Here is a 72,089-nt window from a genome sequence, read left to right as displayed (position 1 = left end):
CCAGGCTTGTAAGGCTAATAGGCCAATAGTTCTCGGGATCAGAGGTGGCTCCCCCCTTTGTGGAGTGGGACAACTGTTGCTGTGTGCCATTCAGTGGGCACAAAGCCTGATGTGAGACTATGATTGAACATCGTACTTAGATGGGGAGCCAGTTCGTTCTGAAGTTCGTGTAAAACACAGCCTGGGATGGTGTCCGGTCCCATGGATGTTGTGTTTTTGGCTTTACAGAGTGCAGCTTTTGCCTGTGTAGTTGTGATTACAGGGACTCTGCATTCTTCCTGTATAGATATGGACCCTTTAGGGGGTGAGAGGGGGGTAAAGTTAGCACTGACACTATCTGCCAGGATGTTGGCAATATCAGTTGGTTCTGTAATTTTCATGCCGTTGTGCTGTAACTCAGATCTGATCTGGGTGTTGCCGTTGAGATTCTTGACATAGTTATAGAATGCTTTGTGGTTGTCCCTAGAATCAGTGGTGATTTTGTTTTGTAGCTAGTTTAGGAGAATCTTATAAGGGATCTCAGCTTCTTTCTGAGGCTGACCAGGGAACTCCTCCACTCATGGGATTTTACTCTCTTTTGCAACAGTTTCTTCCTTCTGTTGTAGAATTTGTATATGGCAGGGGACCACCAGATTGTCTTCCTTTTTTTGGAGGATAGCATCTTGGTTCTGTTTGGGGTAGCACAATCCATGCACTTGTGTAAGTGCTTATAGAGTGCATCTGTGTAGGATTCAGCAGTCGTAACTATATTGTCCATCTGCATGGATGTCAAGACGTATCCTTCTGCCTGTAAAATCTATCAAATAGATTATTCATAAAAAAGGAGAGCGGGCATTGAAGATGACAAAACCACTTATCAAAAGGACTTGTAAAGGTACAGATGACAACCTCTAAAGAGAGGAAATCATTGTCATATACTAAGTATCTGGGTTAAGGGACTGATCCCAATGTTGGTGATTGCCACTAAGCAAAATTTTAAATTTTTAATTTAAATTTTTTCTGATTGTCTCAGAAACTTTATAGTTCTAAGGTTTAGAATGGTTAGACCTGATTAAACTGTGTAGAGTGCAAAATATACATACCTGATAGAAATACACCACTAAAAATAACATTTTCATGGTTTATAAGTGGCAATAGTTAAACAAGTGTCCCTTTTTGAAGTTTTAAGGGCAGATTTCTGAGTATATTTTTAAGTGGTAGTTAGCTGGGTGGTGTATGGGCACATTTATGACGTCTGAGCACAAAATATTGAATTCTGGTCACTCTGCTATATATACACACATACATGTTTGAAGTTTGAACTAAATTTGTCTGCTAGTAAATTGCCTATGTCCAGGAATTTAAAATAATTTACTATTATTCTGTGCAGTGCTGCAAATTGTTTCTGAGGTTTCTAACATAGTTAAAGAAGGCTTTCTGGTTACCCTTCACCTAGCTGTTTATTTTTTTTTACCTCATATCTGGCTTTCATTGATTTGATCAGGATAACAAGCTCCCTATTACGTTTAGCAAGAGTGTCTTTAGCATCTTGAGAGTTAAATTTATTTTTGCAGGCAATATGCTTTATTTTATTACAGACCCTGTTTATATTTGGGTTCGACTAAATTAAATTATTCTTAAATGTGGCTTTCTATTTACTTCAGAGGGGGATAGATGTGTTTATGCAGCTATTTACATGTGCATAGGATTTGGCAGTAAAGGATTCCACATAATTCAGGCCATCACTTAGTTTTAGTAGATTAACTTTAGCATAATCTCTGAAAACAGAGGTATTGGAAGATGCTTTTGGCTTCAGTCTTCTAATGAATGTGACTGATTTGTGGTCCAGTTTAACCAGGGAGGAAGTGGCAGTTGGTGGACACCAAAGTTGTCCCATATTGTTAAGGACCAAGTCCAGGATTTTCTCTCTCTTGTTTGGGTACAGACTAACTGATCCAGATATCCTGTATGGATGAAATCCAGAACTGTCTGGGAATACATACTCATGGATATACAAGTTTCCCAGTTAATGGAGGAGTAGTTGATTGAACTCTCATAGAATAATGATGTTGGCTTAATGCATAGGGACACCATATTAGTTAGGTAGGAGATATGGATTGATGGGGTACATAGAGGGGACCTATAGTTAGGTATGACACAGTAAGGAGTTTTGTTAATGCTAATTTGGATGCAGAGGAATTCCACGCCATTATCTCACCTAGCAAGTCTGGAGATGAATTGTTCTTTAAGAATATATAGACACCATCACCTTTTCTTCTTGGGTGATAGGCCTGAACTTGTGGCAGGTATTGAAATCCTGCATTAAAGGAGTGCTGTCATCAGTCTTGAACTAGGTCTCTGTGATGATGCGTATATAGATGTTTTCCAGGGGAAGCAGTGCTTGTAAAGAGTGGACTTTTTAGCTTAGGCTCTGAAAAGGAAATTGGTTATTTCCTAATTCATGTAGCTATAAAATTCAGTATAAAAACTGTAAAAGTTTCTGAATGCAAACACACTATTTATTAAAGCAGCATCATGGTAGGGAGTACTTCAGTACAGAGAGATTCAACTATGTACATAGCCATGAGTTCCTTTATACCTTTCTGTCAAAAACAAACAAACGCCATGGTCACACAGAGTTTACAGTTGTTGTAACTTTGAAAAAATCCATTTATGTATTTCTTGCACTAATAAGTTGAGGTGTGTGTGTGTGTGTGTGTGTGTGTGTGTGTGTGTGTGTGTGTGTGTGTGTGTGTGTGTGTGTGTGTGTGACAGAGTCAGAGAGGGAGAGAGAGAAATGCCCTAGTTAGATCTAACAGGTGGAATTTATTTTCAAGTGCATTTTCAAGGAATTGTGAGCTTCAAGGGAAGCAAAGGTTACTGCTGCTCATGCTAAGTCTGCTTAAAATGTGCAACTGTTTTGTTTAGCAAATGGTATCATTATTGTGGTACAGAATTTTAAAGCAGTGTTAGCACAGCAGGTAGCATACTTGCATCTTGATGCAAAGGGCTGTAGGTTCTATTCATACAGCATGTACATTTGTATTTTAAGGGGGTATGGTACTGCAGTTCTTAGTATGTCCTCCTTTGGATGAGACACCTAATAACTATGAACCTGTTTTTCAACTTGCCACCCATTCCCTATTGCAATATACCAACTTACCATTTATTTTAATGTAGCACAGGCAATTTATTCTTCAAGGGCAACAGGCACTGAATTTGTAAATGAAACACTGAAATATAAAGTTTTCTAGCAACAACCTCTTCACTGGTTTCAGATCTCTTTAATGTGGAATTATTCAGATGACGTTTACTTCTGCAGAGATCCTGCATATTGATTGATATTGGTGGATTGTATGACAAGTCTGAGTGGCCCTTTATGGTTGAAATGTTTTGAATTGGGCAGGTTGTCATTATTGGTTCATATGATTTTTTCATTGCTTAAAGGAAAAATGTTCAGAACTATAAATTTAAAACACACTCTAACAAGTGGTGCTGTATTATACAAGGGATATAATTCAATTATTATATAGTATAATTAATACAGTCAGGAAGGTGAATCAAAGAACTTTTGCATGGTTCTAAAAAATGTGTGCAAGGAGCTTACGATTTGAAAACAGCCCAAAGGTAAACTTAACCTGCCACTGGCCAGATGCATTTTCTTTGAATGTGGGTTTCAATGCTGTTTCAGTGAATGTGGGTTTCAAAGGTAAAGTTTTAATGCTAAGTCTGTTTTCATTGTAAGACTATTGCTTTGTTTAGATTTAGTAAATGTCTATCAGTGTTTGTGCTATAAAATTTGAAATAAAAGTTGTAAATAAAATCCAAATATCTGGAATCATTGTAGAAGTAAAGCATAAAACAGTATGCACACTGAAAGATTTGAACAGTATCTATGACAAATGGGGAGAAATAACCAAGTAATGGGACACTGGAATGGCTGCGTGGGTGGTGGGGGTGGGGCTGCGTGCATGGAGGGGGCGGGGCTATGTGGGCAGGGTGGGTGGGGCTGTGTGGGCAGAGGGGGTGGGGCTATGTGGGCGGGGCTTTGGGTTTGCACCCCCCTGCAAAAAATCCTGCGGGCTCCCTTGCTTTTAAGATAAAGTACCAATGAGAAAGCACATAATGAGCTTTCCTACATTAATCTCCAACTCAGATGATGCTCAGACTACATACTTCTGCCACAAGGGTGCATACAGGGCACTGCTAATGTAAGATGGCTGGAATAGTTCTCAAGTGTTACAATACAGTCTATGTTCAGCAGATCTAAATCTAGTCTGTGCTATGTGATAGCTACTTAAAGCAACAGAACAGCTTTATTTGTAACGTGCAGAAAATACAGCAGAAATCAGCAAAATGAGGTAGCAAACTAATAAAATGCAATCAACAAAGTGCAAAGGAAACTCAAAAAGTATTTTTTTTTATTTTAGCAGTGAATGCTTTGAATTTCAGCAGAATCTCTCCAAACCTCTGGCAAACGTCATCAAATGTTCAGCAGCTCTGGTTAAAAGATAGCAAACCTACATAAATGCAAGGCTGAAATACAAACAAGAATAAACACTTTTAAGCTAAACTACTAACAGGAAAGCACATAATGAGCTTTCCTACATTAATCTCCAATTCAGATGAGGAACAGACTACACACTTCTGCCACAAGGGTGCAAGCAGAGCCCTCCTAATGTAAGATGGCTGGAATAATGCTCAAGTGTAACAATACAGTCTAGATTCAGCAGATCTGAATCTAGTCTATGATATGTGCTAGCTACCTGAAGCAACAGAACAGCTTTTTTTAAGTGCAGAAAATACAGTAAAAGTCAGCAAAATGAGGCAACAAATGATAAAAGGGAGTCAGCAAAGTGCAAAGGAAACTCAAAAAGTACTTTTTTTCAATTTTAGCAGACGATGCTTTGGATTTCAGCAGAATCTCTCCAAACATCTGGAAAAATTTTCCAAAAGATGAGCAGCTCCAGTTAAAACAGAGCAATCCCCCATGTGGATTTGAATCCACACTTAGCCAAGATACATGCATGGTGGTCTCTTGCTTTACTGGATGAGCTAACACCCACCACAGTATGACAATACACGAATAACAACCAGCTTTATTACCAGCAAGTAAAACCCAGCAAATATTATCACACCATAAAACAACTGGTCAGTGTGCTAGGTGGCTCACATTCGTCTTGAACACTTTCATAACTTTAACAGCATGCCTTTACAAAACTAGGCAGTGTGTTGGACCACTTACCACAAACATATTAACAGTGTCCCACTGCTCATTAACCAAAACTCAACTCTAACAGGAAGTGTAGCACTGTGCAACTGAAACCATTAGTGTGCCTACTAGAACATGCAGGAGGGTGGGACTACTTCCCTTGTACAACTACTAAGCCTCTTCTTATGCCCACCAGGCTTCTCCACAGCCTGTTTCCCTCTCTAAGACCCAACCACCATTTCCAAAATAAATTCTGAAGAAGAAAAAAAGACATCTGCACGTTGAACATGTCTAAATCAATATTGCTAAGATGTACCCCAATATCATGGAACCAGGCCAGATCCCTATCTGCAGACTCTCAGTGCTCCAGTACAAAAAATCCTAAAGTTTCACTCACCTTAGCCAATCCATGGTTTAGGAATATCCTAGTCACCTTAATTCCCTTAAACTTTTTAACACCTTACCATCTGCAGAATTATGGCTGACCAGAAAATCTTAGCCGCCAGAAACCTATGCACAACTGACAAGTCTCTTAGCAAACAGATAAGCATCCTCCTTTTAGGTATATACCCAATGTCATTACCACCCAGATTTATGACTATCCCAAATGGGTTACTGAATCGTGGTCTTACCTTTCTTTTTCAAAGCTGGTTACAACTGACACCACTGCATACCTCAACAGCCATATGAATGAACTTTCCTCTGCATCTGATCGAGGCCCAGATTCATGCAACCAGGACAAACCTCAGCTATTCTAGCCACACAGAAGATAATAGACTGACACAACATAACTATCAATTTTCTGCCAGCAAAAGAAAAATACACTGTTAACATTACAAATTTCCCTCTTTCGACATTTGATTTTTTTGTACAAATGAATGTAATCTAGAAATGCTCCAGATCACCATCGCCCTGCTCTTTTAATCGCCTCCACAGACCTACCTTGGTCAGCTAAATCAGACACCCTTCCTTTTATAAAAAAATGTGTGGCATAATTATCTGCTGCCATCCCTTGCATTTTCAAGGCCATCTACAACCAAAACATCCTAGGATCTTCGTTTTTCCCTTTCAGATCCTAAAAAAAAAACCCCTTCTTCCACTTACTGCATGCATTCGACCATTCTCTAGCCCAAGCCATTGGACATAATAAATTGGCAACACCATCTGGTTACACACACACACACACACACACACACACACACACACACACACACACACACACACACACACACACACACACACCCTTCTGATAATTTTTGATTGACATTGCTAAATCAATGCCCCTGTTGAAGTAATTATGAGATCTTCCCACTTCAGGTGACCAAAAATTTCACTAACGTGAAATGCTCCATCATACATAAAAACAGCCGAGGTAGCACACAACACATAATCAAAATGATATCATGCCACCCTGTGCAATCCTGTTAACAGAACTGCCAACATATGCATGCCTAAAGATAGTCTTCTTTCCCTCTTTCTTTGGCTAGGCCTTCACCTAACCCTTCAACAACCTCCCCACTCTCAAGGCCTTAGTCAAGTCACGTAGACCCAGCAATTTTGCTCTAGTGTTTAATGCTGCAAGGTGAACCCTAACCATCCTAGCAGCTTCACTAACCCTCCATCTTTCCATCAGAAATCTCAGCACTGACTCAGCTGACAAAACTGCTTAAAACCTGTCAAAGCCTTACTGTATACTCTCCTAGAAGCTTTGGACCAGAATTGAGGAGCCAGACAACTTGCCACACTCAACCAATCTCCCATACCTTCCCAGGCAGAATAATGCAATTTAACTGGGCTTCAGGTGGCAGCTGCTGAAACCTGCAAAAATGAAAGTAAAATAGGCTATCATCCAAACATTGCAATGGCCAGGAACACGATGAGGTAAAAAAGAAAGGTTAATGGTTAAACAAAAGAAAACAAACCCTCTTAGCAACACCTGCACCCATCTAGATGTCACTGTATTTACTGTCAAACACTGCTAAGTTGTCTTAATGAAATATCACCCTCTTGTTCCAAAACTCCCCCTCTCACACTACGAACAATGCCCAAATTGGCATCAATTCTAAAAAAGTGATATCCCTATGACACTTATCATCCCATCCCTCTGGCCATGCTTTGCAAGCCACCTGCCAAAAAATACCCCCACATATCTAACCCCCTGCTGTGTCCATAAACAAATCAGTATCTTTTTTTTTGGCACCCTTTTTCAGATTTAAATGGCAAAGTAATTGTATTGGATATGTCTGAAGAAGGGTTTGGAAGCAACCCGAAAGCGCTAACTGTTTTTAACTTCTGTTTTGAATAAAGGATTACAAATTGAAGAGCTGTGGTGGTACCTGGCGTATTTTTTTAGGATATCTGGTGAACTAACCTACTCATCTTGCCAGAAAGGCACTCCAATAAAGTGTTGGAGAAACTCCAACCAAATAGACATGTCCTCTTTGACCTGCCTGCCTACCCTCACCCAGCAATGCTTTCACTTCACACCCCATAACAAACTGACCACAGCCCTTGTAAATGTACACCCCAGCTCTACCTCTCTGCAAGCAAAGTTGAAAAGACCTAAACCCTAAACCCTCCATAACTTCATTTATACTCATCTTTTTCTTATCCATTATTGACTTCACTCTACATCTCACTTTCTCTACCCTGTCATGTAGCAACGTGAACAATTCTAAATTTCCATCTAGCTCCAAACCTAAAAAAGTTAGCATTTTAGGTAGATAAAAAGTTAGCATTTTAGGTAGACCCTCCAGTTTGTCCTTTGCTAACAGTACCCCAAGTTCCATGCACACTTCCTCAAACACCATCATTACCATGACCACCAATTTTTTACCTTCCCCAATCAGCTAAATATTGTCAGAGTAATGCACCGTCCTCATGTCCACTACCCTCCATTGCCACCCCCAATGCAATGCTGTGCTGTGCTGACCTTTTCAAAAGTGTTGTACACTACTGCATATCCCATGGGGCATGGGTTTGTCATAGTAAAACTTCCCATGCAGATGCTTACACAAAATAGGCCAATCTTGCTCCCTTACAAGTGATGTATTAACCTAAATTCCCCTTTTCGGGTACCAGCCCCAAGGGAGATATGCAATAAACATTAAATGGAGGAAAGAAAAAGGGACCTAACAACTTACCCACTGCCAACTCCGTATCCATCAGTTTTTGAACTGCTTCCTCCTTCCCTACTACAAACTTTAAATTCTTATAGATACAACACAACCCACACACCTTGGATGTCACAGCAAACCAACACTGAAACCCCACCACCATCAGCTCCAGAGCCACCTGCTTATTGGGGTATCCCTGCAGCAGCTGCCCAGACTAACTCACATCAGTAGGTGAATACACTCTGGCTGGTAGGTTACCTCCCCTGGTGTCCCTTTGCCCCCTTCCCTCTTCCCCCAACTGCCATACCTTGGCTTGTCCCATATGCATCCCCTCTCATTACACTCAATGTGTCCTTCCTCCAACATTTGATCACAGAATGATGACCTGAACAATGGGATTGTAAGTGTAGAAACCTACATGTGCTATGAATATTTACCTGCATTGAAACCCCAACATGTTTCACTTTTCTCCCCATTCCTTCCTGCTGCTCCTTGCCTGCAATACCCAACCTATCGATAATGTTCTCCATCCACGTATCTGGATGCCTATATTCTCATACCAATATCCTGTTCATAACCTTTAGTTTATGGAAGCACTGATCATACCATATTCAGGAATTACCACTCTAAGCCTCAGTGCCTCCTTGACTATTAGAAAATAAGACAACAATGGTAATACACATCAGGCTCCTTCTCAAGTATAACAGTCCTGATGTAAGCAAACCCCCAAAGTCAACTGTCCCAAGTCACTGGCATATATCCCCATGAATGCTTCTTCCCCAAAGCAGCCAAGACTGCTATAAGATCCTCAACCCTGGATGATTCTGCCTCTGCCACCTGTTGTAATCCTCAGCATCTATGATGTCAAAAGCTTTGACAAAGTCTCCCTGCCATATTTTCTCCTTTACAACCTCTGAGATTTATTTATCTTTATTTAGTTGGCATTTGTTTACTGGGAAAGTCTGACTGGACATGAATCCCATTTTCAGCAAAGGCCAAGGGAGGAAAGCTCCAACATACATAGTTCAATTAATAAACTACATAATATTGTTTCATGAAGTGCAGTAACAAATAGAACCAGCATACAGGATAAATAAAGTCAAATCAGAAAATCCTACAGTGAATATTTAACAACAATCATAGGAAATTGAACACCTAGTAAAGCACAAGCAATAGTTGTCACTCATCTAGTCAGGATGAAGTAGACGAACATTCTGGATTCTTGTTCGAGTAGCTTTATTACATACAAACACATAAGAAGTGATGCTAAGTAACTTTAACTTATATACAAACTAGCTAACTTACATATACATGCTCACACTCTGGCTGCACTTCTCAAAATGGCACTGAAGCTAGCACGTGCTTGCTATTTATATGCACGTCCAGTCCTTGGAAATGCTTCTTAAAGGTACACCACACGTGTTATTCTACATCCTCCCTCTTTGAGAAATGAGTCATGCAATATTGACAACATTAAATGACATGCAATTATACAGAACTAGATACACATATGCAATCACATCCAAGTTGCTGAGTATTTCACACTAGGTCTAGATATGCAACCAAATCGTGTAACATGGAAATTAGAGTTAGGTTTAGCAACTGGGATTGTCTCTGCTGTATGTTCAAACTTTGGGATATCAAGAACATCTTCAGAAACAAAAGTAGGAGTCGACACGTTCTGGAAGAGGAACATTGTCTGGACTGCTCTGAGATCTAGAGTCTGTATCACAGTAACAATGCTACGATAACAGTTCTGATACATGAAGAAGATGTCTGCAATTTCTCCTGTACTCCACACCCGCTAATTTCACAAAATAGGATCTCGGCTCTGCACACATACTTATTACTTGACCAAGCTGGTCAAAAACTTTGACTGTTTATATCCTCACTGTCTTTCCTTCTTTCAATGGACAAAGAAATCTGCTCGATTTGTCATAACTGGACTTCTGGAAAGAACACTTTCTGAATAATTGGGCTTTGATTGTTTTGTTGTTTTTAGCTTTAGGCCTCAGTAAACTGGAACTGATAGGCAATGTTGTTCTGGTTTGCCAAGATAAAAGTCTTTGAGCAGGCGAGCCAAGTATATTGTCAAGGGGTATGTTTCTGAGAGTGAGTAATTTCAGAGATACCGGTATTGTCAGCTTTGATTTCTCTAGTAATTGCTTTGCACTCTGCACTGCATGTACAGCTAGTCCATTTGACTGCGGATATTCTGGGCTACTAGTAACATGTACAAAGTCCCATTCTTTTGCAAATTTCTGAAACAGCTGACTAGTAAATTGGGTACCATTGCCAGAGATAAGCTTCTGTGGACTTCCATGGACTGAGAAATGACATTTCAGCTTGGTAATAACAGTAGTGGATGTTAGGTTAGGTAGTAAATCAATCTCAAACCAATTCAAATGAGAATTTACCAATACTAAGTAATGCTAATTGTTCCACTCGAATATGTCATTGGCTACTGTTGACCAAAGTAGTTCAGGAACTTGACTTAGCTGAAGTGCTTCTTTTTGCAAATGCAGTTTAGTACTATTGCATACTGAACATGAAGAAAGGAAAGTACTCTGTCAATGTCTTTTACTAGAGAAGGCCAAAATACTAGTCTTCTTGCAGTTCTTTTAGTAGCTTCAGAACCTGGGTGACCACGATGCAAAATCTGGATATATTCTTGTTGCAAGGAAGCAGGAACAATAATTTTAGGATCTTTGAAAATAATGCCATCTTCCATCAACATCTCTTCTCTGTAAGGAAAATAGGTTTGCACTTCAGGTGGTACACTAGATTGCTTTGATTGCCATCCAACATTAATGTAGTGGTTGAGCTTTTGCAAAATTGGATCAGTCTTTGTATGATCTCTCAGCTCATTAGGTTTTGTGGTAGAAAAACTGCGCACTTCCATGACATCAAAGTCAAAATTCTCTGTGTCAAGCTGTTACGTTGTATTTCTTGGCAATCTGGATAAGGTATCAGCCAGATAAAGAAGTTTATCTTTCGTATAGAACATTTTGAAGTTGTACTTCTGCAATTTGAGCATCATTATGCCTAATGGTTAAGGTGTTTGCCTTACAAACACAAGGTGCAGGGTTTGAGTCTCACAAGGGATAATTGGCTGGGCTTAAAATGGCTCGCAAGGACAGTTAGCCTAGTACTAATCTATGAACCAAAATGCTCAATATTTTTATGTATACACCTCGGATGGCTTAGTGGTAAGTCCCATGACTATAGTTTGCATGGTCCAGGGTTCAACACCTGCAATGCTTAATCTCGCCAGAGCAGAATGCATGGGTTTCTTTAAAATAGTAACTAGAGGTTGATGATCAGTTTCAATCTGAATATCTCAAGCATAGATATAATCATGAAACTTGGAACATGCAAATACTATTGCCAAAAGTTCTTTCTCGATTCGAGCATATTGCATTTCAGTTTGAATAAGTGTTCTAGATGCATAGGCTACTGGTCTGCCTTCTTGAAGAATAACTGTGCCAAGACCAAATTTTGAAGAATCGCAGGAAAGAGTTACTGGTTTGTTGACATCATAGTATCTTAGCATAGGTGGGGTAGACATTTTCTGCTTATAGTCTTTAAATGCTTTCAGGTATTGTTCTAACCAAGACCATGTAACATTTTTGCATGTTAGCTCTCTCAAAGAGTTACTGGTTTGTTGACATCATAGCATCTTAGCGTAGGTGGGGTAGAAATTTTCTGCTTAAGGTCTTCAAATGCTTTCTGGTGTTTTTCTAACAAAGACCATGTAACATTTTTGCATGTTAGCTCTCCCAAAGGTGCTGTCAACTCACTGAAGTCTGGTATAAACTTGCCTAAATAGTTGACCATACCAATAAAACATTGTAGAGCTTGAACATTATCTGTTGCTGACATCTCAAGACTGGCTGCTTGCTTGGACGGGTCTGGTCTCAAGTCAGTGCTAGTAAGCAAATGATCTACATATTTAACTTCTGGTAGTCTGAATTTGTACTTTAGAGGACTGAGCTTTTAAGTTCACTTCACGTGCTCTGTCTAGAGCTCTCTTAAGATTTCTGTCATTCTCTGCTTTACCATTACCTCCGACCAATAAATCATCTACTATTATGGCACAAGGATAACCTGAAAAAATTTGCTCCATTGCACACTGAAAGACTCCACTTGCAGAATTTATTCCAAATGGCATCCTAAGGAATCTATATCTTCCAAATGGGGTACTGAATGTAGTCAGTAATGATGATTTGCGATCAAGCATCACTTGCCAAAATAAACTTTTTGCATCCAAAACTGAAAAAACAGTGTCATTCAGTATTAGAGCAGCAACCTCTTCAACTGTAAGCATAGGATGATGTGGTATTTTAATGCTTTGTGCAAATCTCTTGGGTCAATACATATTCTGATTTCATCTGAGCCTTTTTTATGAGCGGCTACCATGGACAACACCCATTCGGTAGGCTTTATAACTGGACAAATTACACCTTGCTGCAACGTTTTGTCCAACTGGGCTTTGGCGTTATGCTGCATAGCTATCAGAACCTGTCTTGCTGGAGTGACTACTGGACTGACCCCAGTGTCTAGCTTCATGGAATACACAACTGGAAGTTTGTCCAACTTGTCATTGAAAACATCAGCATACTCTGAAAAAATAGTGTTTGTGAAGCTGGAACTGGGACATGTGCTTATTTGATGAACTTCTTTGTTAAAAGAAAGTAGATTCATTCTCAAACTGTATCTGATACTCAATAATGACTGCACAGGTCTTTGAACTATATAGAATAATAAGCTATAACAGCTCCTGGCCACATAACATGAAAGCACTACTGAGCCTTCAGTCTGAATTTGTTTACCTCCATAAGCAACAAGTTTCACACAGCTGGCCACATTTAGTTGTTCACCAGCTCTCACCTTGTCAAACGTGTCTGCTGACATAACATTACACTTTGAACCAGTGTCTACTTTGAGCTCAGTGGGTTTCCATTGATCAGGACAGTTTAAAATACCTCATTCTTTGCCAGTAAATCTACTGTATCAGTCTTTTCACCAATTACGGATACACCATCCACACAGAAAGCAGATTGCAGTTCTACTTGATCAGCTTGCTTTTTTAAATTACCCTTTTTTATAACAGTGTGAGGCTTACTTGATCTGCAAAATTTTTGAAAATGGTACCATTTTTTACACTTGTGGCACTGCTGACCAAATGCTAAGCATTTTTCTTTTTTAGACTCATGGTTGGCACCACAGTTGTGACAGTTAACAATAAAGCTTGATTTGGGTTTTGCTGACTCACCCTTGTACTGAACTGAGAATGCTCTCTTTAGTGAGCTAGTCTGGGAACTTGTTAGAAGACTACGGGTTTTACCTGGGGAGTCTTCAGGGGTGACAGGTGCGATGTGCTTAGGCCTGCTTCTGCTAGCCACGTGTTGCATGCCATCTACATTTGCTCTTGAGCCTGCTGAAACCATGGTCTTTTCACTTGAAAGCATATTTGTACGTCTTTCTGTAACTTCATGGATTTGACAAATCTCAATAGCTTTACTCAGTGTTAAATCACTGTCACAAAGCAAAATCTTTCTCACTGCAGCACTATTAATACCACACACAAGCCTGTCCTTTATCAACTCATCTTTTTAGTCACCAGACATACACATTTTAGCTTTGTTTCTCAGGTCAGTAATATAAGTTGCAAAAGTTTCAACTGGCTTTTGATCTCTTGTGTAAAACAAATGCCTCTCTAATCTAACATTAGTCTGGGGGTTGGACATTTCTCTAATTTTGCACTTCATCTCTCTAATGTAACATTAGTCTGGGGGTTAGACATTTCTCTAAATTTGCGCTTCAGACACTTGTGGTCTTCCCTTGATTTAGCCTGTATGACAATATGACGATTTGTCCCTTCACCTTCATATACTGCTGGTGCATATACAAACGAATGCTCTCTTTCAATAGCCTCTGACCCAGCTAGGTTCGGCAAAATGAATGCCCTAGTGCATGGATTTTTGTCAGAATAAGCTGCTTGTATGAATATATCATATTTTTGCTCAGATATTCTCCAGTTCTCTGCAATATTCTGATGAAATACAAGTGGTTATGGTTTTCAAAATCTGTATGCCATGCCAAAAAATTATAGTAAATATAATGTAACCAAGTCCCCTTGTAACTATACAAACATGCACACATAGACATATATACTAGAAATTTATGCCAGTACTTGCAACTATGCCCACTAGCACAACAAGTGTCATATAAATATAACTGAACTTTGCGAAATATGTTCCTTGGGTACTGTAATACTCTTGAAATCGCTATACTGTAAAAGTCACTTATCATTTTAAGAAACATTTCAAATAACTACACTGTGCAAATGAACTGGGCAGAAGAAGCTCAGAGCAAGAAACATTTTGAAGTAATTGCACTTTGCGAATAAACAGTATATGGCACACTGAAATTTTCCCAAATGACTGTACTTTGTTAAATAACTCTTTACAGTACAGGAAACACTCTGTAATGGTAGGTTCCCAATTATATGATCAAAGACGCATTCTTTTGAATGTCTTGATCGAATTTGAAAGCACAAAACGGCAAAATACTGAAACGGCATATAAGCGAATTCTTTCCCTGGGAAAGAAATCACTTGGCCGCCTTCGTTATTTTGCCATTTTTGTCACTGTAGTGCAATCTTGGAGTTGGTATATTTAAGTAGAGGGGTGTGGGAGGCACAGCCCCCCACTTTATGTAATGTTTTAAAGTTTTTTTTTTTTTCTTTTTTGGAACAGCGATTATTTTTCCCTGGGAAAAACTTGCTGTCCTAAGTGTTCGGGATTGTTAGCTTTCATTTACATGGGGTCAACAAATCAGCATTCACTTTTTTAAGCATTCACTGATTTAATATAGACCCTAATGGTAGCTGTTTCCTGAACAGACACACCCAGCACAAGAGACTTTTTGAAATGGCTGTTATTTGACTGCACTTTACGAAATAGTTGCACTTTGCACACACAAATAAACTCTTTGGAATAAATGACATTAACATAACAGTAATAAGCACACACTGTAAGCACTTTTACATACTTTGAGATACATCTAATAACTCTAGTTATGCTATTCAGAGCTTTGATCAATGCAAAATAGTAGTTTATGCCAGAACACAGTACTTTGCCAAAAAACAACATGCAGTCGCCTTGCTTTACCTATGGTTAATGTGCCCTTTTTGCTTTTTATTATTTTTGTTTTGCTCATTTAATCTTTTTTCATGCCCATTATACTTTCTTGTGCTCATTTTACTTTAAACATGCTTGTTTTGCGATCCTGAGGTAATGCTGAGCCCTTTATATGCTTTTCTGATAATCTTTTTGTCAAGTAGCTTAATTTCGAGCATTTCCTCCTCCGAAGCACTCTTCACCACTGTCACTTACATACCCCTCTGCACCACCTCAGCCACCTCACCCAGTTACCCACTAACTCTCTCTTCCCCTATCAAACTCTGATTCTACACCGATTACTGAAGTTCAAATTGCGTGCCAAAGTAAATAACTCAGCATGGAAAAAATATATCTTCAAATTTCCTTTGCACAGCAAACATATTAATATCAGTAGCTGCCAGTTGGTGTTTAGACATTGAGGGCATCTCGATCTAGCTCCGCTGCCCATTTCCTGCTGGCTCCTTGGGCTTCTTTGGATGTGGCACTGCTACAACCCTTTGAGCTCTTCTGGTTCATTTGTTAGTAGACTCTGAAGTCCCTGCATTTTGTCACTCCATACAACCTTATCGCTTCCATCCACCTCTATTTGCTTTAACCTGGATGGACTCCTGTGATGCATGTCCCTTCAACTTCTCACTTTGAAACAATTCTTCTGCCTGCAACACCAACTCTTGCAACTTTCTTGCCAAGTCCTCCACCTGTGTGATCCTGCATGAAATAAAAACGCAACAGTGCACTGATCAACACATTATCATGTGTTAACTTCCTCCCATATGCCTACCCCTTCCTTCATTTGTACAGACCTTTAACTTACTTACAAATATTACATTGGTGTGTGGGGGGTACAGATCTTAACTCTGTCGCAACTTCCCCAAGTCACCAGCCTTTGAGGACTCACCATCATACCTAACATGCTTCTCTCTCTTTTTTTTTTTTTAACAACTCCAGAAAAGGGATCCAACCCTCCATTGTTCGGTGAAATAAACCTTATCTCTAATACCAGTGTCCCTCCCAGACAAATGTCCAAGCGCTAACGCATTGCCTACTTAAAGAATTTAATACGCTTTTTTTTTTAAACCTGAAATCCACCATGTTATAAGAGCAGATTGCTAAATAACTGCACTTCTCCTCTCACTTGGCTTCCATATGAACAAAGCAAATGGTTGTTATACTTTATTATATATATTTTTTTTTAATATCCAGAAGAGAAATAAGAACTGGCCTGCTCCATATAGCAGCTGCAATCCGTTCGGCAATTCAAGTGACTTGCAGACTGCTTGCAACTTCTGGCTTGCACTCTTAAAGATTTACTCTCTTTTCTTTATTATTGAGCCAATCCATGAGGATTGCCATTGCCTAGCAATCTCCAGCAATGGGCTGATAATGACACAACATTGTGTCACATCCTGACGTAGCTGCAGCATGCCCCTCTCCCATTTGATCATTGAGCAGAGGCAGGCATCATTAAATGTGTCTTCCAACTGCTGTAACCACACTAAATGATGAAATATTTGCCTACATTGGTCCAGATATGATCTAACCAGCAATGAATGCAACCAGTGTCAGTCTATTGAGTTATAAGCCACATAAACTTCAGAACATACCTGCTAACTCGACCTAGCATCAACTAACATTCAAACATTGCAAAGCACTAAATAACCCTCATGTAAATAAAGACTTCATATCTTTCAAAAAAATGCCTGCCCATACTAACCCTGCCCTTCTAACTCTACCTAAGCTTCCACAACCATATGCTAAACTTTGGCTAACAAAAAAAGAAGTACAATCGAAGCCCTGTTACTGAACATAACTCTAAGAATACCACCCCTCCATAGTATAAAACTTTTACACTTACATCCTGACAATAAGGAAGACATCCATGGTGGTGCAGCAGTAGCGTTGTTGCCTCACAGCAAGAGGTTCTCCCATTCAGTTCTCGGCTGGAGTGCAGGGAGTGCCTTCTGTGTGGAGTCTGCATGTCCTCCCTGCAGTTGGGTGGGCGTTCAAAAGACATGCGTAAATGGGCATGCCTTCGTTGAAGGTTGAACTTCGAGATGGCACCTCAGCGTTCGTGAAAATCTACTGCCAATCATTAGCGGACCGGAGTTCCACTGTGGCGACCCCTAACCGGGAAAAGCCGAAAGACAACAACAACAATATCCTGACAATAAGAAAATAAATAAAACTCTAACACTTATGTCATATGAAAGGAAATATCTGGACCCATTATAGAAAGCACTGACTGATCACCTGGACATTACATTTTATCCTATCAGCTCAAACAATGTTGCCAAAGAGAAGTCCCCTCCCCAAAATCTGACCTTATTTAACCTCCCACCACTTTGTCCACCTATCTTGTGACCTCACTCCAACCTCCCCCACATGTTTACTTCCCAGCCTAACTTAACTTAAAGACACAACCCAGTGACAAATTAGTCTGCCAAGCAAACTCCCATTTTTTTGTTTACTTACTGTGTTCCATTTTGTTTAACTCTGTGTCGCTTTTACTGAGACCAATATAATAGCATACTATTGGTGATGGTATTTCACATAGTTATGCAAATACTTCACAGGACATTTTAATACATCATAGCACATTGTATTCTCTTTTGCATCTTTCATTGTAATTATTTACATAGGTCATGACTGAGAATCGTTTTCACTGAAACTATTTGAAATACATGGTGCAGACAGACAGACAGACAGGTAGATATACAGATAGATAGATAGATATATAGATAGATAGATAGATAGATAGATAGATAGATAGATAGATAGATAGATAGACAGACAGACAGATAGATAGACATTTAAGCAAGTAAATAAACAGATAATTTATCAGTGTATAAAAAGAAATGCTACACAACATCTGATGTGCAATTGTATGTGTTTACTGATAAAATTTTCCAATTTGGAAGTCAGCTTTTCTAGTTAAGTATTTTTTATTATCAAATAATTTTAGATATTAGATTAACTTTGTAGTGGTCGCAGATTTATCCCTCAGTGGTGTGCCTTAGGCTAAGTCACTAAAAGAGGCAGAGGCAGCATCCATGTATGCCAAGTACGTCTCTGTCATTATTTTTTTTTTAAGTTTACACCACCATTTACATTTTTGATTTTTTTTTTTAGCTTGAATACTTTGTGTGTACTGTCTGTATACTTTCAGAAAAAAAATCATATGTTGTTTCTTGTTATAATGGATGATATCAGACAATCATACACACTGGTTTACACTTTATCATACACTTGGTTTCTAGCCTTAAAGTTATCAGATCCATACCCAGATAAAAAAACATGAAATAATTCACAGCACACTTGCAATATGGTTCAGTGCCTTGCCCTAAGTGTAAATTAGAATCCTCTTCCCAGTTTCTTTACTCCATCCTGCTGGGACACTGCTACCATATATGACAACTTCCCTGCTTAGAAAAATCTGTCTTCCTTTGTCTTGTCCAGTAGAATAAAATAGTGTGCAATTTGCAGAGAAGAGGGTTACTGTAAGTCAGTTTTAAACTTAATTTCTTATTTTCAGTATTGTACCTTTCAACTAGTACAATCAATTCTGTAGATGATTAATTTCAGGACACATTTTATCTATATATATATATATATATATATATATATATATATATATATCGCTATATGCTAGTTTCTTGCTTATCGCTATAGGTTAGGTAGTTTCTTGCTTGTAATGTACATCTAGTTATTCTTATCAAATCCAGAGCAATGCAGGAATAATATGTAATTACCTACAGTGAATGGTCCATGGTAATCCATAGTCTGAAGCCTCCTAACTTTTTGTCTTCAGTGATAGTTTTGGCAACTCGAGACAAAATTTAATCCATCAAAACACACAAGTGGTCTTCTGCCATGCCCTGGTGACATGTAAGAAAGATTTTCAAAAGAGATATCCTTTTGTGTTATATTCTCTATAGTTATTACTGCTTGCTCAAGCCAGACTTTGCAGCTTTATTTATTTATTTATGTGCTTACTTACCTATATATGTATGCCAGTATGTAGGTATGTATGTATGCATGCATTTATCTTCTGGAGAGGCTGCTATAGGGAAGCATAATTACTTATCCATCTATTCTTGATTATTGCATTTTTGTTTTCAAAAGTATCTACTGTGACCCAAGTTACTGTTTGCAATATGTATTATATTATGTTTTTTTCCTGTATTTTGTAACATGTATTATATTATGTTATGTTTTTTTTCCTGCATTTTTTCTGCATGTTGTGATTGCAGCTTTTCTCCTCAAGCATCTGCTGAAAATGGACATGTATCCAGTCAGACTATTCCAGTCAACAAATGTAAAATAAAAACAAATAAATAAATAAAATCTTAAAATTAGTGAAATAGTTTTTTTTACAATGGTATTGTGTAGACAAATGCAAATAATAAGGTGTGGAATACTATTCATGTATACCAATTCTCTAACTGAAATATGAAAGTGGAAAAGTGAAAATCAGATCATGCCTACAGAGGATAGCAAAAACAGGCAAACAGAATGCATCTACTAAACAAGCCTGCTCTTATGCCACTGTATTCACAGATGAAATTCAAATGGCCCTCATCCCTGACTTCACTGCTATAAATCACTATACATTTTCTGATAATTAAACATTATACTACTTACTGTAGCTATTGTAAAATGTACAATGTTAGGATAATTGTAACAGTTTTCTATACACTAATGTGCTAAAATCCCTTCTAAAAGATAGCATCTAATAAGGACTGCAGAGGCAGTATATTCACTGCTTGCAGCACTAGTATTAAAGGTTTTTTTTTTTTTTTTTAACAAACTGAAATACTTACTGGTCTTGCTGTTCTGTTCATGCTGGTTCTGCACTGATTACTGATTACTGAAGATTAGTAGCATAATATGTGACATCACCTCATTCCAGGAAAAAGGAAAATCAGGATCACAGCATGTTAACATGTATGCATACATGAGCATCTGAATGCCCCTCGACACACACACACACACAATTTGTTGCAGAATATTGACTCTTGCTTCCCCAGTGCTGCCAGCCTCAGTGTAGTATGTGTTTCTGTTTGCATGACATCTTCGGATAAGTGAAATTAATGCTACATAATCTTTTAGGTTGTACCAAACATTACATAAAAGATCATATTGTACTATGCCGACTTCACTGCATACAGTTCATCTTTAGCTAAAAAAAATAGAATCTTGACAGTTATTTACTATGACCATAATGTAAAATCAGATTTATCTTGTCTTCTGATAAATGTGCTAGTTGTCTTCTACAAATATTCCACAAGACAGAAGCAGTGTGCATTTTAAAGGTTATTGTTAGGTAACTTTGTACAGAAAATAGACTCTTGTTTGTTTTATGAAATAAAATAAAACTAGAAACATTACTATGTTATTGCGACTAGAGTCAGAAAACTGTTTTCTTTTGTTTTTAGAGAGCAGGCTAGCACAATGCTGTGAAGAGAGGTGAAGGCTGCCAGCCTAGCTAGATAGAATTTTGTAGATAATTCTGTCATTTGTAAATATTAATGTAAGCCACAGGCTTGTTTTCTTAAATGTGAAAAGACTGTATTGGATGGTGAACTGAAAAAAAATGCAACAACAGTGCACTCTGCTGTAAGAAAGCTGATAAGTCAAGCATTGTGAAATTCTTTGATCTAAAATTCGGAGCCGAGATGCCTAGAGGGAGGCATTCTGCCTACTGTTTTGAAGCCAGAGTTAATGGCTAGAATTTACATGTATAATTTATTTTGTTGATCTGGCTTCCTGACCAGCTGCAAAATCAAAAGGGCTATTAACCTCAGAGTTTCTGTTAGCCTGGGAACCAGAAAGAAATGATGTAATCTGAAATGAATCAGTGGTACTGTATTATCAATTGAAGGACAGAAAGAATGAGGTATTTGAGCATTTTATCTTGAGAACATCCAACATCATCAGCACTGTCCTGATCTATATGTAAGTTTATTTTAGAACTGTGTTTTCTCTTAGGTATAGCTAGGAACTAGGAAGATTAGATTAGTTTTCTTCTGTATTGATGTCAGAGCTTTTCTACTGTATTATTTTAAGTATTTCTCTGTGTTCTCTGAACCCTTGACTAGTACTGTGTACTAAGAAGTATTGTCTTGTGTTTTTATTATTTATTATTAAATATTTTTAAACCTTTTAACTGTGGCTGTTTTGTGTAGAGATACTTTAAGTTCTAGAGTACATTGCAGATATATAGTGATGCTGTACAAAGTCACTCCAAATAAGCCTTGACTGTTCAGTTGCACTTACCATTTGGATAATAATATTGCACAGTATAATTGGACACCTTTTCATAACAACCTGTTGGTAGCTGATAAATATTAGCGGGTGGTGGCAAGTGGTACTACCATATTTATTTATTTATTTATTTATTTATTGCAGTTGGTTTACCAGGATAGTCCATTGGGCCATAATGAACCCGTTTTCAATGGAGTCCTGGGGAGAAAAGCTCCAAAACAAGCAGATATACATTCAACAGTTTACAATTTACAATCTAGTTACAGAGAGTTATTGGTACTGTTTAGGCAGGAAAGAGCAAAACTTATCACATGTACAATAGCAGTTGTAACAGTTAATCTAATTTAGATAATGACCTACAAGTAAAAGAGACCAGTTAATAGAGATTAGAGAGCATACATAGTAGGTACATAAAGTAGAATATGGTATGGAAGGAGATTTAGTAGAGTTAGTTATGAGGGTGGGAGCAAGAGCATACCCACTGTGTTGCTAGATGTAAGAAGAGAGACTTTGAAGGTAATGTGGTTAGAGGTGGTGCGAATAAGTGGTGGAAGGGAGTTCCATAGGCGAGGCTAAAGGAAAGAAGGTTTTTCCTGGTGGATAAGTAGGTTTATGTACTTGAGTAGATTTTGATTGTTTGACCTTAGAATTCTACTAGGAGGTGCATTTTAAAGGCAGAGGAAAGGAGGGACAGAGTGAGGGGTTTAGATTAAGTTTATGGGCTAGAGCTAGTCGTGTGTAAGTTTGTTGAATGGGGGGTTCTAGCCATTTTAGCTTATGGAGGAGACACAGTGGTGAGTAGAGGACTTATGGCTAGTGGCTAATTTTGCAATTTTGTTATAGCAGGAAGTAAGCTGTTTTCTTAAAGAGGTCTGAAGATTAGTTAGTAGTGGGGCACCATAGAGAAGGGAAGGGATAAGAAAGGAGGTAGAGAGAGAGATTTTAGTGTCAGATGTAAGGTAGGCTTTCTGTCTATAAAGCATGCCAAGTTTTTGATGTGTTTTTTTAATGTTTATTTGGAGGTGGGAGTTAAATTTCAGTAGGTTGTCAATTTGGACCCCAAGTAGTTTAGTTTCTGATACTATTTCAAGGGGTGAGTTGTTTTGACTTGTAATTAAGAATGTAGTTATGTCTGGAGGAGTAACTTTTGATGGAGTAAATAACATAAGTTTGGTCTTAGTGGCATTGAGAGCTAGATGATTACTTTGCATCCATTGCTCTGTGGAAGAGAAAGCTTCCTGGGTAAGTTTTTGTAGAGTAGGGATAGAAGAGGCAGAACAGATGATAGTAGAATCATCTGCATATTGGATGATACTAGAGAAAGGAATTGATTTGCAGAAGTCATTTATAAATATATTGAAGAGAAGCGGACCCAGTATGGAGCCTTGTGGCACTCCAGTGGGGGTGCTAAGGAAGGGGGAGGTAGCTTTTTTCCATTTTACAGCTTGATTTCTGTTGAAAAGGTAACTAGAGAACCAGTTCAGAGAGGAAGAAGATAGGTGGAGTTTGGAAAGTTTGGTTAAGAGCAGGTTGTGAGAGATAGTGTCGAAGGCTTTGGAGAGGTCAAGAAGCAAAGTAGATACAAGCTCTCATGCACATAGTCTGGGTAAAAGAGGCACAACTGCAGGACCTGTGCCAGCCTTTCCCAGGAGCGTCTGTGTGGTTTTATATAACTCTTATCTCAAAGTGTGTGTGTGTTACCTACTTCGGCAGGGACATGAAGCACTGATTGGACAGAAAGGGTTATGGAGGTTTTAGCTTGCCCACTAGGCTGAGATCTGGACCCTATAGCTCTGCCATTGGGGAGTTTTATTGGGGGACCTGGAGAGAAAGGGAGAAACCAGCCCCAGACTGACTGTGATCTCTGTGTGGCCTTAAGGGAAATTGTACTTTACAGTGTGTGTATTTATTATCCTTTCCCTATATGGATGCCCCTCATCAGTGTTAGTGGTGAGGATTGAGGCTCTTTGATTGCTGGGCCAGTGCACAGGCGTCACAAATGCACTGAGATACTTAGCTTAAAAAAATGCTTATTTCTTAGTTTATCAGACTTAACTAATAGCCTCATTAATGCAAAGTGAACTTTATAAGCACCAGATGGAAATGAAATTCTTACTGCAGCATCTGCTATGGATTGCTTTTTTCTAATTTCTGTTTATTTAAATAAAGTTTTCAAAACATAAATAAAAAAATATGCAAACAATGTAGCAAACAATATATGGAATACAACAAACAGGGCAATAAGAGTATAATTCAAAATATCAAAATTAAACTTATTGTGCACTAAATGGGCCATAACAGTGACAGCAGTGAGAAAAAGTATATTCACAGGACTTCCAGTATTGCAGTTCACCGTTAAGCAATAATCTGGAGGTGCTCCATTGGTCAACAACAACCTACTTAGTTAAAAAACTGTTAACCTCATAAATAAATGTGGGCCAGATTTACGAAGGCTTGCACAGAGTCTAAGAGTAGTGTAAGATGGCAGACAGCCAATATGTCTGCCAATTGATCCAGCAATAGCCGGCAAGGGCGTGCATGAGAGCTTCTAAAGCTATTCTTGCACGGGCAGTGTTATGGTATGCAAATTACCTCATTTGCTGCTGAAAGCTATGCAAATGAGGTAAATTTGTGATCCAGGAAACACTAACCTGTCCGTGGAAGAGTAGTGTTATTTGCAGAAATGTACTCCATTGGTAACGGAGTACCGTTCTGCAAATAGATAAACAGAGTTATGACAGCTCCAAATAAAGGATGCATCTAGTTGAGGAAGCATGCCAATGGCCAAATATAAGGCCATTGGCATTTGCAAATGTTGTAAATCCTTAAAATCCATTTTCCCCCCGATCGCCGATGTTTAAGCATAGCGCAGTGCTGCGCAAATGTGCTGCGCTTTAAATAAAATTAAAGAACAAAATCCAACAAAATTACCGGCCAGGTAAAAAACAAATATCACGGCAGAAAGTCCACAGGTTCTCAGAAAAACAACTTTATTCCAATACGATCAGTCCTGCGATGTGAAAATAAATCAAGCGCTTTTGCCCGGGTTCTCCCAGGCTTTATCAAGTTAAAAAATATATTCATTTCACTCTACCTTATATACTCCTATTGTGGAGCCTTAATTACATTTTATTCAATTATTCAATTGATTAATTTGTGAAGTTAAAGGTATATTGTTTAAAAACAATGTTGTTTAAACACTTCCTACTTTAATGCTTGATATATTCTAACTACACCAATCCTAATATAATATAATGCATTCTACTTATAACCATCATACTTCTAAAACCTCTGTATATACATAAAACACTGTTGTAAACAGCCTTCAAACCAAAATGTATTCTCATAAAAAAGTGTGAAAATACCTAGGGTTGGCTGCTGCCAAATACATGTGTGGGACCAAAGAATCAAATGCATTTTATAAACACTCATTAACCTGTAAGGAAATGAATTTAAAATTTCTGGTTCTGGAACAAGTGGGACTCAACCCAAGGGGAGGTGATTGGGAAATGTCCTTGGAGTACAGAGAGCTGCTATGGCAAATTAAATTAAATGCTTCTAAGCCACCAGGGCTTAATGATGCCATCAGCCTAAGTAGTGTACTCAAATTTAGAAGAGCCAAGTTATAATACCATCGGCCCCTAAGAAGACGTGAAAGATTTGGTCCCACACATGTATTTTAAGTATACATCTGGTTTTAAGTTGTGTGTTAGAACTACAATAGAGATTAGAATGCAAACAGTTATTTTTATGTATTTAATATGTTTTAGGTTTGGTAGATGTTGGCAGCAGCCAACCCTAGGTATTTTCACACTTTTTCATGAGAATACATTTTGGTTTGAAGGCTGTTAACAACAGTGTTTTATGTATATACAGAGGTTTTAGAAGTATGATGGTTATAAGTAGAATGCATTACATTATATTAGGATTGGTGTAGTTAGAATATATCAAGCATTAAAGTAGGAAGTGTTTAAACAACATTGTTTTTAAACAATATACCTTTAACTTCACAAATTAATCAATTGAATAATTGAATAAAATGTAATTAAGGCTCCACAATGGGAGTATATAAGGTAGAGTGAAATGAATATATTTTTTATCTTGATAAAGCCTGGGAGAACCCGGGCGAAAGCCCTTGATGTAATTTCACATTGCAGGACTGATCATATTGGAATAAAGTTGTTTTTCTGAGAACCTGTGGAATTTCTGCCGTGATATTTGTTAAATAAAATTAAAAAAATTGAAAAATAGCCAAAACTGGGCATTTTCACTAAAAAGCTTGTTCTGCAATGCAGGTGAATGGCAGGCTGAAAACAACATGGCCGCTGAGTAGTGGTTGCTAAGGGGGGAAGCTCAGTGTGAGAGATGTAACCAAGCATTAGTAGGCAATCCTATGCAAATGAGGATAAGAATAGTGAATCCCAATTTTCCCTGGCATGTGAGCCATGTCCCTAGAGTGTAAGTGTAGGAGTAGGGGAGTAGTAGAGTAGAAGATAGGTGAAATCATGAGGGGGTATGTCTGAAAGACTGTAAGCTTATTGGAGCACAGTGGCTTGTGTTTGCCCTGAATTGCTCAGGATTGCAAGAGGTGTGTCTACAGTTGTTCTAACTGAAAACAAGAAACCAAAGGTGTACTCTGTGGATATATCTGAAATTTCTTGCAAACGGGCACACAGTGTGTGCACGCGTGTGCATGCGTGTGCGCCCGTGTGCGCATGTTTGCATTGTTTGCACGGCACTGCCCTGGGTGGAAACAGAAAGGGAAAAGGAAGGAAAAGAAGTAGTAGGAAGTTAACCAAGGAGAACTAGCAGACCTGCCAGGTGAAATATATCAGAATCAGCCAATTACACAGGCAGTAGTCTAGCCCAGCCCAGCCCAGCACTTTAAACTCTGCAAACAGCAGTCTACCCTGTTTTTCCCAAGAACTCTGCAACACTGCAGTATACAAAGAGTGAAAACTTAAAAAGCTTAAGTCAGACAAAATGTTAGAGGCTGCTATTGTTATCATAAACCAACATGTGCAAGATGCTGAGGGTGGTGATGTTGTGAATGCTGCTGAGCAACTGACAGTGAGGAGATGGAGAAGAGTGTACAGACCCAGGGTGATCTACCAGGGGCTACATGAGCTGGAGATAGTGGAGCACTATAGAGTGGACAAAGACCTTCTGCAGCAAATTGTTGAGCTGTGCCAGCCATGCCTTACACACAGAAGCAACAGAGGGGAACCCATCCCAGTGGATACCAAGGTATGGGTTGGCCTACGAATACTAGCTACAGATACCTTCCAGAGACCAACTGGTGATATGATGGGGGTTTCACAGGCATCAGCATCCAGGGTACTGCACCAGTCCCTGGATGCCATGTCAGCACATGTCGGTGAGCATGTATATTTCCCCAATTCCCGTGAGGCATTGGCCAGCAATATGCATCTTTTCCACCAAATAGCAGAATACCCTGAGGTAGTGGGTGCAATAGACTGCACGCATATACACATCAAAGCACCACCTGGTGAGCGGGGTAGGGTCTACATCAACCGCAAGGGCTTCCCCTCCCTCAACTGCCAGGTCATGTGCGATGCCCAGGGCATAATAATGAATGTGTGTGCTGGCTGCCTTGGAAGCAATCACAATTCCCACATCTGGCATCTGACGCAGCTGTACCAGAGATTTGCCAATGGGGACATCCCTGACTGTCACCTAGTGGGGGATGCTGGATACGCACTGGAGCAGTGGCTAACACCCATCAGAAATGCACACACACCCGAATGAGAACTCCATAATGAGGAACACGCACAAACAAGAAACATTATTGAGCATGTGTTTGGGATGCTCAAGTCACAGTACTGGTGCCTGGACACATCTGGTGGAGCCTTGCAGTACTCACCAACTACATGTACCCAAATTGTCATGGTATGTGCCATGCTACACAATATGATCCTGTGAAAACAGCTGCAGCAGGAACAGTATGGGGTAGGGCCAAACAGCACCCCACCATTGCCAAGGCCTGCACAGGCACAGCATGACTCAGAGGAGGAAAACCTGAGCCTGCCCCAGTAGGCAGAAGGAGGTGTGCCCAGTATGCCTTGGCCTTGGCAAAGAGGCAACACATAGCATATACACTGACTCAGTAGGAACCCTGGAAATGACACCTCTCTCTGACTCGCTCATACAATAAAAGGGATGCCTAACTTGACACTACCTGTTTTCAAACATGTATAGGGAGTGTACTATGTGCATCTGACATAGGCAGCCCTGCAGCACCACCTGAGGCATGATTGCCCTATTTTAAGCAATATAAAGCAGTGCTAAGCACATCTTACCACTATTTAGCATATTTAAACACAATTGCACAGAGCTGCACACCACGCTAACTAGCTCAACGTCAGGCAATGTTGAGCAATGTTGGGCAATGTTGGGCAAAGTCGGGCAAGGTCGGGCAAAGTTGAGCAAAGTCAGGTATACACACTCACACCTGCTTTACTGTTCCTTAAGCAGTCTGGTCTGCCCAGCAGGAAAATAAAAAGCAGTGACAGGGCTCAAACTCAGGATACTGTGCACTACAGTCACAGTACTGAACCACTAAGCCATGACAGCATTTCACTGGTACAGACACAGCAGAACAATTGCAGACTAACGCAAACACAAACAAATGCTGTATCATGCCCGCTGAAGAGGCATATGAGTAACTTCCCCCCAGGCCTATGCAGACAGATAACAGCAGTTCAGGCAGTGTGATGTAGGTTGGGTAGGCTATGAATTCACAAACTAATATACATGAAATTGCAAGCTAAGATCTGTAGTACAGTAGTATGCCTCAAGCCAGTACTATAGGCAACAGTACAGACTGAAATGGAGTACCTGACATAGCAGTGCAGGCCTAGCAAATGTGTATAAATGTCAGGTGAACCCCTCATCCTATGTACACCCACAGTAACAATCAGGTGTGCCCCCCCCCGAGTAGAAATGTACAACTAATAACTGTCCCCCCTGTATGTAGAAATGTTGATAAGTCTATGCAAAGTGTCTCATAGGTTCATAGGTTCATACTAGGCTATCTCCCCTAGGGCATATATAAGCCTAGCCAGAGTGTGTTTGGCTTTTGCCACCCATTTTAAATTAATTTTGCTATGCCCTTTTTCGAGGTTAGTATACAGTGCCTCTGTCTAACAGTAAGACAGAAGTGATACCCAGGGTAAACCTACGATCTCCCATCCACTCATCAAGATTCCTCTTGAAGAGAGTCAATGAGGGACACTGCCTAACCTGGACTGGGATTTTATTCCAGAGTGAAGGGAGCCACTGGGTTATGAATCTGTCCCTCCAGCATGTCCTATTTATTGCACTGCTGAGGTTCAAGTCTCTCGAGTGTGTAGCTTGAAGGGATTTGGATTTTCTGAGGTGCAGCATGTCCATTAATTCCGGGTTGGACAGGGCTTTATACGTCAGGCACAGATCGCCTCTGAGAAGGCGGTATGCCACTGAGTAGAGCTGGAGTTTCTTTAACTGGGCAGCATATGGCATCTGTTTGAGCCTTTTGATCCTCTTGGTGAGGTACTTTTGGGGTCTTTCCAGTTGCTGCAGGTGTCTGGTAAGGTACATCCCAAAAGGGGCATTGTACTCAATTATGGGCCTGATGAGGGATGAGTAAAGAGGCACAATGACCTCCCCTGATTTAGATGTGAATCCCTTCATGATTAGGTGGGCTATATAAAATGTTTTTCTACCACTTTGGCCACATGGTTGTCAAATGAGAGATTGCTATCAACTTGGGTCCCCTGGTCCCTAATTACTTCTTCTGTACTTAATGGATTACCATCTATGTGGTAATTTGTGGGCACTTTGCTTTTGCTAAAGGGAATGACTATACACTTTTTGTCCTTTAGCTTGAGACCATGGCTCTGGCACCAGTTGTCTGTTTCTATGAGGCCCTTTTGGAGGATGCTTGTGTCGGCTGGAGAGTCGATTATGGTGCCCAGTTTGCAGTCATCTGCGAACTTGGTCAACCACAGTCCTTCTGTGTTGGCCTGTACCTCCGAGAAATATATACCGAACAAGAGAGGTCCCAGGACTGAGCCTTATGGGATGCCACTTGTAACTGGTTTGGAGTCTGACATGGTTCCAGCAATTCTAACCATGTGGGTTCTGTCCTTGAGCCAGTTTGCAACCCATCTAGTGACATAGGGGTTTATATATAGGCTGGTGAGCTTATCTATAATGCCTGAGTGGGGTATTGTATCGAAGGCTTTTGCGAGGTCCAGGTAGGCTGTGTGGACCACCTTCCCCTTGTCAATGGCCTTGGTGACTGTTTCAAAGAAATTGACCAGGTTTAAGAGGCAGGATCTGCCCTTAACAAAGCCAAACTGGGTAGGATCCAGTGTCTGTAGGTCCCCAATATCTTTATTTATGAGGTCCATGACGATCCTTTCCATAGCTTTGCAGACCAAGCTAGTCAGACTTATGGGGCGATAGTTTCCAGGATCAGTTGAGGCACCACCTTTGTGGAGAGGGAACACTGTTGCTGTATGCCACTCTTTGGGTACATATCCTTCAGTAAGGCTGAGATTGAACAGTAGTTTTATGTTTGGGTTTAGCTCTTCTTGGAGTTCATGTAGGACTCAGCCCGGGACACTGTCTGGTCCTATTGATGCTGTGTTTTTTATTTGGAGAGGGCAGCTCTTACCTGAGCATCTGAGATGTCAGGGGGGCAGCACTCTGTTGGGATAGATATTCACCCTTTTGGTGGGGAGTGGGAGGAGAAGTTTGCGCTGAACTTGTCAGCTAGGATGTTGGCAATGTCTGTGGGTTTGATGTATTTTTTGTCATTTTGGACTAATTCTGAGCCTATCTGGGAATTCCCACCCAGGTTCCTAACATAACTAAAGAAAGCCTTGTGATTATCCTTAGCATCCTGTGCAATTTTTCTCTCGAAGCTGGCCTTAGACGATTTTATGAGTGCCCGTAGTTTTTTCCTAATACTGATCAGAGATGCTTTCCCTTTTTGGGATTTTGCTCTATCATGTATTAGCTTCCTCCTTCTATTGTATAGTTTGTTTATGGCTGGGGTCCACCAGACAGGACGTCTGCCTTTGGAGGATTGGGTCTTGTTTTTATTTGGAATTGCATGATCCATGCATTCCTGAAGGTGTTCATAGAATGCGTTTATAAAGGATTCTGCGGTCTGGGCTGTATTTTCCACAGGCCCGGGGGCTTTGAAGGATTCCACCTTGGTTTTGAGGAGTGTGAAATTTGCTTTAGAGAAGTTTTTCACTGTGGTTTTCTGGGCAGGGTGTGGGGTTGGGATGTGAATGCCCAGTGAGATTAGTTTATGGTCTGATCTTACCAGTGAGGGATACACTTCTGGTCTGGAGCATAGAGTCCCCATGTTGGTGATGATCAGGTACAGTATGTTTTCCCCTCTTGTGGGAGTGGTAACAAGTTGTTCCATAGCATTTGAGTTTATAAATTCTAGGAACCTTTGGGCTAGGGTGTTGGAGCTAGAGTAATGCTCCCAGTCTATGTTTGGGTAGTTGAAGTCACCCAATATAATGGTGTTTGGAGAGACCTTCATATTTTCCAGTGTTCTCAGGAAGGCCGAGTGGGATTCCTGGGTTTGGGAGGGTGGTCTGTAGCAGGCTATAAACTGGAAGGCTGTTTTACCCACTGTTAGTTGCACATGGATAGTCTCTGATGCTTCGTGCTGTGCCACCAACCTGGAGGTGTGGGTATCTTTGACGAATATTGATACTCCCCCTCCTTTTGAGGCTTGGTCCAAGTTTTGGGGCCAAAACACATGGTAGTAGTGCTGGGGTGCTCTCAGGAGCCTTGAACCAGGTTTCTGTTACTGCACAGATATCGATGTTCTCCATGCTAAGGAGAGTTTTGAGTGCGTGCATCTTGAGGTTTAGACTTCTGGCATTGAGTAGCATTACTCTTAGTTTCTTATCCCTTGTGATACCTATGGAGGTGGGTTTGTCTTTTGAGCCTTGCCTAAAAAAGGCACTATGGGGGAAGCAAGAGCCTTTGCCAATATCCGAAAGCCCAGGGGTGACAGGAGCAAGCCGTCCCTAGCGAAGTATCGTGGTTTGTCGAGCATGTCATCCCAGGCTGACAGGCATTGGATCCCCTTTGAATGACACCAATGACACCAATACTTAAGCCAATTGTTGAAATTGATCATCTTGTCTTCATATTGTGCCATCATTCTTGGTGAGGGTAAGATGCTACTCAAGGTCAGGGCCATACATGCTCAGAGAGCTCCTCTATGTCTCTTTTCATGTAGTCCAGGAAGGTACCTCTCAGGTCATTCACACCAGCATGGACAATGACCGAGTCATATTTGTACTTGCCTTGGAGTGACCTGAGTGCTTGTGTTATGTGGCGAGCCTAGCGCCTGACAGGCAGCTCACCGTGACCTTCTCCTTGTTCAGCCTGGTGAGCGGGACATCAGTGTGCCTGATGATAGAGTCACCTATTACAAGTGTATCAGGTGTGTTGTTTAGCCTTAAGGGCTGTGACTGTTCGGCACACTGGATTTGTGAGCCTTGTGATGCACGTGTTTTGTTTTGGGGGTAACGGTTGCTTGGGTGTCTGCTTTGGAGGTCTCTGCTGCTTAGGCAGATTTTTATTTAGAGCCTCTGAGTATGTTTTTGTGTGTTTATGTGTTTGGTTTGCTGTCGTGGTAGGTCTATGTGAGACTGGAATTGTAGTGAGTGTGGTTTCCTTCTCCTCCTGACTGGTTACGCCAGTACTGAGTTGAGAGAGCTTAGTCTCATGGAAGCCCTGCAGGCACAGTGTGCTTCCTGTCGATGTACAACACAAAGGTGAGCCCTGAAGTAAAAACCAACTTGATTTTTCACACACATATAGCATATATGTCCATACTGGGCATGCTCATACACTTTAACAAATTTAGCAAATTTCAGTCAGCAACGTACTGAAAGGTCATACTGGGCGTGCTCACACACCAACAAATTTAGCAAATTTCAGTCAGAAACATACTGAAAGGTCATGCTGGGCATGCTCACACACTTAGGCCATGTCTGAGTACAGCAGTGGGCCACACATATCTGGCAGTTGCAGTTCTTACCCCAGAAACTTGTCACTATTCACCATTCCTGCCTTGCACACACAGTTATATGAAAACAGACCCATATAATATATTGGACTCCTGTCATAATCAAACTATGTGCTACAAGTACTTAAGTTGTTCAAAGAAAGTGAAAATTCAAAGAAGATCAATAAATCTCCGATCAGTATCATGAATAAACAATGTGCACTCCTAACATTATCCAATCCATGTTCTGGCAAAAATATTGTCAAAGAGTCCATACAGAACCATGAAGCTTTCTTTTTGTCATAAATATCAATGTAAACTCATATATGTTCTGAGTCAGTGCAAACTGTAAATGAATACATGTACATGACTGACACTGCCAACATCTTGTCAGACAGGTTCATACATATTTACCCCCCTCTCACTGACAAAAGGGCCCATTATCATACCTGGAGATTGTGAAAACCCAGAAATCACATATACAATGGTTAAACAGCTCTTTCCAAACCTAAAAATATGGCATCTATGGGATGACATGGTTTCCCTAGCTGTGTCATATGTGAACTCCAAAACAAACAGACCCTGCACCTGAACAGTCTGTTGAGACACACTCTGTACAGGATATGAAACTGATGAATGGGTTACAGCAAAGTTTGGCACACTCCACAAGTGTTGGTGCACAACAGACCATGGAAACTATTGTCTTATAAGCCTACTAAGCCTGATCTGCAAGACCATGGAGTCCATCATGATGGAACTCATAAACAGAGCTATTGGGAGCCTACAAACACCCAACACTACCCATTTTGGTTTGGTCAGGGGCAGATCATGGTTCCCAAACCTGCTGTTTTCAAGGCAGTCATCCAGGACATACATTAATAAAATGAGCTACACACGTCCCACATAGATCTTGAAAAGCCCTTTTCCAACATCCCAGACACATGTCATATCCACAAAATCAACAACCTGTGCATAAATATGTATGTCATCTGATGGATTGCCAACTGGGGCACAGATAGATCCCACAAGGTAAGAAATGTGGCCTCCTGTTCAAGCTGGTAACAACTGCTACCCCCCATGCCTCAGTCCTGGGACCCCTCCTGTCTGGTGTATACTTTTCAGAAATACAGTCAAACACACGAGGGCTATGTTTAGCAAAGTTTGTGGATGACTGCAAAATTTGTCATAATCGATGTTTGGGACAACAGAGACATCCTTAAAAAGGATCTCAGTCAGATGGATGTGGTGTCAAAATTTTGGCCTCGAGCTACAGTCATACAAATACCACATAGGTGTCAACACCCTAAATATGGAGGTGATAATAAGGGATCTATGGGCACATGTGGATAGTCATCTGTACTTCCAGAAACACATTCACAAAGTGGTTAGAAAATCATGCTATGTGTTCCCACAAACTGCCAAGGTCTTTGCATGTAGGTCAAAGGAGGTTCCCTCTACTCATCAGTCATCAGACCCGTCAGAGAGTACCACAACACACTTACGATGAATCTGACTAGGCACCTTCAGCAGCTGGAAAGACCACTGAAGTACCTCAACAAGAGAATTACTGGCCTCAAACAGTTGCCCCATGCAACAAGACTGAATTTAACTCAATTTGTACTCTGTTGCATACTGTCTACTCAGGAAATCTCTGCCCAACAGACAGGTCCATGTCAAATGCAGAACTGATGTACATGCGCTATCTGAAGTAAACCCAAGCTCACTGTATCACATGCTCTAGGGATATCATCATCACAACATTAGATAGAACATGTTGGAGGGATACATTACTAACTCACAGACTTCCCTTGCTTTGGAACAGGCTCCCAACTGACATTAAGCCGAGACCCTCACTGACACTCTTCCAGAGGAGCCTTGATGAGTGTATGTGAAACTGAACTGTCACACCATGGATCACTTCATCAGCTCTGCTACACAGAGGCCTAGGGAACTAACTCCATGGGTGGTGATAGCTGCACACTCTGGCCATACTAATATATGCCTTCAGGCAGATAGCCTATTACCTACCTATGTACCTATATATAAATATATATATATATATATATATATATATATATATATATATATATATATATATATATATATATATATGTAGGGGGAACACAGTATAATAAGCCAAAGATGGATGGGCAGAGATGTGTGTAAGAGGGTGACCATGACAGGGAGCCATCCAGGACTGTCCCACCCAGCACACATCCCAATGGCATGAAAGACATGAGGTGCACATCTCTCCCACTGTACATAACAGCCACCAGTATCTGTAAGCATTACAGTGTATGTGGTCCATGTGCCTGCTGTACAACATGACTGTACAGTGAAGTACACATCTACTATCTGTAGATATGTACCTGTCACATAGGTTCATAGGTATGTAGTAGACTATCTCCACGAAGGCATATATCAGCCTACGCAATTTGTGCAGCTTTCACCTCAACATTGGGTAGTCTCCCATGGCCTAGTTCTAATAGTTAGTACCCTAAGCCCCTTTCTAGTGGGGCTGCTGATGTGATGCCTGGCATGAATTATCTGTTTCCCATCCACTCATCAAGGTTCCAATTGAAGAGTGTCAGCAAGGGGTTCTGTCTGATGTACATTGGGACTCTGTTCCACAGTAAGGCAAGTGTCTGGGATGGTATTCTATCCCACCGGCATGTTGTATTCATTGTTGTGATGAGGTTCATATCCCTGGAATGTGTAGGGTGACTCAATGTTGTTATCTGTAGATGGAGCATGTTCAACAGTTATGTGCTGGACATGGCTCTGTATGTTAGGCAGAGTGTGCCTCTGAGTAGGCGGTATACAATGAAGAACAGATTTAGTTTTACCAGTTGTGTTGCATAACACAACTGTTTGAGACCAGTAATCCTCTTGGTGAGGTACCTATGTGGTCTCTACAGCTGCTGGATATGCTAAGTCGAGTACATCCAAAATGGTGCACTGTACTCAATGATGGTTCTGATGATGTAAGAGTAGAGTGCCAACACTACCTCTTTGGATCCTGATGCAAACCCTTTGTTGATTAGGTGGGCCACATAGGATCGCCCAATCACTTCGGCAACATGGTTGTCAAAGGAAAGATGACTATCTACTTGTGTCCCCAGATCCCTTATCACCTTGTCATTTTTAAGGGGGTAACACCTATGTGGTAGTTTGTGGGCATTTTGTTTTCAACAAAGAGGATCACTATGCATTCCTCCACAGTGAGCTTGAGGCCATGATTCTGGCACCACACATGTGTCTCATAGATTCCCTTCTGGAGAATATGCCTGTCGTCCGGGGACTCTATTATGGCAAACACTTTACAGTTCCCAGCAAACTTAGTCAACTGCAACCCTCCTGTGTTGGCATATACATTTGAGAAGTCTATACCAAACAGGAGGGACCCCATGACTGAACCCTGGGGGTCACCAGTCATTACTGGTGTAGAGTCTGACATGTAGCCAGCAACTCTTAATATGTGGGATCTATCTGTGAGCCAGTTTGCAATCCATCTTGTGATGTATGGATTCCTGGCCAGGTTGGTGAGTTCATCTATGATACCTGACTGGGGAATGGTGTCAAAGGCCTTAGCGAGGTACAGGTAGGTTGTGTTGCACTCATTTCTATCATCTGTAGCCTGGGTAACTGTCAAAGAAATCCTCCCAGTTCAGGAGGCGTGGTCTGCATTTGACGAAGCCAAACTGGGTGTGCTCAACTGTGTGAATGTTCCCAATCTCTGTATTTTGACTTCCATTATGATTGGCTCCATTGCCTTGCAGAACACACTCATCAGGCTCATAGAGCATGAATGCCAAGGGGTTTTTGTGGCCCCACCCCTGTGGAATGTGAAGAACGTTGCTGTGCAACATTCTATGGGTACATATCCTGTAGAGAGCATGTAGAGAGAGGTGTAGGTATCCTTGATGAATATGGATACATCCTCACCCTATGTGCTATGATTCAGGTTCTGATGCTGGAATGTATGGAATGAGTAGTATCCTAGTAGTGCTGGTGTGCTGTCTGGACCCTTGACCTAGGTTTCTGTTACTGCAAAGATATCAATATCCTCCATAATGAGAAGTGCCTCGAGTGTGTGCATCTGGAGGCTGAGAATTCTGCCAATGAGTAGCATTTAGCTCACTTTGTGGTTATTTGTGTTGGTTATGGGGTTTGGTTTGTCCTGCGTGACTGGTGTTCCACACCTGAAGTCAGCACCTCATTAGTCCCATCTGACTATAAGCTAATTACCCTACATATCCACATTCTGGACCCACACCCCATTAAGGAAACCATGTCAAAAAATGTCTCCAAAGCCAATTTCATGCTTCCTAAGACAGAAGTGCTGAACTGCAGGACACCCATGTAGATGGACAATACAGTTACGACTACTGAATTCTTCCCAATTGCACTTTATAAGCACTTACATGACTGCATGCATTGTGCTATCCCAAACAGAAACCAGATGCTATCCTCCAAGAAAAGGAAGCCAATCTGGTGTTCCCCTGCCATGAACAAACTGCACAACAGAAGGAAGAAAATGTTGCAAAAGAGGGTAAAATCCCATGAGTGGAGCAGCTCCATGGTCAACATCAGTAAGAAGCTGTGATCCCTGATAAAATCCTCCAAACAAAATCAACACTGATTCTAAAGACAACCACAAAGCATTCTATAGCTATGTCAAGGATCTCAATGGCAACACTCAGATCTGCTCTGAGTTACAGCACAATGGCACTAAATATACAGACCCAACTGGTATTGCCAACATCCTGGCAGATAGGATCAGTGCTAACTTTACCCCCCTCTCACCCATGAAAGAGCACATCTCTATAATGGAAGACTGCAAAGTTGCTGTCATCACGGCTGCACAGGTAAAAAACACTCTCCAAAGCCAGGAACACAGCATCCATGGGACCAGATAACTTCCCAGACTGTGTTCTACACAAACTACAGAATGAACAGGCACCACACTGACATACCATGTTCAGTCATAGCCTCACCTCAGGCTTTGTGCCTGCTGAATGGTGCACAGCGACGGTTATCCCACTTCACAAGGGTGGAGACACCACGGACCCCAGGAACTAGCGCCTCATTAGCCTGATGAGCCTGCTCTGCAAGGCCATGGAATGTATCATCATATAACTTATAAAAAAAGACATTGGGTAATCTCCAAACTCTGGACCACAACCATGTTGGGTTTGTAAAATGCAGAGCATGTCTCCTAAATCTGATAGACGTCATTGAAGCAGTCACCAGAACCATAGACAAGGGTAAGGTGGTTCACACAGCCTATGTAGATCTTGCCACGGTTTTCAACACCATCCCCCACTCTGGAATTATAGATAAACCCACTAAACTAGGTATAAATTGCTATGTCACAAGATGGGTTGCCACCTGGCTCACTGACAGAACACACACTGTGAAACTAGCAGACTCCAAGTACGACTTTGGACCAGTGACAAGTGCAGTACCACAGGGTTCAGTCCTGGGTCCTGTCCTGTTTGGTATCTACTTCCCTAAACTAAACTTTAACATGGAAGGTCTGTGGCTAATGAAGTTTCCAGATGACTGCAAACTAGGAGCCATAACTGAAACTACTAAAGATGTGGCATCCTACAAAAGGGCCTCACTGAGACAGATGCCTGGTGTCAAAGCCATGGCCTCAAGCTCAATGCCAAAAAGTGCATTGTCATCCCCTTTGGTAAAAACTCTGCAGCCATGAACTACAACATAGGCGGTAGTATACTTAACACTGAAAGTATGATAAGAAACTTTGGGTCACAGGTGGACAGTGGACACACCTGTGATAATCACATCCCCACAGTAGTCAGGAAATCCTTCTACATGGCACACCTTATCACAATAGGTGTCTCATGCAGAATAGAAGAGTACATTGTTCCCCTCTACTCATCACTCACTAGATCCATAATAGAGTACAATGCCTCTTTTGCTATGTACCTCACAAGACATCTACAATAACTGGAAAGCCTGCAGAAATGCCTCACAAAGAGCATTAGTGGCCTGAAATACATGCCATACACAGACCGTCTCAAAATGCTCCAGCTGTACTCTCTCGCGTATCGCCTACTCAGAGGTGATCTCTGCCTAACATATAAAGCTATGTCAAACACAGAGCTGTTGGACATGCTCCACGTAAAACACTCACAATCCCTCTGATCTTTGGCCCCAAAACCCAGAGTGAAATACAAAAGGAAGGGGTGTATCCATTTACCTTATGGATACCCACACCTTCAGGTTAGTGGCACAGCATGAGGCCTTGGAGTCCATGCAAGTGCAACTAACATTGGGCAAAGCTGCTTATCAGATGATAGCCTGCTACAGATCACCTACTTTGCCTCAGGAACCTCACTCAGTATTCCTGAAAACAGTGGAAAATATAAAGGTCCTACCAAGCACCATTATATGAGGAGATTACAACTATCCAAACATTGACTGGGAGAATTACTCATGTACAACGTCCTTTGCCCAGTGCTTCCTAGAGTTTAAAAACTCAAACACCCTGGAACAGCTGGTCACCACGCCCACTAGAGGGGACAACATACTGGACCTGATCATCACCAGTATGGGTTACCAGTGTTCCACAACAGTGATAAACCCCCTCACTGGTAATATCAGATCATAAAGTAATCACACTGGATATCCACATCCTGCCCCCCCCCAAGTCAAGCAAACCACTGTGAAGACATTTTCAAAAGCAAACTGCACACTTCTCAAGTCCAAAGTGGAAAGTTCTAAAGCCCCCTTGCTATAGGATAATTCTATACAATCTGCATAATCATTTACAAGTGCATTCTATGAGCATCTACAGGGATGCATGGATCGAGACATCCCAAATAAAACCAAGATGCACTCCTCCAAAAATAAGAAACCAATCTGGTGGTCATTGTCCATAAATATGCTATACAACAGAAGGAGGAAATGAAGACATGATAGAGCAAACTTCACAAAAGGAAATGCATCACTGATGATTATTAGGAAGAAATAATGATCGCTCATAAAATAATCCAAGGTCAGTTTCTAAAGACAAATTGCCATGGAATGTAAGAATAACAATCACAAAGCCTTCATTAACTATACCAAACATTTAGATGGCAACTATCAAATATGTTGTCAGCTACTGCAAAATGGCAAAAAATACACTGAACCAACTGACATTGCCCACATCCTGGCGGACAAGTTCAGTGCAAACTCCCACCTCCCATCACCCCCAAAAGGGCCTGTGTCCATCTCAGAAGAATGCAGAGCCCCAGACTTCATGGACATGCAGGTAAAAACAGCCCTCTCCAAAGCTAGGAACACAGCATCAACAGGACTGGATGGTGTCTCAGGCTGCGTCTTACACCAGTCCCAAAATGAACTACACCCTCACCTACATTCACTGTCCAGACTCAACCTTACCACAGGCTATGTACCCAAAGAATGGCATACAGAAACAGTCATCCAGCTCCACAAAGGTGGTGCCAAAACAGAACCTGGAAACTATTGCCCGATAGGCCTACTCAGCCTGGTCTGCAAAGCTATGGAGCAAATTATCATGGAACCCATAAACAGAGACATTGGGAACCTCCAGACACTGGACTGTACCCAACTTGGCTTTGTTAAAGGCAGATCCTGCCTCCTAAACCTAGTTGACTTCTTTGAAACAGTTACCAAGGACACAGATGGAGGTGAAAGTAGTCCACACAGCCAACCTGGACCTCACTAAGGCCTTTGACACCATTCCCCACTCTGGCATCATGGACAAGCTTACCAGCTTGAACATTAACACCTATGTCACAGGATGGGTGGCCAACTGGCTCACAGATCAAACACACATGTTCAGAGTTGTGGGTGCCATGTCCGACTCTAAACCAGTCACAAATGGCATCCCACAGGTCTTGGTCCTGTGACCCCACCTGTTCAGTAGATACTGCTCAGAGGTACAGGCAAACATGGGAGGAGTATGGCTGAACAAGTTTGCAGATGACTGCTAACTGTGGTCCATAATTGACTCTACAGCTGACACAGACATCCTCCAGAAGGGTCTTACAGAGACAGATACCTGGTGTCAAAACAATGCCCTCAAGCAGAATGCCAAAAAATGCATAGTCATCCCCTTTGGATAAAACAAAGTGCACACAAATTACCACATAGGTGGTAATCCAGTATGTACGGAGAATGTAATTATGGCCCTGGGGACCCAGGTAGATAGTAAACTCTCCTTTGATGATCACATTGCCAAAGTGTTTAGAAATTCCTTCTATGTAGCCCACCTAATGTCATCTAATGTAACCCACTTTGTCTAGTCTGATGATGTCACCATCCTACATATATAAGAAGAACTCTCAGTAATGTGTGTAGCATGTTGTGTAAATGTGTACTGCTGTAGTATCATAAAGTAGTTAGGTAGGGGTTTGAATCCTGCACTTGACAGCTGTATGCGAGTCTGTGTCTTTTTGGAGAGAAGCAACCTTTTTGGAGACTACTAAAACACCTTAAAAGTGGTATACTTATCTTTGTCAAGTTTGATGATGTCACCATCCTGCAAATATACCTGTGGAAAGGAAAACTTCCAGTAATGTGTATAGCAAGTTGTGTTAATGCGTACTCCTCTAGTTTCGTTAAGTAGGGGTTTAAATCCTGTACTTGACAACTATATGAGAGTGTGTGTGTGCCTCTTTGAAGAGAGCAACCTTTTTGGAGACTACTAAAACACCTTAAAAGTGGTATACTTATCTTTGTCAAGTCTGATGATGTCACCATCCTACAAATATACCTGTAGAAAAGAGAGCTCCCTGTAATGTGTGTAGTGTGGCGTGTTAATGTGTATTGCTCTAGTATTATAAAGTAGTTAAATAGGGGTTTGAATCCTGCACTTGACAACTGTATGAGAGTGTGTGTGTCTTTCTTTGGAGAGGAGCAATCTTTTGAAGACTACTGAAACACCTTAAAAGTGCTATACTCATCTTTGTCAAGTATGATGATGTCACCATCCTACAAATAAACCTGTGGAATGGAGAACTCCCAGTAATGGGTGTAGTGTGTTGTGTTAATACATACTGCTCTAGTATCATAAAGTAGTTAGATAGGGGTTTGAATCCTGCACTTGGTGGGTGTGCTCCATGTGTGTGACACTGTTGGTCAATGTGATGTTGGTTTTGCTTTTACTACTTTATGACATCACAATGACAACAGTATGTGCATTACACATGTCAGGTAGCTGTGTGGCAAATATATATATACAAACATGTGACCTCAATTATTTCATAGGTGGTAACCCTGCTTTCTCCATGAACACATCTGTTATCTTTGCCAGAGTGTGCTGCCACTTTCCAGACCTTAGGTCACATCTGTATGTTTGTGACAAGCCTAGCCACTGCAGTGATCTCTGGCCTACGTCATCCGTTTCACATACACTCATTACAGTTTCTATTGAATAGTGTGAGTGAGGGTTTATACCTGAGGTATATTTGAAACCTGTTCAAAAGCAACAAAGTCTGTTAAAGATGGCTATTTATTATAGGTGTGCAACATTTGTGGATATGCATGCAGATCCTTTATTGCTTATGTGATCCAAAGAGGAATTTCCAAAACACTTTGAAAATGTGATTATCAAAGGAGAGATGATGTAACACATGGATCTATGTATACATCGGTACCTGTTCAACATTTTGGGGGCTACTACCTATGCGGTACTCTGGGGATACCATGTTTTGTAAAAGTGGATGACTATGCTTTATTTGACTTATAGCTTTACAGCATGGGTTTGACACCAGGTATCTGTCTGTATGATACCCTTTTGGAGGATGTGTGTGTCATCTGGAGAATGCATTATAGCCCACAGTATGCATTGCCAAACATGGTCAGACATATCCCTACTGTGGTTGCTTGTACCTAAGAAAGCTATATGCCAAACAGGAGTGGTCCCAGGACTGAGTGCAGGTGAATACCACTGGTTACTGGCATAGAATAGTACTTGAAGGCTACAAATGTTACTGTGTGTCCTACATCTGTGTGTCAGTTATCAAGACATCATCTCACAATTGTTTATGGTCAGGCTGTTGAAGTTATGTATACTACCAGAATGCAAACCAATGACAGATAGTAACAGTATCACCCACAGCACAGTGTCAAACCGTGTCATACACACATGTGTACTCAAGGTCCAAAATGTGTGTAGTACAATGCATACTGGCCACCAATAGAAACTATGGAGTGTTAACACTGTCTAATACAGGGCATGTCACCCTGCCCATGTGTCCAATATGCACGTACATGCAGATAGTGCACCTCAATCATGTTCACAAATGTACACCTGCAAATTTGTGCTGCACACATCCCACACTTACTGTCCACTCTCTAACACATGCTGACAAAACTACACACATCAGCCAAGTGGCACATGGACAGACAATAAACAATTGTAATAAACACTGGTGTAAACAATACTACATTGATAATTATAGCTTTATTGCATCATGCCTGCTCAGCTACACCTTCAAGGATATCATTACACTTTACTGCTGACACCATGCTAACATTGCTATTCTGTTATAAAGTCACCCTGTGTATCAGCACCATGTTAGCCTGTTCCTGCATCAATGTTACAGATGACAAGAGGTGGCACAGGTTTCATCATATGTACAGGGTATGTTGTTGGTTTGCCAAAGGCCTACACTGAGCCATACAATCGACATGTGTGTGTGAATGTGTGTGTGAGGGCCAAGGGTACTGTTATGGGCCAATGTGGATGTAATGTGTGTGGGTATGTATTTGCCCTAGGTGTCTGGTTTATGTGTGTGTGTCTGCATGCACACAGTTCCACCATGTGCCTGCCATATATGGGGATTTGTGTGATAGGTATAGACTGTACCTGGCAAGCTTTACAGATCACCATCTCTGGCCACAGATATGGGTCCTGTGCCTGGCAGGGGTGCTACAGACAGTATCAGGTACTAATCCAGACTGGGTACTATCCTCAGAGGTTGACATATGTACACTGGATCCAGGTCCCTGCTGGGACTGGCCAGAGCAATGTGCACGTGGTCTTCTAGGACAGTCTATGGACAGCTCACCCCCAACATTGCTGGGGCTGGTACTGGCATTACGGGAGCAGCTATGACTTGATGGACGTTCACGGCGACTGCTTGCTGATGATGTTGCTGGCATACATCCACGTTGACGTTTCAACTGTCCTGCACTGTCCTGACACATGGACATGACATTGTGGAGGACATCTAATGTCTCACCCCAACGTCTATCAATGACCTCAGTGTAATTATGGATGGCACCTGCTAGATCATGGATAATGTCATTTAAAGAGGTGTTATGAGCCCTCTGTGCCCTTAGTCCCTGTCTGGTGTATCGCTCCATACGTGCCTGTGCCTCCATGACAGCCTGGAACATGGGTGTGGTTGTAAGAGTTGTGGCACGTCTGCCAGGGGCATGATGACCAGCAGTGCTCTGATGGGAACCCCTGGACATCTGCCTATGTGGTACCATTCCAGACATCTGGCTATGGCTGCTGTGTCCTGATGCATGTGCCATAGATACCACACTGTCCTGGCCACTGCCGAATGTACACTGTCCCTCTGATAAGGGCATTGCTGATGATGGATGTACAGGCAGTATGACTGTGTGCATGGATGGGGTGGAGACTTGTGTACTGTCAATTGGTGGTCCAACAACAGACCCTGACAAACATGCCTGTGCCTCAACACACCTATCCTCATTATCACTTGTATCAGTGACATCAGGTTCCCTGCTGCACTGAACCAGCCCAACCTCAGCACCTGTGAGAGTAAAACAGGAAACACACTTTAAGACCTGCACATGATGTCAGAACACATGAACACATGCACACATGCACACATGCACACATGAACACATAAACACATAAACACATGAACACATGAACACATGAACACTTGCACACATGAACACATGCACACATGAACATATGCACACAAATACACTCCTCACTAAAGCACACACACACACACACACACACACACACACACACACACACACACACACACACACACACACACACACACACCACCAGCAATCTCAGAACATACTCAATAGCAGTTGATAGTGGGGTACAGTATCACAAGCTAGTCATATCACACATGTCAGCATGCAGGACATGTGTTGCTCAACAGCATGCAGTGCGAGTGTAGACAGTCCTTGTTACTAACAGTATACATGGCTTTGATGCATGTGTTTTGTTGTTCGGTGATTGGCCTCCCCCTGGAATGCAATGTATACATGGACACAATATTGATGTGCAAGTATTAAAAACTCTTTAATGCACTGTGCACCATCACTCACAGATATACATACAATGGCTGGATGTGTATCTGTGTGTCACATAGATATCCAATTCTGATTAAAGCCTCTGTGTCTTTAGCAAATAATTGTGGACACAGTTTTAGCTCATGCATGATGTGTATACACACAAGATCAGTGGTGCATGTATAACTGATGGAATACCATTGGTCCACATAGCCAATGTACAGTAGTTATGGTGAGTGTACATCACATTGTGGACATACCAGTGTCATCCGTGACATGGCATGCTAAAACACAACTGCATATTTAAACATCACATATACCCAATGTGTGTCATATGACCTAGCGACTCAATAGCATTACAAGACATATAGGTGTCAGTTTTGCAAATGGTGAGTGGTATGCATATTGTTTTTAGGTGCATATGTTTGCACACACACACAACATTGAGGTGTATAGCAATGAAAGCTATGTGTAGTACTGTGGTTACAATAACTGGATGGGGTGTAGTACCATAAGCCATCATCATGAAGCATCATGTGGTCACTCAAGGCTACAAATGTGTCCCAAACCAGCACCTATCATGCTGTACCAGAACTGCACTACCATGGCTACATTCACCATTTTACAGCCAGTTGTTACATGGGTTTGTAAGGTGGCCAATAAGGGGCATTGTCTAACATGAATGTGTTGTGTGTTGCAGAGTGTTTCATTGCCCCATGATAGGCCTCTACCCCCCAGGTATATTATGTGTGCTGTGTGGATGACATTTGGGATACTGGAGTGTGACTTTACAGAGGATTTGTGAATACTTCATGTGCAGCATGTTAACATGTTCTGTGTATGACATAGTTGTGTATGTTGTGTGCATGCATATTGACTCTGCCTATCCAATGGTCACTACAGTGTAGCCACATTTGTTTGAGATGGTCTGTTTATTGCATGTGCTTGAGGAAGCTAATCACATTACTGAGATGTGTGTAGTCTCACAGCAAACATGCACAGCATGCATTATGTGTAGGTGTGTTACATGTGTACATGGCCTACACCTTAACTATGACATGCACTTTTTATTTGCAATAATAAATGTAGAACACACTCACCAGTATGTGTCTGCTGCCTTGCTGTCACCAGAGAGACCTACATGGATATGAGACAGTTTGTCAGTGGCGACAACTGTGGCATTGCTACTGTGGGTTTGCAATCTTACAGTAGTACAACAGTTTACATTCACAGGCCTACAGATTATGTTCCAAATGATCAGTATTGCACAACAACAGGCTCCACATCTTCTAACTACACAGTACACATCTCACATATGCATGATCTACCAATACAGGTAACAGTAGTCTACAGATATGACATGTTACCTGCATGCTCCATGTGTTCTTGCTCGGTGGCTCCAACCTCCATCAAGGTAAATGTCTGCTGTTGTTGTTGTTGGGCAGGTGCCACCAGGCTCAGCAGCAGCTCCTCCACTCTGGTGAGGGGGGATGGATGTTAACTCCACCACCTTTTGCAAGCTGTCTACGGACATCAGAAGCACGCTGCCGGACATGTCTAAGTAAATCACTGCAGTGATGGCGTACCTCCTCATATTTCCGGTTATGCATGCCTATGTCATTTACCCTCCAGACAACATCTTGCCACAGTACAGTACGCTCATGCTGGTCTTGGCTGGTTCTCGAGAATAATAGGCTGTAGTGCTGAATTAGACAGCTGGTAATAATGTCATCCTCAGCACTACTGTAGCTAGGATTACAATGGTGGGCCATGATCCCTGGAAGTCAAAGAAAAAATATGTCTGAGCAAGTCATATGGCACACAACATTATACAGTATAGATATCACTGAACTACCATATATAGCAACTTATTAGCTGACTGAAATTAAACACTTTCAATACCACTTATCAGTGCTCACCCCACAACTGCTTGAAAGTGCCTGGCACGCTGTATATAATAAACCATGTTCTGCACATCAACAAAATAAAATCACTATATAAGACTATACAACAGTACATGGCACACTGCATGCGACACAATGCACCACCTAGCCACAGAAGGTATAGCTCAAGCGAATGCATAAAGAAATATGTCATCCATCGCAATGTTTGTAAAGTCCAGTTACAGTATTACCATTATAACACACAACTTGTTGATGGCAAACCCGTGGCCAAAGTATGTGCACAATTGTGGATAGAGGTGGTATACTGCTATAGTAAACTATAAATGTTGCTAGATACGCAGTTATATCTTGTAACACACATATGACAGAGGACATGTTACAGGCATACTCACACACACATCAGACATGATTACAAGACACAATGGTATGGCAACCCAGATAAGCTTTACGTGTGTACTGTACAGTACTGTGTGTCAGTACTTACAAAACCTTAAGCCTGAGGAATATAATCTGTGAGGACTACAGGGACCACACAAAACAGTGGTTCCAAGCAATGTGGACATACACCATACTTTGCTGTTTAGGCCCACAGCTTCAAGTAGTACTACTGTTCATACAGGATTTGGATTCAACATCAGTAACAATCAATAAGCATACATGTAGTGCTTTAGCCTCCAATGACACACCCCAGTTAACACCAAGGGACTACATCAGACTGTATGCCATAGTGCTTTATCTGCCTAGCAACAGCATACACAGCTTTTGCTGGGATCAAAGCAAGGACACATAATACCATGACAGAAACAGTTTCCCACTAAGCTATCCCACAAATACACATCTTTGACACATTTACCAACACATTGACCCTCACACTCAGTCAACTTTACATAGAATCTATTGCAACATGTAGATGTGGGTGTATATGACTATATATGACTCTCTCAATACATATATATATATATATATATTTATATATATATATATATATATATATATATATATATATATATATATATATATATATATATATATATACACATATACACATCCATTGGTGTACATATACATATACATATAGGCACATATACACTCCACCTTTCATGGTGGGAATATCAATTATACAAAGGATGTGAGATATACAGTAATGTAATAATATCGCACAGTCTTGTGAGAAATACATTGAAAGTGTTCTCAGCCCAGGTAGCTTTAGCAGGCCTCACTGGCTGCAACATTGCAAACTGAACAAAACACCCACAGTGTTTAACCACCACATGTCATATACCAGCACTGTATGCTGTCTTGTTTGTCACACACTAAAACCTACATACAAATATGCACATAACAACCTTCACCAACATATATATGTCCACCCTTCACAAACAGTTGCAATATGTCCCTTGCTCTATGCATATATACAGATGTTAATATATATGACACGTATATATCTCTTCATATGTGTGTGCCATACACACACAAGGTCCACACTGTTGTAAGTCCCTGGACCTCACAGCTGAACCATTGGGCCTTGCTGCAACATGAACAGGTGTCACATGTGAACACACAGTAACATTAGAGGGGGTATATATAGCTACAAATGCTAGATTAGCATACTAGCCTGGTACAGCAGTTGCCAATGCTAAGCTAAACTTTAATATGACTATCATGCATGTGTTACTCTGTCATAACCATGTTTATATAAATGTTTGTGCTAATTCCCCAAACAGCCATTGTCCACACTACTGTACAAAACACAGATAACATGGATCAGATGTTTGACATTTAATGCTGAACTACATATTTCACAGTTATGTCCCAATGCACACAGCTACACACTGACTTGTCCATGGCAGTAGTTAAGCAGGACATCTGTGCATAGATACATACTGCTGCCACATATGAATGGTTCACATTATGTAGAGTACTCTTCAAAAACATCTACTACATGCCAGTAAATACATATCTGTTACATACTATTCCTTTGTATGAGTTGGTATTATTTATTTTCCGTTTTCCTTTTGCTTTTCACTGTATCTCTCTCTCTCTCTCTCTCACAGTCTCTGCAATAGAGTGATTGGGTTTGTGGGCAGCAATTACAGCCTGCTTTTATAGGTATTTGCACACGTGCATGTGATGGCCTCTGCACCAATTGGTGGCCACCATTTGCTAATTGCGTGCAGCCAGATGTGTGGTAATTGTAATAATCACTGTCATAGCAACCCAATGCTATAAATTGCTAACTCAGGTAGGCGTAGCCCTTTCAGCTTTCCAAAATGGGGATCATGCTTGTTTGCTGTGGACATCGTTGTTTAAGTCAGAAGGTTGGTATAGTTCTTATATCTGAAGCCAGGGGTGTAGCTAGTGATTTGAATGTTGTACTCAGGCCTGCATGTTGCTGCTTCCAGTACACATTTGTCAGTGTAGAATTGTACTCTCCCCTCCAAATGCTAACACAAGATACATGGGAGTATGTACTTCCTTTTCTAATTATACAATTAACTGCCATACAAAATTAGTTATTGAGATGTATTCTTTTGGCACATGAACTGTTTGTGAACTGCTATACTGTGAATATTAATTTACTCACTTCTGAACAGTTTGTGCTTTTTTAATGTTGACATTACCACAGGCTGCTCAAGAAAACTGGACAAATTTCAGTACTGAGTATGCCTACCTACATTCTTGGTAGACCCTAAACACACAGGTATATTGTACATTTGGGTAGGGGTGCAGAAGTACAGAGAGCATTATGTATTATTGTGTGAATGAATTTTATCTTGCTGGATGTAAAGAGTTGTTGTGTACCTGTTAGTTTATCAAGGCAAATAGTCTGTCTGCGTAGCTCCCGTCTGTGGACCTATCCAGATGCTAGAGGTTAGTCTGTTATTCTTTGTCTGTGCACCACACCGGACTTTTCAGCACTGGAACAATGGCATTGTCACAGTTGGTTGCTACCAGTACATGGCTACATCCCCTGGTATTTCAGTGTTGTACTCCTACATAAGGGTATGCTTCTGGAACTCCTTCCAAAGCTATTTACACAGTGTGTAACAGCAGAAAAGTCGATATGCCTGTGTGTTTCTGCCTCTGCCTGGCCTCTCAAATACTCAGGTACATATTTGAGCAGACTCAGGTAAAAGTAGGTAAAAGTGAGGTACACCTTTAAAATACTAGAGACATTAAGTTGAGACTTTGAGAGAACCAGAGCATATGGATTAATACACCTTTTCTGAAGTACAAGCAGTGTCTAGCTCTTACTTATTGTCATTATTCATTAAGTGTAATTCCCCACCTTTCTGCCTAATGTCAGTACTTTTCAGAGGGATTCAGAGGGACACAGTTAAAATTTGTTTCAAAATCAGGGACATCCCTGAGAATTAGTCACATTTGGGAAGTATGGGCTCTGCCCTAATCAGATATGCCAGTGTTTGTCCTGCTATGATACTGTGTGGGGGTTGTAAAGTGCTGCTGTAACATTATTTCTGGTTAGAATGGCTGGTTCTCTTATCACAGTCATGTAATGCAATTCCACAACAACTGCTGCTAAAGATCCACAGAACAAGATTTGTGTTATGGCATTCCTATTTTTCCTTTACATTCACTCATTCTGATACATGATATATTTATTTCAGCACCAACTTGTTGGATGTCTACTGTGGCTTAGTGGTACTTCATGCAGTCTAGTGTGTACAAGGTCCAGGGTTCGAGACTGACAGAGGTGTTTTATTTTGCTGCTGAGCAGAACAAGGGCCCTGACATACAGAGTGACTAAGGCACTTTTAAGCAGTTGCAAGCGGGTTTACGTGGGTTTGTGCGATGCTTAGCAATGCTTAGCTAAGTGCACACAAGCGCACACAGGCACACGCGCGCAAACCCACTAACGACTGCTTAATAGTGCTTACTCCTGCTATCCTCCACGCTCATTTCTTTGAAAGAAAAGAAAATGGGGAGATAGGAAAGTGGTGAAAAAGGGGCACAAAGAGGGAAAGACAGTAGGGAAACAACTTGGGATGTACAGGACGGGTGTAGGGAAGGTCCATAGCTGCCCATTTCTTTAACAGCAACAGCTGTGCATATGCAATAAATTTGGAGGGAAATATGAAACCTTCAACCGCTGTGAGAGGGGTAAGGACAACAAAGTATGTTGTACTGCCAATTAAATATCAGTTTATGTGTCCAGCGGACATGTGTGCAAAATGGGCAGCTATGTATGGGGCGTGATTTTTTTTTGGGAGGAGATTGCCCCCTTTTTTTTTCAGGTGAGAGTGGAATGTGGGGTAGGGGAAGTAGGTATATTTGGGGAGGTAGGTTTGGGAGGTAAACAGACAAGACAAGCAAGATGCATATAGGGGTGGAATATGACACATGTGGTGGGTGATCACCATTGACGGGGAAGGATGTTTGGAAATTGCAAGCCCATGAGCCCACAGATGGCAACAGTGGAACTGAGATCCCCACCCATGGGCAGTCACCACTGCACCTTCACAGCCCAGAGTGTGGCTGTGCTGGGGACTGCATAGGAGGGGCAGGCTCACCCATGAGTTACACCACTCATGCCTCAAGCTGACAGAGGATCAGCGACAGAATGCTCGATCTTCCTACGCACCACAGCCCGGACTGTTCGGAGGGTGATAGGTGGCCCTCCTCCATCCACATTTGCACAGGGGGGACGAGCCCCATCCCCTGCAGTGCTTCCACCCGAAGGTGGCACAGGGCCAATGGAGGAGGAGGTACCAGGCTGGGCACCGGACCTGCTGGTGCCAGGTGCCATCACCAGCTGAGGTGGGACAGGTGGGTCCGCTGGGACCGGCCTTCCCATATGTTCTATGTTTAGGAGGATTTAATGAAAATATGGGTTAGCAACAGTCAACAGCATTCCCAATTAGTTATAACAGCATGCAGAAGTATTCCCATTAACCCAACACACCAGAGTTCCAACAGTTGAACAGCAAGCATGACACATGCATATATAGAACAACAGTGGACATTACAACAGCATGCAGGTTTAATTGATGGCAACAGGCCACCAATATTGTGGTATTTGACCAGGGCACATGCATCAAAATAAATTCAGATATTTCTAAACCAATAGGACATATGTTCCAACAAATGTTTTGAGATTAGACATACCCATTGAGGTGTGGAATTGCATTTTTTATGCACATACAGTAGGGTGGAAAATTATAGCTCCATTAACAACTTATATATCCTTCTAGTTTACACTGCATTCCTATTAACTGCAGTTATAGCTCCCCTACATGCATTATTACAGTACACAATTGTCCTTAAATTGTGAAATGGGTTTTGCTAGATCAAGTTGCTCAGACACACTACTGCTGAGATGGTACACTGACAGCTCTACTTTCATATAATTATCTAGATATGTTTAGGTGAAATTATCAGTTATATGTTAACAGCTCCCTACATTTCTGCCAGCACAATGACATTTTTGGGGAACACAATACCAAGCTACTCATGTGCCAGATTAACCTGTACATGCTGGGCATGAACGAACAGTTGAGGACTGTAAATATGCTTAAAAGCTACTGGCACTCCCTTCATCCACTTTATATGGACCTACCCAACTGTGTGTTAACAGCGCTTAATACAACAGTACTATTTCTATAATGGAAGAGTACAACAACATATCAAAGAACACACTCCAGGAATTATACCTTTATTAAAGAATTAAAACACTTTTCTAGAGGCTCTCTCATTTATTTTATATAACAGTACATGCAGAATAGTTATTAGAGAATTATTATACCTTTATTTATTGTGTTAAAACACTTTTTTCAGGCTCTCTCATTTATTTTACATAACAGTACAAGCAGAATAATTACTAACCTGCCTGGTGGCGCAGCCTTAGCAGCCTATCTGCATAGGCTTACTGATTTGCAGCAAGGACACCTTCAGCTGTGAAGTAAATTAAGTGATATTGAGACATACCTATCCATAGTATACACTAGAATAGCAATTCTTACATACTTAATTCCATGGCTACTTACTCAGTAGTGGGGCATTTTCCATCTCACGGGCCTCCTGGATCCACTGGTCCAGTTGATCTGCCTTGCGTCTCTTCAGGTCTGCATGGTGGTGTCTGACCTGCTCACCAGTCTGAGGGACACCTGTGGCACTGGTGAGTTCATGAGCTAGACGGTTCCAGGCTTCTGCTTTGTATTAGGTGCCCTGGTACTGGCCCCGCAGGAGTCTATCCTCATGATTATGGACAAGGAGCCAAACCATTACTTTTGACTCCTCAATGCCCCAGTGTTGCACTCGAAAATGAGAGCCCTCTCTAGCATACCTCTCAACCTGGAAACATCAAAAATCTGGACAAGGCTCATGAAAAATAAGTACAAATCTGTACGCTGAATAAATATCTAGTTTGCATGCATAATTATGTAACCCCACCCACTCCAATGGAATTGTGGGATACCAACTTTCAAACGCAAACTGAAGAACAGACAACCAAAACATGGCACCAGAGTCTCCCTGCAACCATTCCAATTTCCCATTATCTGGTTATTTCACCCCATTTACCATAAACACTAATGTATGCATACTGCTTTACTTCTACAATGATTTGGATTTTAATTTTTACATTTTACAGCACAACAATGCAGAAACACTAAAAGACATCTGGTAAACAAAGCAATACTGTCTCACAATGAAAATAGGCTTGACATTAAAACTTCTTTGCCCTTAAAACACACATTCATTGAAACAGCATTGAAACCCACACCACATCCAAAGAAAATGCATCTGGCCAGTAGTGGATAAAGATTACCTCTGGGCTGTTTTCAAATCATTGGCCCCTTGCACACAAAACAACATACGTGTGTTCTTTTCTTTATACACCTTCCTGACTTTATTAAATTATATTCCTTGTATAATACAACACACATGTTAGAGTGCATTTTTAATTTATTGTTTGAACATTTTACCAGTAATCTGTACTGTAGGCAATGAAACAAAACACATGAACCAATAATGACAAAACTGCCCAATTCAGAACTTTTCCATCATAAAAGTCTGCTTCCACACACACTATAAATAGAATGACAGTAGTGTAAGCCATAGGCATCCTGCACAGCTTCCCGCACTTATTTTCAATTTAATATTTTTTTTTGGGGGGGGGGGGGGCAAAAGGTCAAAAACCAGGGACACATTTTAAACATTGCTTGTATAATTTTGTAAAGTTACTAGCATAAAATGTTGTGTTACCATCATGCATTTCACTGGCAGGTTTTGAACCCAGGACTCTATGCATTACAGTCAGAACAACATACCACTATGACAAATCAGCAGAACAACATACCACACTGCCAGATCAGCAGCTGCCTGAAAAAATAGGAAGACTAAAACTTAATAGCCATCATTTACTGAATTCATTTCTCACTTCTCAACATAGCTCTTAACCTCAACACAAAAAACATGGACAAACAACAAAGCCAATAATGGGGGAATACAAATTCAGTTCTAACTTCTCACTCACCATATCTCTGAACTGTTAGCACAAAAACGATAATGGGGAAATACAAATTGTGTTCTCACTTCTTATCATAGCTCTAAACTCTTAGCACAAAGACAAAATGTTCTTACTTATAGCTCTCTCAACTCTTAATACAAAATAATCTGGACAAAGTTCTCTTAACTCTTAGTACAAAAAAATCTGGAGAAAAAAATTTTCTCACTCAGAAATGGTGGTGGCTAGGAATAGTAGGCTCTTTTACCCTGCACCAAAGGTACAGGGTTTGAGCCTAAATACCTCTAGCCACCAGGCATATTACAGGGGGGCATTCACACACACACATACACACACACACACACACACACACACACACACACACACACACACACACACACACACACACACACACACACACACCTTACCCTGAGTATTTCAAATTCCTGCTTTACCTGCCCTGATGTTTCTCAGCTGGTCTGCAGTTGTTCCCGGCTTGCAAATTCTCTGCTCCTGTTCTCAGTTATCCTGCCCTGAAGTTTCTCGGCTGCTGCACACAATTTCCTGGTCTGCAGTTTGAAAATTCTCTGCTGTGGCACAAAAGTTTCTGCCTGCACAGAAGACCTGTTCTCGGTCGTCCTGCCCTGATGTTTCTCGGCTGCTTGCACATAATTTGGTCTGCAGTTTAAAAATTCTCTGCTCTGGCACAAAAGTTTCACTTTCTGCCTACACAAAAGATGTTATTAACGTCCCGCCAGCTTGTGATTCAAATCCAGTCAGCCGGAAATGATGATGTGAGCTCCTTGAACTCAATTCCGACTGGCTGGTAGCCTGCCGGTGCTGATGTCATCGCGCACATGATGACATCAGCTCTGACAGCGCGAAGTTTAAAAAAGGTAAAATAAATCGGAAATGAAGGGGTGCCACTTGGGAATCGTGGCACCCCTTCATTTGGACCCAAAAACTCAGTAAAAACCGAGTAATTCGGAACGGTTGGGAGGTCTGCTCTCCAGCACTGGCCATTGCAGCCTGCAGATGGGAGCTACAACCAGTTATGGCAAGTATTCCCACCTATGGAGCTAAAATATGCATCATTTCTCGCACTTATTTTCAATTTAATATTTTTTTTTAGGGGGGGGGACAAAAGGTCAAAAACCAGGGACACATTTTAAACATTGCTTGTATAATTTTCTAAAGTTACTAGCATAAAATGTTGTGTTACCATCATGCATTTTACTGGCAGGTTTTGAACCCAGAACTCTATGCACTACAGTCAGAACAACATACCACTATGCCAAATCAGCAGAACAACATACTACACTGCCAAATCAGCCGCTGCCTGAAAAAATAGGAAGACTAAAACTTAATAGCCATCATTTACTGAATTCATTTCTCACTTCTCAACATAGCTCTTAACCTCAACACAAAAAACATGGACAAACAACAAAGCCAATAATGGGGGAATACAAATTCAGTTCTAACTTCTCACTCACCATATCTCTGAACTGTTAGCACAAAAACAATAATGGGGAAATACAAATTGTCTTCTCACTTCTTATCATAGCTCTAAACTCTTAGCACAAAGACAAAATGTTCTTACTTATAGCTCTCTCAACTCTTAGTACAAACAAATCTGGACAAAGCTCTCTCAACTCTTAGTACAAAAAAAGATGGAGAAAAAAATTTTCTCACTCAGAAATGGTGGTGGCTAGGAATAGTAGGCTCTTTTACCCTGCACCAAAGGTACAGGGTTTGAGCCTAAATACCTCTAGCCACCAGGCATATTACAGGGGGGCATTCACACACACACACACACACACACACACACACACACACACACACACACACACACACACACACACACACACTCCTTACCCTGAGTATTTCAAATTCCTGCTTTACCTGCCCTGATGTTTCTCAGCTGGTCTGCAGTTGTTCCCGGCTTGCAAATTCTCTGCTCCTGTTCTCGGTTGTCCTGCCCTGAAGTTTCTCGGCTGCTGCACACAATTTCCTGGTCTGCAGTTTGAAAATTCTCTGCCGTGGCACAAAAGTTTCTGCCAGCACAGAAGACCTGTTCTCGGTCGTCCTGCCCTGATGTTTCTCGGCTGCTTGCACATAATTTGGTCTGCAGTTTAAAAATTCTCTGCTGTGGCACAAAAGTTTCACTTTCTGCCTACACAAAAGATGTTATTAACGTCCCGCCAGCTTGTGATTCAAATCCAGTCAGCCGGAAATGATGATGTGAGCTCCTTGAACTCAATTCCGACTGGCTGGTAGCCTGCTGGTGCTGATGTCATCGTGCACATGATGACGTCAGCTCTGACAGCGCGAAAGTTTAAAAAAGGTAAAATAAATCGGAAATGAAGGGGTGCCACTCGGGAATCGTGGCACCCCTTCATTTGGACCCAAAATCTCAGTAAAAATCGAGTAATTTGGAACGGTTGGGAGGTCTGCTCTCCAGCACTGGCCATTGCAGCCTGCAGATGGGAGCTACAACCAGTTATGGCAAGTATTCCCACCTATGGAGCTAAAATATGCATCATTTCCCACACTTATTTGTGATTGGCCAGTTTTGAAAAAACTCAACTGACGGCACACCTGCTTAGCAATGAGTAAACTTCCATTGATATGTATGTGTGTGTTGAAAGTGCATGCTTATGAAAAGCTGTCATGGCTTAGTGGTTCAGTACTGTGATTATGGTGCACAGTATCCCGGGTTTGAGGCATGTCATTGCTTTTTATTTTACTACTGGCCAGACTAGGAGGTGTAGCGGTGTTTAGCCGACTTTGCTCAACTTTGCCCGACATTGCTCTACGTTGATCTACGTTGCTCGACATTGCTCTATGTTGCTCTATGGTGCTCTACCTTGCCCGATGTTGCACTGGTTAGCGTGGTGCGCAGCCCTCATTAATATGCATGGCACGCTGCTATCTTACTCTTAGACTGGTGTTTCCGTGTAAGACTAATCTAGTCTTACACGGAGGATTAGTAAATCCTGGGGGGTGTTTTTCCATATTTAGAACTTCCTCTGTGATGACTAAGCCAGCATCTGTGAAGAAAAAAGCAGGGGGAAAAGTAAAAACAATAACAAGTTACCATCAATAAAAACTACAGCAGTCTGACAGTGTGATGTTTAGGCAGGAAGAGTGTTCTGCACTGAGTGTAGCTCAGGAACAGACACTGAAAACTCTAGAAAATAAAGCAGATCAAATCCACAGTGAAGTGTTTAAGATAAGACTAGCACTAGCTGATTATATCTTCAATGAGGCTGAGGAGGCAGTGTCCAGGCAAGCAGATCAGTTATAAGAGATACAAAACTGGGGGAATTATACAAAAGAAAAGATGGTGGAAATGAACTTAAAGTAGAGAATAGATCCAGAAGAGAAAATGTTAGTTTTTTTGGCCATCTGATAACAAATAGTCATGAAGAAATGCAAATAAGAGTGGACAGGACTTAATCAGGCGGAGATTCTAACTGATGAGTAAACATTCCAGGGGCCTGTACCCACAAGCAACCCAGTTCCTTACTAGTAAAATTCCAAACTATACAATAAAAGAAAGGATTTCAACAATTCTGTAGAACATGGGGACTTATTACAAAGTAGTTGATGAAAGAGTTTACAAGGACAATTGTTATTCCTCCTATACCCTTCCTGACAGTATTAGTGATCATATACTTACATATGTCTTCAGACAAAAATTAAATAATCCTAATACTCATAAACTAAGAACATGCCGTTCAAAAAGATTTTTCAACCCTGATAACTTCCTTGCTGAATTGCAGGCATGTGACTGGTCGCCTTTGACACACCTTGAATTTAATGAAGCAGTGACCTATTTTAACAAAAACTTTCTACAAATTCTTGATTACCACGCTCCATTACGCTCTACTAGGATAAGAGCCAAGACTGCCCCATGGCTAACAAAGCAAACAAAAGAAAAAATGATCCTTAGAAATAAAACCTGGGCTAAATGGAGAGCTACCAAATGTCCATCTGATCACCTCCTTTTCAAACAATTAAGAAATGCCACCAAGAAAGATACTCTTAGAGACAAAAAGGAATTTTATCTTCATCTACAAAAAACTAGTCAAAATACCCCTCAAAAATTCTGGTCAGGTGTTAATAAACTTCTTAAACCAGGACATTCACCTACTCCCATCCCTTCTGGCTTTAACCTCAACAATTCTTCTCAAATTCCAGATGCCTTTAATAAGTACTTTACAGAAGCTATTCTAACCCTAGCTAATTCATTACCCACACCTACTGCATCCCCACAAAATACCTCTCCAGTCTCTTCTAAAGCCTTTCAAATTCAACCTGTCTCTTCATCCATTATTTATAAGCTTCTCATCAAACTCAAACCTTGTACCCCATCTGCTGACCAACTTCCATCTGAATACTTACAAATAGCTGCAAAAGCTATTTATCTCCCTGTATCTATTTTGATTAATAGGACTATCTCTGAAGGAAAGATCCCCACCATTTGGAAAATATCTCATATAATTCCTCTACATAAAGGGGGCTCTTCTACTGAGCTCTCCAACTTTCGCCCTATTGCCTTACTGTCCCCATTAGCTAAGATAATGGAAAAATGCGTACACAAACAATTTTTTAACTACCTTCTTCAAAACAAACTTCTAGCTGACTGTCAACATGGATTCAGACCTTTCCACAGCACTACCACTGCCCTCCTTTCCTTCTCTGACTCCATAAATAATAATCAAAATAATAATCGTTTCTCCTCAGCACTATTCATAGACCTATCAAAAGCTTTTGATATGGTTAACCATAATATACTTCTTGAAAAACTCAACCTCTTCTCTCTCAGCTCACATTCTCTACAATGGTTTAGAAGCTATCTCGTAAACAGGCAACAAACAGTGCTTTGGGGGAACAATCTATCGTGTTTACTTCCAGTAAATGTTGGTGTTCCACAAGGATCAATCTTAGGACCCCTTCTTTTCTCATTATTTATCAATGACCTTTATTTGAATGTGCCACAAGCTACCTGCATCTAATATGCAGATGACTCGACTTTGATCTGCACTGCTAAAAATGTTTCCTCCCTCCAGTCTATTACCCAAATAGCTTTCCAAAACGTTGAAAAACGGTTTATGCAACACTGCCTCCTCCTTAACCCCAAAAAAACTAAGCTTCTTCTCTTTACTCCTACTAATAAATCTCCTATACCATTCTTCACTATCTCCTCAAATAATTCTACCTCTATTAACCCTGATAAAACCACTCAACTATTAGGTGTAACCATTGACAACCATCTCAACTTTGATGACCATATTAACACTACTATTAAAGCTGTTAATAAAAAAATTGGTACACTTTACAGAATTAAACCCTTCCTTACCCCAGCAGCCAGAAAAAACATTGCACAGACCCACCTGATTTCCACCCTTTTTTATGCCTCAGCTATATATACTACCTTATCTAAAAATAACATTACCAAACTCTCAACCTGTTATAATAGTATAGCCAGATTCATTACTGCTACTCCCCTCAGAACTCACCACTGTCTCAACCTCAAACAACTAAATTGGCTAGAGCTAAACAACCACCTACTCTACCAACAATTACTTGTCATTCATAAGACCCTTCACTTCCCTGATAATACTCCTAGCCTGGCAAAACTGATTTCTCCTTATAAAAATCTAGTCACACTTCGCTCTGCAAATAAACTCCTAGTATCCTCAACTAAATCTTACAATAAAGCTGGAGATGCGTTAATTTCAAATTCCATAGGTAAACATTGGAATCTACTCCCTCAAGATATAACTAATCAAGACTCTACCTCACTGTTCAAAAAACATATCAAGGAACATCTTAAAACTCAATGGCTATGTCCTTGTACTAATCCCGACTGAAAGTATGTCTCCTCACATCTAATTTTGCTACCCTTCCCCCCTTCTGAGCTCCGAACTTACACTTTCTATTGTTGAGAGTTACTTCTTAAAAGTATGCCTATTTTTAATTTGTTGAACTTATCTTATAAGTATTTAGATTTTATTTTGCAATTCTCTTTTTTTTACCTTTTATATTTTTTCAAGATTTTTTTTTTTGTGATATATCATTGTTTGTTTTGCCTGTACTGGAGCTTTTCTCCCCGGGCCTCTACTGTAAACGGATATATATCCAGTTGGACTAGCCCGGTCAACAAATGTAAAATAAAATAAATAAATAAAATAAAATAAAACTATACCAGAATTAGAATAAAAAGTTAGAAACTAATTTACTCTAGTTTTAAGGAAATGTATGGGGATGAATTTATATTTTAAACTATACTATCCATCAGTCCTCAGAATCTTCTGTCCCTTGGGCATGAAACTGTACATTGACCCCAGGCCAGTATTATAGGACCTTAGCATAATGAGTGAAGACATGGGACATTTGAGAATTTGCAAAACTGTCAGCCACAGAACAGTCCCAGTCCCAGATCAAAGGAGGGTGGTCCCTCAGCAAGAAAGAGGATAAAGTTTCTGTATGTACTTGTGTTAGAATATAGTAAGTGTTGGTATCCTGTGTGTTTGTGATTCAGTATTTTGAGTTTTAAGTATTTTGAACTTTCAAAATTTTGGTCTCAGGATTTTGGGTTTCAGGATTTTGTAGCTTATATATATATATATATATATATATATATATATAGAGAGAGAGAGAGAGAGAGAGATAGTTTGTCTTCAGAATCTCAAAATACTGAAACATCGAAACTCTAATGGCCAAGTTCAGAATGCCGATGTTTCAGTATTTTGAAATACTGAAGCGGCATGAAAAACATATGTAAAGTAGTAAATGTGTTGTTTCTGCAGGGGGCAAGCCTCCTGCACCCCCCTTACTTAAATATAACATCCCTGTGATTGCACGATAGTGGGGATACAGCAAATCTCCCATTCTGCCCTTCCGCATATGGCGCGGAATGGGAGATTTCCCTTTCCTCCACTGTAGCGCAATCTCGGAGTTGGCATATTTAAGTACGGTGTGGGGGTGCAGGGGTAAATGTTGTATGTAGTGTTTTATTGCTTTTTATGTCTCACTTCAGTATTTAAGAATACTGAAACATCAGCGTTCTGGTTTCAGCCATAGTTTTGATGTTTCAGTATTTCGAGATACTGAAGTGAAACTATATATATATATATATATATATATATATATATATATATATATATATATATATATGGGTCTACTTTGTTTGCCCGAACTTTCATTTGCCCGATACCCATTTGCCCGACCCCATTTGACTGAAATTTCATTTGACTGACACTTCATTTGACCGACAGTTCATTTGACTGACAAGCATTATTGGCAAGAAAATGGGATATGCCCCCTTCCCCACTGCAGTGCGACCCTGAATATATAGTTAGGGGGTGTGTGGTGGGCACAGCCCCCCACAATGGGGGGTGTGGGGGGCGAAGCCCTCCACTTACATTTCTGTTACTAAAGAATATTAAAGCAAAACTAAGCATTATAACTATATATTCTAACTCCAGGGTCGCACTGCAGTGGGGAAGGGGGCATATCCCATTTTCTTGCCAATAATGCTTGTCGGTCAAATGAACTGTCGGTCAAATGAAGTGTCGGTCAAATGAACTTTCGATCATTTGGTCTCTGGACAATGGGTGTCGGGCAAATGAAAGTTCGGGAAAATAAAGTAGACCCATATATATATATATATATATATATATATATATATATATATATATATATACATACATATATATATATATATATATATATATATATATAGATATAGATATAGATATAGATATATAGATATATATATATGCACACACAAACACACACACACACACATATATATGGGCGGCACAGTGGTGCAGTGGTTAACATTGTCATCTCACAGCAAGAGGTTCTCTGGTTCGATTCTCGGCTGGGGTGCCTTCTGTGTGGAGTTTGCATGTTCTCCCTGTTTTCGCGTGGGTTTCCTCCGGGTACTCCGGTTTCCTCCCACATTCCAAAGACATGCATCTGGAGCATTTCTCCCCGGGCCTCCGCTGAAAACAGGCTCTGTGGAACCTAGTCGGACATTCCCGGTCAACAAATGTTAAATAAATAAAATAAATAAATATATACACACAGACGTATATATGTACGTATGTATATATGTGTGTGTGTGTATATACATATATGTATATATGGTTCCCATTCAGAAGCCTGAAACATCATAAGCCTGAAAATCAAAATCCTGAAACCAAAAGCCTGAAAATTCAGAATCCTGAAAACTCAAAATCCTGAAAGCCCAAAATCCTGAAACTCAAAATCCTGAAAACACAAATAATGCTAATATGTCACTATAAAGACACTAATATCTACCAACTGACCCTGACCCTAACCCTAACCCTAAGGTCCGTCACTATCGCACACTCACCTGACCCGCGACCTAAACCTAACTCACTTAAACCGCCCCTAACCCCAATATTTGTCACTATTGCATACATGCCTAACCTGCGCCCTAACCCTAACTCACTTAAACGGCCCCTAACCCTAAAATAAAACCAACCGCACACTTACCTGACCCCAACGCATGACCTAACACCACAGGGCTAACAATAGCAAAGCCACAATGACATCAGTATGTCTATTTTGTGTTTTCAGGATTTTGAGTTTCAGGATTTTGGTCTTTCAGGATTTTGGTCTTTCAGGATTTTGAGTTTTCAGGATTCTGAATTTTCAGGCTTTTGGTTTCAGGATTTTGATTTTCAGGCTTATGATGTTTCAGGCTTCTGAATGGGAACCGTATATATATATATATATATATATATATATATATATATATATATATATATATACATATATGTATACACACACACACACACACACACACACACATGTATATATATATATATATATATATATATATATATATATATATATATATATATAAACTTATAGAAATAAATTGGATGTAAGTTAAACAGGTTATCTTAGTTAAAATATGTTGCTTGGTGGTATGACTGTAATAATTTACAGGACTTTTAATAGTTAATTGTTACATGGTAGTTAACTAATTTTAATATTTTACAAATAGACATGTATTGTATTATATTACGTTATTTATTAAGTAATAATTTACTTAAATTAATTATGAACATTGAGTCCTTTAATGAGACAGTTTGTAGTTTATGTAGCAGAATAGCTCCAATTAGTGAAACTTGAAGCATAATAGCTTATACGTGTTAATATGCTAATCATCTGTAAATTACACTAGCTTTTTATTAGCTTTCAAATAATTTTCAGGTTTAGTTTAGTAGAAGTGTAGTCTGGAAAATTTGATTGCTTGGATAAATAGGTTGCAAACTTTGGTTTCCATAAATAGTAGTTTTTGTTTTAATATTATTAGGTCTATATTAAATCAGCAAAAACTCACTTCAGTGAATGGCATTTCATCTGAAATGCTGTTCATCAAATTCCGCTCTTGTGGGGAGCTGCAGCCCCCCATACCCCCCACTAATTATATATATATATATATATATATATATATATATATATATATATATACCAAGTCTGAGATCACACTACACTGGGGAAATGGCAAATTTTCCAATATTCACTGCACTGTAATATCAGTATGAACAGTTCAACAAATGTCATGTTCAATGTAAGTGCACTGAAAATGCCGTTTGCTGAACTGAATTTTGATGAACTAATAAGGACCCATACTATTTCGTGTTTAGGAATTTTAGTAATTTAGTGTATATAAAGGAAGAATTTAAGAAGAGATGGAAAATAGTGTATTGCTAGGCAGCATTAGTCATAACATTAGTAAGTTGGTGGACAAATATAATTTATTATGTCTTAAATAAAATTTACATATAAAACATGAGTGCATTTGATTTCTATTAATATAAGTGGATTAAATAGTGCCAATGAAAGGAGAACATTGATGAGATATTTACCCATAAATAAGGTTGATATTATATTTCTGCAAAAAAGTCACTTGATAGATGAAGATATACACTTTTTAAATAATAGTGGTTGTGAGGTGTTATCATTTGCTTCCTTTGATAAAAAAGGAGAGGAACTGCTATATTGTGGAGAAAATCTTCTATAATGTCCAGAATTATAATATATATTAATGACCCAGTTGTTCAGTTTAATAATAAATTTTACATGATAGCTAATTTTTATTGGATTTCTGGAATTGGTATATGAGTAGCAGAAAAAATCAATTCATTTTATTACAGAGTAATTGGATTTTAAGTGCATATTTACTGTCAATGATACAAGTAAACAAAATTAAATGTATAGTATCAACTAAAGCTCTGAATAAATGTATTACTAATAACATGCTAATTTATTTAGTTGTAAAGACAGATGATAAGTCATCATCTTTTCCTCATTATTCTTATGCTCATGGAACCCAAACTTTAATTGACGGGTTTTTTGTTTCTTTAGATTTATTTACTAAAGTTAATTATTTTAAAACTATCCTTTGCCCTTTATCTGACCATAATGTATTAAATGTTAATCTACCAATGGATTTACAAAAATTTCAGATCAATTATAGAATTCTAGTTTATATAACGAACAAATACAGGATTTTCTCTTTTTAAATTATAATGGCCAGATAAGGTTATATTATGGGATTCTTTAAAATACATATTAAAGATAAAATAGGGAAATGGTCTTGTAACAAAATAAAAGAATAGGATAAAATTATTAAGGTTACAAGACTTAAGAAAAGAAAAATTAGAATTGCAAAGAAAGAAAATGCATATCACTGAAATTACTGAAAAACTAACAATACAATATCAAAACATCAACACATATAAAGTTGAAATAGCATTAGAAAAATTTAAACTGCAAAATTATGCAATGACTCCCAAACATCTACATAGAGTAGCTAATAGATGTAAAGTGTTAAGTAAAAAAGTTGAAATTAGCAGTTTGAAAAATCTAATAACTAATAAGGCAGTTTCAGATATAGAAGAAATGCTGCATAGCTTTAAAACATATCATGAGGATCTAAATAATGATGACAATATTAATGTGAATAAGTATAAAATAGATATCTTCAGGAAAATATTGCTAGTAAACTGAATGATCAACAAATATCAGTATTATTTATTTATTTATTTATTTATTGCAGTTGGTTTACCAGGATAGTCCATTGGGCCATAAAGAACCCGTTTTCAATGGAGTCCTGGGGAGAAAAGCTCCAAAAAGCAAAATGTACATTCAACATTTGACAGAGAAAATGTAGGTACAGAGAGTTATTAATACAATGTAGACAGGATGCAAGTGAAAACTTATCAAATATACAGTAGCAGTCATAACAGTTAATACATTGAGAAGAAAAATACTAGTAATAGAACAAATGTTAAGCATTAGTACAGATTAGAGAACAAACATAGTAGCTACATAAAGTAGGATGAGATATTGGAGGACTATGAGTAGAGTTAGTCATGTAGGGTGGGAGCATGAGCATTCCCACTGTGATGCTAGATGTAAGAAAAGAGACTTTTTGAAGGTAGAGTGGTTGGAGGTGGTGCGGATGAGTGGGGGTAGGGAGTTCCAGAGGTGAGAGAGGCTGAAGGACAGAAGGCTTTTGCCTGGGGGATGAGTAGGTTTGTGCACTTCTAGTAGATTTTGATTATTTGACCTTAGAACTCTGTTAGGTAGGTGCATTTTAAAGGCAGAGGAAAGGGAGGGACAGAGGGAGCAGTTTAGAATAAGCTTATGGGCTAGAGTTAGTTGAGTGTAAGTTAGTTGGTTGGGAAGTTCTAGCTATTTTAGTTTATGGAGGGATAAACAGTGGTGAGTGGAGGAGTTATGGCTGGTGGCGAATTTTGCAATTTTGTTATAGCAGGAGGTAAGCTGTTTTTTTAACAAGGACAGAAGATTAGTTAGTAGTGGGGCGCCATAGAGAAGGGAGGGGATAAGGAAGGAAGTAGAGAGAGTGATTTTAGTGGCAGATGTGAGGTAGGCATTCTGTCTATAAAGCATGCCAAGTTTTTGATGCGTTTTTTTGATGTTTATTTGCAGGTGAGAATTAAATTTGAGTTGGTTGTCGATTTGGACCCCAAGTAGTTTGGTCTCTGACACTATTTCAAGAGGTGAGTTGTTTTGACTAGTAATTAAGAATGAATTCAGGTCGGGAGGAGTGACTCTAGAAGGAGTAAATAACATTAGTTTGGTCTTGGTAGCATTGAGGGCTAGATGATTACTTAGCATCCATTGCTCTGTGGAAGAGAAGGCATCTTGAGTAAGTTTTTGTAGTGTAGTGATAGAAGAGGCAGAACAGATGATAGTTGAATCATCTGCATATTGGATGATGCTAGAGTATGGGATTGATTTGTGGAAGTCGTTAATAAAAATATTGAAGAGAAGAGGACCAAGTATGGAGCCTTGTGGAACTCCTGTAGGGGTACTAAGGAAAGAGGAGGTGGCTTTTTTCCATTTTACAGCTTGGTTTCTGTTAGATAGATAACTAGAGAACCAGTTCAAAGAGGTGGAAGATAGGTAAAGTTTGGAGAGTTTAGTTAAGAGCAGGCTGTGTGAGATAGTATCGAAGGCTTTGGAGAGGTCAAGAAGTAAGGTGGAAACAATTTGTCCAGAGTCACGGGCTTTATTTACAATTTCAAGGAAGGAGAGGAGGGCAGTCATAGTGCTGTGGTTAGGTCTGAAACCGTGCTGTGTGGGAGTTATAAGATGGTTGTCTAGGAGATGAGGAAGGAGTTGAAGATGGACACATTTTTCTAGGAGTTTTGAAATGGGGGACAGGATGGCTATGGGACGGAAATTAGTAATGTTATTATTGTTGCCACCTTTGTGTAGAGGTATAATAAATGCTTGTTTCCAGATTTGGGGAACTGTACATTCTTGTAGGGAGTGGTTAATTAAGATGCTAATAGGGTAGGCAAGAGTTTCAGCTGCTATACTGAGAAAGTAAGAAGGGATATTGTCAAGAGCATTGGTACATGGTTTCAATTTCTGAAGTAGTTTCTTTATAGTAGATGTAGGTATGGGATTTAATGAGAAGAGGGTGCAGTCAGGAGGGGGAAGTTATGCGGTGGTGTAGATGAGGATAGAGTTTGTGTAGAAGAGGGGGTAGAGGAGTTAGTGGGATGGGTGTAGGGTGTAGAAGTAGAGAGAGTGGGGGTGGGTGAGGGAGTATTGGATAGCAGGGAGGTGTTGGAGAATGAGGATGTCAATTTGGAAACAGAGTCAATAAAGAAAATTAAATTGGGTGGCTAAATCAAGTACTGGAGCATTTGGGTCTGGAGAAGGAGTATCTGGTTTGCTAGGGTGGAGGAGAGTAGAGATCCCTTTCCAGAACTTTTGAGGGTTGTTTTTATTATGGTTTTGGAGTGTAGAGAAGTAGTTTTGATGATCAGAAGTAATGAGTTTTTTTACTTTATTTCGGAGCATTTTATATTCGTTAAGGAGTGGTGCTGTCTTATGTTTTTGGTAGCGTGCCCAGACTTTGTCTCTCTGTCTCATGGTAGCAAGAGTACTTTTGGAGAGCCATGGGGCTGATTTAGTTTTTATTCTCTTTGTCTGTAAGGGAGCTTGGGAGTCTAGTAATTTTAAAAATGTTGAGTTAAAGTGTGAGGCAGCATTATCTAGGGGTAGTGTTTCTAAGCAATTCCAGTTAATTGCTTGTAATGAGTTTGAAAAGGTTATTGGGTTGAAGTTTTTTTGGTGACGGATGGTAATGTAGTTGTGGGTTCGTTGGAGGATAGTGGGAAGCCGGTGGGTAAATGTGGGTATGTGGTCACCAAGTGGGTCAGGAAGAGTGCCACTGTTGGTGAAATAGTGAGGATGGGAGACTAGAATCCAATCCAATATACTCCCATTGGAGGAGTTTTTGGCAGGGTGAGTTACTGAAGTGATCAGTTGTGAGAAATTGTAGAGGTTGATGTTAATGGGATTTGTAGGAGTCTGGATAAGGGCCCAGTTAATATTTACATCTCCTAGGATTATGGTTTCATTACTAATGTTACTGGATAGCCAGGAAAGGATGTTCAAGTGTGGAGATATTATCACCTGGGGGGATATAAAGGGAAGCTATATATATGTGTTTATGCTTGTTGATTTGTAGTAGGGTGAGGAGAAGTTTGGCGTTGTTAAAGTGTGGAATAGGTTTGTTGTAGGGAGTAACTACTAGAGAGGAAGTAAATAGAAGGGCTACTCCTCCGCCTTTTTATGAGGTCTGTCTTTTCTTATGATGGAGTAGTTTGGAGGAACAATTTCAGAGTCTTTAATGTGTGGTTTTAGCCAGGTTTCAGAAATAGTCAGGATGTCAGGTTTATTGTGTGTGAGCCAAGCATGAAGGTTTTGGACTTTGTTTACTACACTTTGGGAGTTAAAGGAAGTGAATAATAGGGATTTATTTATAGCGGTTATAGTGGTGGGGCCTGGATTTGGATGGATGTCTCCAGATGTGAGAGTGCTAATCAGATGTAGTATGGAATTGTTTAGGTGAGTAACTAGTAAGGAGATGAGATTGGGTTCTTTTGTGAAATGAGGGGCTTTGCTAGTAGTTATGGAGATAGGGTTAGTATGGCAGGAGATAACTTTGTGTCGAAAAAGAAGGAGGTTTTCTGAGGGGTATAAATTGGGGGAAATAAGAGAGTATGAGTGTGAGAAAGGTGAGTTGTGAAGATTAGTTATGTGAAAGGGTTGGAAGTGGATGGAAATTGTGGGCTGAGAAAGATGGTAGAAAGAAGATAAGGTGAGGAGTAGTAATAGTGAAAGGAAGAGGAAGGAGTGTTTAGAGAGCATGATGGGAAAGAGTTAATAGAATGGTAGTATTAAAATAGAGAAGTATGGTATATAGGTGATAGCATGTATATAGGAATTGGATGTTATCTAGGTAGTAGTTAGTGTATGGAGATATGCAATAGATTGGAGGGGGTGTGGTTTGGGAGTGGGAATAGAATGCAGTTGGTTATGCAAGATAATGATGGGGAGTTGAATAGAAGTTGGTTTTGGCATTTAGAGAGCATGATGGGAAAGAGTTAATAGAATGGTAGTATTAAAATAGAGAAGTATGGTATATAGGTGATAGCATGTATATAGGAACTGGATGTTATCTAGGTAGTAGTTAGTGTATGGAGATATGCAATAGATTGGAGGGGGTGTGGTTTGGGAGTGGGAATAGAATGCAGTTGGTTATGCAAGATAATGATGGGGAGTTGAATAGAAGCTGGTTTTGGCGGGAAAAAAGAGGGTGTGGTTTTGGAAGTGGGATACTGATTGGAGTAGTGTGGCAGTGGGTGTGGTTTGTGGAGGAATAAATGTAGACATACTGGGGGTGGGTGGAAATTGGGGGCAGGGTAGGGGAGCGGAGTGAGCCCATAGGGCGAACGGAGCAGGTAGAGCCAAAGGAGAAGAATGTGAGGAAGACAATCAGTAGAAGTGGTAGTCAAAGGTAAGCTTGCAGTGAATTGTGAGAGGAAGGAAACTGAGGGAGAAAGGAGTGGAGGGTGGATATATGGATGAAGGCAAGTAGGAGAAGGTAAGAGGTTTTATAAGGGGTAGAGAGAGGGTGTATAAGGAGGAGTGAGGACAGATGGATGGACCTGGGAGAGAAGCACCACTCAGGTGGTAAGGACCCAGAAAGAGAGATATCTGGTAGAAGGAAAGAAGGCAGATATCATGGACCAAGATAGAGGGAGAAATATAAAAAGGTAGAAAGGGGTATAGTTAACCAGTGTGGGAGAGAGGGGTTGTGGCTGCTGGCTAGCCTGGCAGGTAAGCATACTGCGACCTGGTGTAAAATGTTTATTATTACTACAAGGTATTAAGCAGTACACATACTTTATTTACAGTCTTGGTAGGAGTTGTGCTCAGGGAGCAGTATGATCTCTTAGTTGGTTAATTCATGGTTCATTAATGGTTATTAATTAAACCAATTTCCTTATCTGAAATTAAAGATGTGTTGAAGAAATGTAAAAATGGTAAGTCCCCAGAATTAGATGGTTTAAGTGTGGAATTATATAATTTACTTCCATTAAATGTAATACAATTACTTTAAAAGGTTTTTATGATGATTGAAAAAGATAAAATAAATCCTCCTTCATTGAAAATTTCCTGTAATATCACCTATTCTTAAGGAAATGAAAAATAACTTCATCCTATAGATCTATTTATCTGTTAAATGTAGGTTATAAAATATTTACCTTTATATTTTTATATCAGAGTAAGAGATATAATAGATAATTTGCTCAATCAAGATCAAACAGGATTTATTGAACGGGATATCCATGGGTTAAGCCCCAATGCCCTCTTTAGTAATGGGTGCTAACCCTAATCTTAAAACATCCTCTTCCCTCAACACTAAGCCAACACTTTACCTTCATAAAACATTTTCCATAGCACTACCACTATTCAGATGAATTTGACCCTTGTGTTATTGGGGTTTTAGTGTTAATATCAGAAGAGGAAATAGTTTTCCTTTGTCAATATTATTTAATTTGATATTTTTTGTTTCCAATATTGTGTATGTTCGAACTCTTTTTGTCTGTGTTTTCATTTTGAACTTAAATTTGTTTGATCATACACAATAGATCCATGTATGTATATATATATATATATATATATATATATATATATAAAATATATATAAGTTGCTAGTATAAATACCCTCCTTTTTCATTTTGATAGAATCATTTAATCCTGTGAGTTTATATGCTGAGAGCAATAATTGTCATCATACTTCCTTGACTTCAAACAAATTATTGTAGTCCCTCCGCTGGTCTAAATTAACTTTATCAATTAGTTTTAAAACAAATTTCTTAAGATCTGAACAAATCACAGAATGATTATATAAAGCATTATTTTTATCTTTCTTAGGTATGTTTGAAAATATGCTTAGCTAATCCTCTTGTGAATTCGCCCATGTAGAAACTATTGGAGCTGCAAAATGTAGTGGTTTAAACTATCCTACATTATTACAGTCTCTTCCCTTTAATAATAGCATTTTTATTTAAATAATTGAAAGCTAACATCTTGTCTTCATTAATGTATTTACTCTCTGTCTCCCAACAACCCTCTCTCAGCTATTCATCCAAACAAATCAAAACCACTCAATCTATATCTTTATAATATTAACCCACACAACATAAGTAATGAAGTTACTGAATTTCATGCATGCATACACACTCATGCCTCAAAAATTGTGCTTATAACAGAAACTTGGTCCATGGTATATTATTCTTAGAATGGATAGGAAAAGGAAAAAAAAGGGAGTGGGGTAACTACAGTTTTGAAAGAAAATACTCTGGAAATCTCTCTTTACCAAACTATATCTCCAAAACCAATGAGGTCCTTTTGACCTCACTCAAACTAAACTATAATAAAAGCACATGTATCATTTGACATCTATATACCACCAGGAAACAACATCCCAACAGCATAAGGATTCCTTCACTGGGCATGTTTGCAGATTAAACAAGAAACTATTATATTAGAAGATTTCAATATTGACTGGCAAATGTTACACAACAGTACCTCAAACCAAGCTGTAAACACATTTAGCTTCAGTGAACGTATTTTTACTGCTACAAGATATAGCAAAAAGTTATCAAATTCTACCATTATTGGCTGCATTGTGACAAACTCTCCAAATAATATTAGAATAAATG

This window comes from Protopterus annectens, chromosome 1.part1 (assembly GCF_019279795.1).
Source record: "Protopterus annectens isolate FY-2018-M chromosome 1.part1, PAN1.0, whole genome shotgun sequence".
In the NCBI taxonomy this organism is placed as follows: Eukaryota; Metazoa; Chordata; order Ceratodontiformes; family Protopteridae; genus Protopterus; species Protopterus annectens.
This window is presented reverse-complemented; position numbering follows the sequence as displayed.